The sequence below is a fragment of the Lygodium microphyllum genome, unplaced genomic scaffold, assembly GCF_053477565.2.
Source record: "Lygodium microphyllum isolate KBCC unplaced genomic scaffold, Lygodium_microphyllum_v1.1.10 scaffold_313, whole genome shotgun sequence".
NCBI classification, from domain to species: domain Eukaryota; kingdom Viridiplantae; phylum Streptophyta; class Polypodiopsida; order Schizaeales; family Lygodiaceae; genus Lygodium; species Lygodium microphyllum.
Window position 1 is genome coordinate 1,583 of NW_028229790.1, and position 72,089 is coordinate 73,671.

The window sequence follows — 72,089 nt, forward strand, 5'->3', positions numbered from 1 at the left end:
GGCCAAACCTTTGCTTTATTTAGACTTGTTTTTTATTTGTACACAATTAATGGAGGCATTAAGTACATATGTAATTATATCTTTAATATCACGTCCTTATTTTGTATCTTTTTGTTCGATTCATTAAATCTGGTGCTCTTTGATTTCTAGTTGTTACGAGAGCGGGAGAGAATTTTATAGAAAATTGCTCTACTTAAATGCTTTCTGTCTTTTTTTATCTCCTCTCGTTACTTTTGTCCGGGTAGTTTTTAGTGTTCGGCACTTTTTTTACTGCTTAACCACCATATTTATTGATTTGCTGACAACTAAGTTGTAATCTAAGATTTCTGACTACGCAATGCCAACCGTTTGTACCTTGTTGATTCCATTTATGTGCCCTTAAGCCCTGATAATAGTGATTGCTTTGTTAGGATCAAATGTTATTTCCTTGAGGAGCTGTCCAAATCATCGTCATATTTTAAAAGTCTGTTTGTCGTTTGTAGTGGCTCCGTTTACACTTCCAGATATTCGGTGTTTATTTGCAATCTGTTTACTTTCCTATGTTTCAATAGAGTTGACCCTCTTTGCAGCCTTAATGATAGCGGTTTGTGAGAAGTAATTATCTGGGCCCTTGTAAAGGAACTGGTTTGTTAATCATAGCCTTAGCCAGGCCATTTCTTTTGCTTATATTGAGAAATTTTAGCTAAACGGAAGAATTTGTCATAGCGAACAAGCAAATTCGCGCGCGACAACTAGCCATGCATTCATACAGTCTAAAGTTAATAAGATATCTATGGTTGCAATTTACGTCTAATTAAGCTATGATAAAAATATTAATATATCAAGCTTAGCAGCATCGCGAAAGAATATTTTTATGCATGTTATCTCTGCTTTGCCTTGATAAGTAACTCCTCAAGGCTGGATGTGGGATTGCAGTTTAGGGGTGTGAAATATTGAATGAAACAGGGCCCAAAGGCTATAGCCCGGAAACTCGATAAACGTCAGAAACGACTGTCTCTTGTGTTGAGACAAACTCTTTTAATTCATCACGGCTTACAGTCCACTAGAATAATTTGCCATTATTCCATTGATTCCCATCCATATAGGAAATATTTATCTTTTATTTATCAATCCCTCTTCGTTCATGTTTCCCATGATAGGTTTCGTATTACTTTTAGTCCATTTGGCGGTTTCGAATGGAGGACACTTGGTACTGAATGCTTGGTAATTTTTAGTGGAGATGATCTACGAATTTGTGCCTAATTTGGTGAACGAATAGATTAGTGGTGCCCCGAAACAGCAGTTCTTTTCATTGATTTCCGTCACTTTTACCTTTTTACTATTCTGTAACTTGTAAGGTATAATATCCTATAGTTTTACGGTAACTAGTCATTTTATTATTACTTTGGGTCCTTTATTTTCTTTTCCCTTTGGAATCATCGTAGTAGGGTCCTAAACACATGGGCTTCATTTTTTCAGCTTTTCACCACCGCCGGGAGTACCTTTGCTGTTAGTACTTTTTCTAGTATTTTTGGAGCTAATCCCTTATTGTCCCTGTGCATTAAGCTTAGGAATATGTTTATTTGTCAATATGATGGCGGGTTACAGTTTGGTCAAGATCCTAAGTGGCTTTGCTTGGACCATGTTATCTATGAGAGGCATTTTTTTATTAGCACATTTCGCCCCTCTTTTGATCGTATTTGCATTAATTGGTTTAGAACCAGGCGTAGCTATTTCATAGGCTTATGTTTTTATAATTCTGATTTGTATTTATTTGAACGATGCAATAAACCTTTATTAAATGACCCTTAAATCGGTTTGGTTTAATCACCAAGCCGATCATGTCAAAAACGGTTTAAGCGTCGTGTTAAGCAAGAAAGAAGAATAAAAAGTTTGGCAGTTTGTCCAGCTGACCTTCTTTCCCAAATGCAATTTGTTACCTAAACGTTATCACACAGGCAGATCGTTAGCCAAAAGGCTACTAAAATAACTAAAAAAACAAAAGCAACACAGCGTTGTTTTTTCAGTTCCAATAATCTTATCTGTTAATTTTGCGTGGTTTTCTTTATAGAAATTATGGCAGTATTGCCTCAGTTACTAAGCCTATAAAAGTGCCCTTTTCTACAATAAGCACCTATCTTAATCATAACAGTATGATCTTCTGAGATTATGCAAGTATCCGTATTTTCTATTAGTTTCCAAAGTTTGCGGTATATTTGTTTAACGTTTATAACCTGTTGTCTTTTTTCATTATACTATAAAGTCAAGATTGCCTGCAGTTGACTAATATGTTTAATCATAGCCATGATCTGGAGACCGGCAGACCTTAGCCGGTATGATAGCGGTTAAAGACATTAGGTGTCTGCCCGGCTTCATTACCGTACCGTCAACCATTAGGCTTGAATTGCTTTCTGAGAACTTGCATACTAAGCCAAAGTGCAGGCACTTATTTTTGTCAGTGCATGCCATTTAGTACTATATGCTATCAGCAAACGATACAAACAGTTATAAATATCAAAAACAGACCTTATGTTGACGGCCAATTGTCAATAAAAGTTATTGGAATGTGTGCTGTTAGCCTCTTTTTTTTTTAGACTAAAGTGAACGAAACGGAAATCAATCGGCCATGTATGAGAAAGGGAGAAGGTAGAAAATATTATTCCAGAAAGGAGAAGAGAGTCATTTTTTAGGGATTACTGGATACAGGCGCACATTTAGGCTATCGGAAACCTTTCGTGCCATTTTATTAAAAATGTTTATATGGCTTTAGGCACGGAAGAGCTATTGTGGATTTGTAGAAAACATTTTTATCCTTAAGGATTGCTCGTAATGCGCTTGGATCCATTACCTGTAAAGATGGCCATTTATTGTTAATGAATACTGATTCTTTATATAACGACATGATAAAGAGAGTGGCGGGAAAGACTAATTCAAGTTGTATCAATTCCAAATGGATCGGTGGTTTCTCAACCAATTGGACACATATGAGACGTGAAGAACGCCCGCATTCCAGTCCACGTTTCTTAAAGATGTAGAAATGCTTTGAAGGATTGATAACACGCGAAATCCCAGATAGTTTAGTTGTACTGAATGTACGTAAAGATTTTATAGCTATATCCGAAGCCAATCGATCGTGAATCTCTATTGTATCTCTGATAGATTCCATCTCTCCGGAGGAATTGCATAAATTAGTTACTTATCCTATTTCCGTAAATAGTGATTCCGTATGGTTTACAAATCCATTCCGTTAATCGATTACGAAAACAATCATTCATTCGAAAAAAGCCCAAAGACCAGCTAGAAAGGCTCGAAAACCCACCGATAAAGCCATTCAGATTCGCATAAAAGCCAATAGGCCTTAAACAATCAAATATTAATAGCCTGTCCATGTTGTTTTTAATTGAAATCGCTAAAGTTGCTATCAAATTGCATAGTATTACTGCTTTTTAAGAGACAAGGATAATCCAGGCTTCACTAGACCCAAAGGTTTTGATGAAATGCTTTTGCTGCACGAGTACCGCCTGGAATGATATCGGATACGTTATGTCATTTTCTTGAGAGCATTAAGATCAAGAAATTTATGCGATTTGATCGCTAGACTTAATTGCAAAAAAAAAACATTTATTTGACGTCCGAAGATTTGCCTTTGACTTTACCCTAAACTTACATTGCAATACTTAGCATTAGAAAATGGTAATCCTAAGTAATTAAAGCATAAAACAATAACCAACCGCGAAGGTTGTGATAAACTGTCCACGGCTATGAATACTAGAAACGCAAGAGAAATGCACAGAAGAAGACAGAAATGTTGGCTCCGGGATCTAAAATCCGTCGTTAAATAGGGGAAAATGTTTGGCATAAAAGACTCAATCTGAGAAAGAGAGCCCTTATTTGGAAATGGGAATTTCCCTTCATTTGAAAAGAAAGGCTGTTAAGGAAATGGAGGAAAGCAAGCAGGTCCGAAGATTTGCCTTTGACTTTAGGATTTTCCTCTCCGCTGCAAAGAAAACCATTCAAGAAACGACAATCCAAAGATTTCTCCGAAAAATCAAATACCTCGTGAAAGTTATCCCTTTCCTACGGATTACCCATGAAGGAAAAGATATAAAAGCTAAAAACGATGAAAGGAAAACATATTAATCTCTTGCCCTTTCTAGAAAGAAGATCGGATGTTATTTTGGTCTGCATTCTCTTCCGCGAGCACATCTCCCAGGCCAGATAGTTAATAAATCATAAACATATTTATGTCAATTTTTAAATAGTTAGTATCCCTAGTTCTACAGTATTTTGCGGTGATCTTATATTCGTTAGAGAAGCTTCTTAAGATCTTATCTAATAAAACATAGCCTGATATAGAAATAAAAAGGAACGGATTAGAAAATCAATGGAATAACTGAAACGGAGAAAACGATCTTTTCTAAGACCTCTCCTTTATCCTTCTATGCGTAGAGATTCTTGCTATTGTCTTTTCCGTCATAAAGGTTATTGGATATCTGAAAAGCATTCCCTTATCCGCCATGAAAACAAAACAACCTTTATTTTTACTTATCACTATTTAGATTATTACTATCCACATTATTTAGAGATTGGGCATGAAGGACTTTATGCCATGATATTTATTGAACCTTATTATAATGATATTGAATTGCCCTATAGAAATAGTATAAAAAGACATTGTCTTCTTTAGAACGGCATAAAATGTATGGTCTACATAAGCTACATAAATCACTAGTAAAGTCTTTAAATCGTAGACCCCCATTGTTTCCTTCATATATGTCTTTGTCATCCATGTTATGCATATAATATCCATACATTATGGATAATTTACTCAAATCGCTGGCAAGGCGGCTATTCACTTCAAATGCCGCCGGCGAGACACTTCTTTATAGTGTTTTTTATTTGAGAATTCGAGTTCCTGAGTTATAGAATGTTTATGAATATACGAGCAAAAGTAACAAAATAGTAACAAATGAACTACTTTAATCCAATAGATGTGCATTTCTTAAATGAGATGCAATTTTTCAAGATCGGGTCCAATTAGCTATTCGATTTTTATAATGAAATTCTCCTGCATAATTTCTATATGTATCTTTTATCGGTTTGATCAAGTCATTTGTTGTTAGAAACGACTGTGGAGTCGGAATCCTGCCCCTAAAAAATTTACTTAATAAAGGATCATATATCTTAGATATGCTCGTTCTTTCCGCATCCTCTTCGTCCCTCAATCCAATTTTTTGTTCAATCGCTTCCGAAAGTATGGAGTTCAGCTCCATAAGTTTGATCCGATCCTTCAGCTCATTCTGTAAATTTTCCCTTTTCTTCGCTTGATCTAAAATCCAATTCTGATATGAATAAAGCTCTAACGGTAGAACATCAAAATTCTTTAATGATTCTTCTAATTGTCTTCTAAAAATTGACGCACTAGATAGTGACGTGAAATACAATCGTGGTTTACCATCGACCAAACAGTTATCAAAAAAATAAGTTGATTGTCTTTTTTTAACAATGCGTTGATCACTCCTTCGGCTTTTCTTTCTGTATCGCAGAGCCCGATTTGTTCTATTTGGATCAAAAAAAGATGCCGGCCACTTGGGTTACAAAGCCAATGCACAGGGGATGGTAAATCGAGGCAGCTCCTGTCGTAGCTAATTAGTTCATTTTGAAACTTTCTCGTCAAGAAAGATACGGGGGCCCTACCGAGGCAAAGCAACAGTTTGATAAAGAAGATAATACTAAAAGTTTTATGAATGATACGTTTAGTCAGCGGATACGGTATCGTTGAATTTCTCTCTACTTGAAGCACCAATAGATTAGCGTTATAGCCGAATAAGACATGACCAATTAACCAACCCAGAAAACTGCTTGTTAGAAACAATGGATTATTGCTATATCGAAATAGAAAGAGGTGAAGCAATCTCGCCAAATAACGCGGGATTTGGTAACAAAATTGGATTCAATATTTGAAATAAAAAACTAGTTAAGAATATAACAACTATTTTGAAATTGCGAATTGATCTTATAGGTCGTAAAACTTGATAATCCGGTAGATTTTTTGTTTCAAACCAGTAGAAAAACATGCATGGTATTACTGCAATGCGATATGAGGCTTCAATATCGCTAGATACAAAGGGGAGTAAAGTATGGCTGAAAATAGAAGTAATTGACCAATCATTGATCCGATCAATGCAGTGATTCCACCGATGCTCCCTTCTATAAAAAAGGATCTTACACATAAAATCTGCGAAGGACTCATGGGTAGTGTCGATAATAGGCCATGGTAAAATCCAAGGATTAACAAGGAACTAGCGTTTCCAATCCAAACAAATGATGTCATTCCAAAAAAGCAAGATCCTAATTTGATCTTATTGTTTTTAATAATATCCGATTCTCCCTCCTATATTATTTGATGAATAACGATTGATTATACACTATTTACTACCAGAAAGTCCTTTTTTATTATATCCTCATTCTGGAATTAATAGTCAATAGATAGATAGATTCATTTACTAATTTATAAATTCAAAAAATCGAATTGGACAAATAAAACAAATAAGTTACGTCGCGTGAGTCAATATGTTCTTCGTAATGTCTAGAAGGTAGTATACGTATAGTTTGTATGCCTCTGCATAGCATGTTTGACATTCATACTATGCATGGGCTCAATGGAAATGTTTAGTAAAAAATCGTAACGTTTACTATAGAAAAGATAGATTGAAACTCATTGTTAATTTTTTGTTGTTTTATTGCTATTTTTATTACTAATTAGAAACTAGTTTTTTTTATTTACCAGTGAAAAATTCTTTAATGATTTGTTTTTTGTCTCAGCAAGACGTTCTGCTTTAAAGTTCCCAATTTGAAATTACGTTTTAAAGGACGAGTTACAAGCTCGAGCACATCTTTTGCATTGGTAAACCCGTGAATTTGGGCGTGAACTCAACGGACCATTTTGTATCAATTCCTCTTGCTTCTAAAGGATTTGCGTGGGCCATTCCAGTAATGGCTAGATCGGGTTCCAATTCGTGCATACGCTGAATTTGATTATAATTGTCTGGTTTCTCTACAATTCGTGGCATTGGAACATTCATTGTTTCGCAAGTGTTTCTCAAAAAAAGTAGTTCAGCAGCCTGATATCTCTTATCCATATATGGGATACCTATTTCGTAAACAATCATTCCACATCGAATCAAGAATCTCGCTATTGAGATTTCCAACGAATTTTCTCCCATAAAAAAAACAGATTTTCCCTTATTTCAAGATGATTTTTTAGGCTATCCCAAATTTTAGCCTCTCTTTCTTGCAAACCGCAAGGTTCTATACCAAATGCAGAACAAATTTTTTCTATCCACGCCCGCCGTCGGGGCCAATCGGAAAAGGTGCTCCAATTAACCGGCATTTTTTACGCCTCATTAGAGTCGTTGCCGTACGACTCAAGAATGGATTTACGCCGCAGACGTAAACTCCTTCACCTAGTGAAGGAAGTTCAGTGTATCTTTGAGAGGGTAACCAACCCGATACATCAATGGATTGTCGCTTCAATTCCAAATGAAATTGAGAAGCTACATTAGAGGGTAAGGAGCCAAAAAGGACTAAGTAATTATTATCCGATTCTCGTATTTTTGAGTTGGATAAATTACTTTTCAATTCATTGGGTTCGAGTCCATTGACGGTATCAACTACATCTTCCCTACATTGAGGTTTGGACATATTACGTTTTGGACACCGATGCGCCGTTAGGCCAGTACAGTATCTTCCCCCTGGGTAAAGGCATAATCCAATCCATTGGCCCTTAAAGTTCGGTTCAATCCATCTGTTAGCATTGAATCCGATCTCTCTGTCCTGATTCTTGCCAGGGTTTCAAATAGGCATTGTTTCTATTATAACTAACATTGTTTTTCTTATAGCGTGCCATTTTAAGGCATTATAGTTGGCCGGTATGGTAAACCGATCTGGTTTTTTTCAAGAGATCACCGCCAGAATGTATCAAAATCAAAAGTGGCTTTAGTCTATGGTTAGATGAATGAACCCTTAGGAGCTCGTATGAGAGTCAGTTTAACCGCTTTAACAATGGCTAAGTATTTTCGAGATGTCAACAAACAAGATGTATCATTATTCATTTTTCGCTTTGTCCAAGCGGGATCAGAAGTTTCTGCTTTACCAGGTAGAATGCCCTCCGCTGTGGGTTACCAACTAACCCTTGGTACAGAAATGGGATCTTTACAGGAAAGAATTACTTCAGCTAAGGAAGGATCAATAACATCCATTCAAGCTGTTTATGTACCTGCGGATAATTCAACTGACCCGGCTCCCGCTACAACATTTGCACATTTAGATGCTACAACCGTGCTATCCAGAGGTTTAGTTGCTAAAAGTATTTACCCCGCCGTAGATTCCTTAGATTCGACTTCGACTATATTACAACCTTGGATCGTGGGTTAGGAACACTACAAAACGGCACAGGGGGTTAAGCAGACCTTGCAGCGCTACAAAGAACTTCAAGATATTATAGCCATTTCAGGACTGGATGAATCATCAGAGGAGGACCGTTTAACGGTAGCTCGGGCCCGAAAAAGAGAGCGTTTCTCGTCACAACCGTTTTTTGTAGCAGAAGTCTTTACTGGGTCTCCGGGCAAATACGTTAGTTTGATAGAAACCATTAAAGGATTTCAAATGATTCTTTCTGGAGAATCGGATAATCTTCCCGAGCAAGCTTTTTACTTAGTTGGTAACATTGACGAAGCTACTAAAAAAGCTGCAACTTTACAAATGGGGGGTCAATAAAAGTATGGTACTGAATCTCCGTATAATGGTCCCTAATCGAATCGTTTGGAATTCTGAAGTTCGGGAAATCATTTTATTGACGAGCAGTGGACAGGTTAGTGTATTGCCCAATCACGCTAGCTTCTTACAGCTTTGGATATGAAAGTGTCAAAAATACGTCATGATGAACAGTGGTCTACGATGGCACTAATAAGTGGTTTCACCGTGATAGACGATAACCAAGTAACAATACTTGTTAATGAAGCGAAACGAACTACTAAAATCGATCCCGAAGAAGCTCGAGAGACGTTTCGGATAGCTCAGGCTAACTCAGCTAAGGCCCAAGGGAAAAAAGAGATGATCGAGGCTCACTTAGCATTCAAAAGGGCCAAAGCTTGATCAGAAGCTTTAGATCCTAATTAATTACAGTTTTTCTATCTCCTAAATCGTGGGAAACGAAAAGTGGAACGATTCAAGAAGAAAAAATGATTTAAGTAAATAGAGATTTCTTCGGGAGTGCCGCAAATTTCCGCACTTACCCTAAAAACTTATCTCAAATAATAGAACTTATTAGGTATCGGCGTAGCATAGTATGGTACCTAATAAGTTTTACCTACTATTGGATTCGAACCAATGACTCTCGCCGTATGAAAGCGATACTCTAACCGCTGAGTCAAGTAGGCCTTTTCTCTCCCTGTTACTTCAGTATACTCGGTAGAATGATCGAAAACAACGGTGGGACCAATAAATAGTTGATCTAACTTGTAAAAGAAATTTGTTCCTTTTTTCTCCCAAAAGATGCCTTAAAATAAGTTCTATTATAATGGCCTAAATCCACATAAAAGCATAAAAGTATGGAAACACTTTGTAAGACAGTGGAAAATGGATTTGCATATATGGTTTTGGATAAGATTATAAAAGGTATGCTTTCACTCATTTGTGTTGTGCCCATTGCAAAAGCAAACTCTCTTTCTCTCCCTCTTTTCCTTCTCTTCTCTTGTTGCATCTCTCTTCTTCTTCTCTTTGAGCTTCATTGGTTGCATCTATTCATTTCATCTTTTTCTTGCTCGTGATTTTCAGTGAGTAAAGAGAGAGTAGCTTCACAGCTACACTACCTAAAACACTACAACAACCATGGGTGTCCGGATTGGCTCCTTACTTCATCATCACGATGTGAAAGGATAGCAACGTAGGGAGACATTTGAGACTTCCTAACGATATACCCTGACACAACATAAGGAGTGCAATAAAGCAAAGACCAGATTTGACATGGTTTTTATTGATCTACATATGGTTACGAGTTGAGTGAGGTTTGATGTATTTTGGAGGAATCTTAGCTTTTTTTGTTGCTTAGTTGGTTTAGGTCAGCTTGGGCTTTGCCTTGTAGCTTCCCTTACCTCCCATTTGGCACTGTTGTTTAGGAGTCAATTTATTACTTGTGAGATAATAGTAGAGTAATTGTAGTAGTGCTTTGGAATATCTTTCTATTTTCTGCTATCCTCCTCCTTTGCCATTCTAGTTGCTTACGATTTTCCTTTGAAATCCCTTGCTATTGATTCTTTTTGGTATCCTCGTTCTCTGCTATTATACTGGCTCTTCTCTTTGCTTTGATATTCCATGCTATACTTATTCTTTGTCGTCTTTCTTTCTCTTGATGGTTCTTGTGAACGTTTTTGCTTTTAATTGACTTCTGTATCATTGCACTCCGTCGTTCTGCTATCGTTGTTTATGTAGTTCCCCTTTTATTAATGAAATAAAAGGTGTTAATTTTGTAATAATGAAGACGTTATGTGGTTTTTTTCTTAAGAAACCTTCGTGAAATAAGCTTTAATAATATTATAAACATATCAATCATTAATATACCTTGCTTATTATGGCTAAGTGTTTAAAGGCTTCGGGATGTGTCAATATTTTAGAATTTTTGAGCGTGAATGTAAAAAAGACAGCGAAAAGGATTTTACGTTATTTTCTAGACTTTCTGGACTCTCTCTCTCTTTCTAAGTTGAGTTGGCACTTCTTAGATAACCTAAAATCAAATCCAAAATAAGCATACAAAGCATGTTCTCATAATAAAGCAAACAAATAAAGTGTTCTTTTCTTACTTTATCAAAAACAAAGATATAATCAGGAAAAACCAATATAAACTGACCTAAATAAGGTTTTAAAACATAAGTATTATGAAAGTAGTCGAACGTTAATCAAACCAAAAGGCATAACTAAAAACTCATAGTATTCATAACTTGTTCGAAATGCAGTTTTGAAAATATCCTAAGCTCTAATTCTAACTTGATGAAAACCTTGCCTAAGGTTAGTCTTTGTAAAATACTTTGCACCTTTAAGTTAGTCAAACAACTCTTTTACATTGAAAAACAAGTTTAATAATTACCTTATTTGAAGCTCTATCGATAATACAAAGATGTATCGTGTCATCTTTCTTTTTCACTAGCAAAATGGGTAAATAATCAGTGTTTTCAATGGTTTTCTTGACGTATCTGTCAGCTAATATTTTTTACTTTGATAGGGTTCTTTAACTAATATGGTAAAGTTAATCATTTATCTGTACTGTCTAGTAGTGACAGAAGGCAGGCCTACTTTCGCATAATCAACTCAATGACGAAGTATAGCGGTAAAGGGTAGGCAAGCAAATCTCGCACAGACAGCTAGCTCCTGCCGCGCTGTGAATGGTATAGGCTAAATAAATGCTTTCCAAATCAAACGTGCGAGTCACCCATCATACGGCTATCTCATTGCTTGATGGATCTCGCCCAAGCATAGCTAGGCAGGCTAGGCATCTCGACAGAGTGCTGCTTTTAACGAAGTGCAGCATATGGTGGTATACAGACTTCTTTTCTATTATTTGGCGTCCGCTAGGTGCTTTTTCATTGCTAGTAGGTTTCCAAATGCGGGTGGTACAGGCCCTCCGGTTTCCTCTTGACAGCGAGATCTACTCCCGGGATCTTATTATCGTTTCCTATATGGCTTGCCTAATGCTTGATTGGATGTCGTTTAGTTTTTTATTTTTAATGACATAGGTAATTATCCTTTATTGTTTGTGCTATAGGCTGTTTTCCTCGTTAGTTCAATTGCCTTTTAAAGATCTCGCCATTGTTATCTATAAAAATATATGTTTTTTATGCTTGTGAAGCGTGGCCAAGTGGTAAGGCAACGGGTTTTGATTTTGTCATTCGAAGGTTTGAATCTTTTTCGGTGGTTTATTCACTATTTCATCTATCTGATATATAGATATCTATAGCAATCAATAGAGATTGCCTTTTACGTAGGCAGAGCTTTGCATGCCAAAAAAGAGTGATTGCTTTGCTTTACTATGATAAGGCATACACTTGCTGCCAATGACTAGCCAGCCGATCAACACACCTTACCTTGGATTCCCCTTAAAGCTGCTACGGCAAAACAAGATAAATTGCTTTATTTTGCTATGGCAAGGCAAAGCATGCCAAAACTTTATGTTAAACCTCCCCACATGATGGCAATCCGACTAGAAATTTTAGTTCCGATGAGCACGAGCGCTGGGCTGGCTAGTGAAACTCGCCGAGCATAGGATCGCCCACTACAAGACTATGCACATTACCATGCCCTATCAAATGGACCTACGACTTTGAGAACACAAAGTACTCAGCTTTGACGTTAAGGGTTGGCTAGGTAAATTATGAATTGTCAGAGATATAAATTGTCGCTCAAAAAACCTTAAGCCAGGAAAATTCAAAAACGCGTAGGCAGGTGTAATTGGTTTGATTGGCTGAGTGACTGGATCAGAGGGCAATCAATAGGGTATTGTGTAACATTGTAGAGCCAAAACCAAGCGGCTAGGCTGGGCTGTAAGGCCATCTCACGTTCCGGACTCCTGACCTACACTAGGCGATAAGGGTGGATGGATGAAAGGAACATTGACAATCCTTCCTGACATAATGACTCACGGCCTTACCTCTGATTAACGTAAATATGGCAGCCATTCTTTTACATTCAGCTATTGCTCGGTGAACTGGGAGTTGTTTCTTGTCGTTCAATTACTATATAAAAATTTCTCTTAGAATGGATAATAGTAATAATAATACTTGGGTGTATGGTTTAGTTGGTAGAGCATTGGGCTTTTAACTCCCTGACCTGGTACCTTTTTTAAGAATTTGATATATAATGCGGAAAGGGATAGAAACTGGATTATCCAAAATGCCATCTACTAGCAGTCCATAGCCATTGTCTGAAAGCCACTTATCAAGTCTGAAAGCTACTTATCGAGCCTGGATCCATATGCAATTCGCCTAGCTGTAGTAATTTAATGAAATCTTATCAGCTGCGCGGATCCTTAACATTTGAAAATAAAAGAATTCCACTTACTAGGGCCTTGTTTGCTCTATTCAGAAACGATTACGAAAGAGGAGAATTGAACTCCCATGAGTGGCCTCATTATCACCTCAAGATAGCGCGTCTACCATTTCGCCACTTTCGCTGGCTGTTGTATGGATATTGATTAAGATTTAGGAAAAAAAATCATGTTATAGAAGAAAACAAGCCTTCGTTCAAAACAATCCGCTACTAAATGAAACTAAACTAAATAATAACAATTACACCCATTGGGAATAATAATAATAATGAGCTGATAAAGATTCAAATCTTTTCCTTTCATCTCAGCTGGCTTCGTATATGCTAAGCATATTCGGTTACTTGGTTCCTTAATAGACGGATATGAACTAATGAAAGAGTGAAAAGGTTGGACAACGAGAAAGAAACATAGATAAATGAAAACCAGCTACAAAATGCGGCAAAAATTTTATGTCTTGATAAGATATTTAGGGCTTGACCAAATTAAAGCAAGCTCCATAAATAAAGCGCAACTGGGTGGTTTCAAAAAAGGATTGGATTAAGCAGGCCAGGTAAGGAAAATTCCTATTGTACATTTCCTTTGATGAGAGCTTTGTTTGCTCACTTGGTGAAAATGGTAGACACGATAGACTCAAAATCTGTTCCATTATGGGTTATCGGTTCAAGTCCGATAGTGAGCATATTTGCCTATTAAGATGGGTAGATAAGAGAAACGAAAGCTCTGTCTCATTTTAACCGATTCTCCTTTTATATTTAGTCAAATCGATCCCAGACTTGCTTGGGCCTATATTGGATCTAAAGGAGCTTGCAAAGAGCCCCGAGGGCGAGTATAACTTAATAGGTTAGAGTGTCAGATTGTGAATCTGAAAACACGGGTTCAAATCCCGTTACTTGCCAAAAACATACTATTTCGACGCGCTTGACTGCTATCAGCAAACGATACAAACAGTTATAAATATCAAAAACAGACGGAAACCATTGTTTGTAGCTCAAGGAAGGCTGGCTTTGTTTGGGAAACTATTGTTTGTAGCTAAAGGAAGGGCCATTGTATTAGCTTGACTCGGGATTGTTAAATATGAAATCATTATGGCCTTGTTCTTTCTTTCGTTTCGTTAGTTTCGGGTGGCCAAGGTCACCTCCAACTAGGTAACATAATGGCAATGTGTTGGTCCTGGAATGACGGTTCGACTCCGTCCCTAGTTTTTTTCACGAAAGTGGTTTGGTCGAGGGTTTGCCCTTTTTCCTTTCCCTCCACCTCGGCAACCATCACACGGCGGCTTAGCAGCTAGAGTCTCGTGGTGAAGAACCCACTTAGCTGCAGCATAACGAGCTTTAGTATGGTAGGCGGTATTGATATTAATTTTGCCAATCTAATACGTGGCTTTACATAAGACACCATGCCTTAGCCTCCCGTGTTGACAATACTTGAATAGCCCCAAGTAGTAAATACTGCATAGTAGGGGTGATAGTATACTGCTTTGTAGGACCCCGAAGGATACTTAAAGCCTTGCTTTGGATTGAAGGGAGCTGCCATTGGACTGAGATATATCGCAGGTACCTCCCCTACCCGGCCCGTCACAGGGAAAACTATAACCAAATTCCTTTTTATCTGGCATGAGTTTGGAACCACGCACATCTAAAGCACCTTTCACTAGAATCAACGTGTGTAAACCCAAAGCAATAGCGTGGTGAACCTCCGGGTCCAATACTGAAAAATAATGAGTTACTATTATTATTAATAGCATCTAACCAACCGGGTAACCATAAGCTCTGACCAGCTTTTAATGCTGGGCTATCTGTCGAGGATAGAAGTACGTCAAAACCATACGAGACTTTACTTTTAACAAATTTCATTTCTTTTCGTTTCCATTCCTTTAGCCGGCCAAAGGTCTTTTTGATATGATCCCAAAAATGCCTATAATCTTAACAATGCCCAAAGACTTTCTGATAGCAAAAACAAAGAAAATACCATTTCTCATAACTCCAGGTCTTAAGGCCCGGCTTACAATGGATACGGATCCCAAAGACCGGGCCGATATACATTAGGGATCTAACCTTAATCTTAACTCTAATGGTGCGAGTCCTTTTTTTGCAACCTTAACGGATCGCAACTCGCTAAGGAATTTTCGCTTACTCATTGGAGAGATATGAACGGAAAGTTTTCATCGATGGCGTTCCATGAATCATCGTATATGAAACGAATTAAACATAAATAATCCATCACTTGCATTTTACTAGGCGCTTGAGCAAGACAAGGTCTTTGCGCACGCATGGAAGGCCACTTTGGTTAATTTGTATTATAGAAACGATTTATTTAGAATATCTGGGAATGAAACTTAAGCGAATATAGATTAACGGTAGATTATCTGCCTTCCAAGCAGAGGATATGGGTTCGATTCCCGTTATTCGCAAGTAACTTTTTGACAGGCAAGATAAGAGATGGCCATAAGGAAACTAACATTAAGCTAATGTTGATTTTCAATGGGTCATCCTATGCCTATCATCATCTCGGTGTTTCTTAGGTAAATGGAAGTAGAGAAAGAAATGGGATTTTCATTTATGATACAATCTTATTGTATGTTGATTTAGCAAACTAATGTCTCCAAACGGGCCTTCATTCCGAAGCGCTGCAGGCTTGGGCCGGCATGCCCGGACAGGAAATTTATTTGGCTGGCATTACGGTTTTCACGCCCTTCGGGTGGACGGAGTCGAGTTGACTTAATTAGGCTAATGGATCATAATGTGCTCCATTAACTTTTTTGCGAAACCGTCGCACCTAGCCTTGTCTATTCACAAGGACTTGATTTTCCATTCAAAAATTACATGTCAGCGAATAGAATCATCAGTAATGATATTGTGCTTAAAAAGGCAAATAAATGAAACTACTTAAGACACAAATAAGAACCCAATAAAGAAAATGGAAAGTAATTTGTACGGATAAAAGGAAAAATACCTATAAATTTCTTTGATTGTGCAGAAAAAAGGCTGGACAGGTACATGTTAATCTAAATCGTAGGTACTTTGAGATAAAAAGAAAAAAACCCATACCTACTAAAGATATGGCGTTGTGGCTTAAGACATTGGTTTATGAGTCAAATAATTAAGTTGTCTTGCTCCGAAACAAATTAAATACACATCATTATCGCTAATACAAAAATCAGAATTGCCATGAAATATAGAGCTTCAGTTAAGGATATTGCTCATATTTACTATGTTTACCTGATAACAGCAAAAGCATTAAAGAAAGCAGCTTTAGGAGTTTAGATTCAATTTATTCCTTTATGGGTAATCATTTGTTTTGGCATGAAAGACCTCCTTTCAATAAACTGCCCTAACTATATATTAACTTTATTAAGAAATGTTTAATGTTGTTTGATTTTCTTCTTCATATTCGTATAAGGCAGCATTAAAATTGAAAAAGTTAATGGCTAAAGGGCAAAATTTATCTGATGTTGCTTTTCAGCATCATATTATTGGAAGCCGGGACCGGAATTGAACCGACGTACAAAGATTTGCAGTCCTCTACATAACCACTCTGTCACCCGGCCTAAAAGTAAGATCACTGTGAACATCTTGCTTTGAAATCTCGATAGATTTCAAACTTAAAGAATCTATCCAAGTACGTTATCTCTTCCTCTTTTTGTTCATAACTTTAAATATACAAAATAATGCATGGTCTGATCAGCTAACGGCTTTGCTATTAATTAAATTGGCATTAACTTAAGCAAAGGCATCTTGTCTGGTTGACAGCAGATTATTTATAGTATTGTTATCGCCAGAAAACACTTTTTTCCATTTTTATTTCTAAATGAGTTAAGTTAGCTTAGCTCATTTGCTCTTCCGAAGAACACATTACCTTTTGCCTTTAGCTTGCCTGCAATAAGCCAATCGATAAGGCCAAAAGCAGTTATCATGTCTCCTAAACCGGTCTGGGCTTTGCTTGCCTGGTGGACCTTTGACAGACAAACAAACAAGATGTCCTATATTATCTTATTTTTTATGATAGCGTGAGCATTCGATCATGGCTTTTACGGAAATCAATTCCCATTTAGTTTAAGCACTTCAAAATAGGTTCTGATAACATATCATCATACTCAATATCTGAAATATCAGATTCCGCTGGTGAAGTCTCTTTTATTGAGTTTTTATCTTAGCCTTCATTAACCTTATTGTTTGTAGTTTTTTTGTATGAAATCCTTATTGGCCATTTTTATGCAGTGTGCATTAAATGCACAAAGATTAGACAACCGGAATCATAACGTACGACAATATAAACACGATATCGAAGCAAACCCATGGAAAATCCGAACGCCATGCAACTTTCTTGTATGATAGGCTTGCTAATGAATATACGTAGGAAAAAGAAGAAAGGAATTAGTAAGTACCACTTACTTAATTTCAAATCAAAATTAAGATTAAATAGAGATATAGGTAGAAAATGACTCCAAATTTGGACAGGTTGCAGCCTTTGGTCCTTATTTTTGTTCTTCCAGCGGTAATAAATTTATAGATATTTTACCATTAACATCCTTTATATAACAATGCTAAGATTGTCTTTATATCCGCAGCACGAAACTATCTGGATTCCTGACTATTTTAGTATTTATAGGAAATCTGTGTATTTAAATATTTGAATTTCGGATCCGATTCTACTTTTATCTGGGTATGTTATAATATAGCTATTTTCTTATTGGCCATTTTTCTTTTGTTTTTATTGGCAAATTGGTTGCATCTACAACCGTGTATAGAAACCATTAATTAAAGGTTCTTTAATGTCTCAATTATCATTTATCAGGACTTTTTGGTTAATGTAAGTTCCTTATCAATGATTAGATACTTAATTTATATAGCTATTTCTTTATTAATAAAGTGCGGGGGTTGGATTTGAACCAACAGTCTTCAGATCATGAGCCTGACGAGTTTGCCAATTACTCTACCCCGCAGAACCATCTTATTGATTATTCAATTAAACCTAACGTTAGAAAGTATTGCTAGAACCTTCAATTTGACTAAATTTTGTTATTTCTTTTCAAGAAACTATCATTTCCTATTATGCAAAAATTCTTATATTAGATGACAATAACCGATTTAAATGACTTATAGACAAAAGTCTACTTTATATAAACTTTCAAACAATCGTAAACTAGACACCCACCTTTTACATATAACGTTTACTTAATTCCCTGCTTTACCGGATCTTAGCACCCAAAGTCTGTCTATACAAACCTATGGCCTGTATTCGGAGTTTCCTTGAGGTTGGTCAGGCTTGAGGCCACCCTAGCCCATTGAGTGCTCTATCCCAAACCATAAACATTGTACGCTCTACTGCAATAGATTTCGCGGAAAACCAGCTATATCCGATCTTGGTTGGCCTTTCCAAGCCGCTCTATCTTTCGATCGAGATTAGACTATACGTTTTCCCATTCCCAATGTAATTTTTAAGTTAGATCACGAATGCCATAAAGATATCCCCATTACGGTTATATTAGAAGCAAAATGTAGTAATAAACTTATTTTTAAAGACGTAATCCATCTGTTAGCCAAAATTAGGTCTGTCTGCTGCAGCCACGTCAATCCTAGCTAGTCATTGTTTGGAATGACTGCAGCCACGTCATTCTAAACATTGTCTAGCTTTTGCTACCGCATTACGGTTATATTAGAAGCAAAATGTAGTAATAAACTTATCGTTCTAAACATTGTCTAGCTTTTGCTGCCGCATGTATTAGAAGCAAAATGTAATAGGTAAGTTAGGCAAGGCGAATCATCTTACATTCCGGATACTGAGTTAACCGGTCAGAAGATAAGGACCGGGACCCCAACAGGCCAAAGCCACTGCTTTTGAAAAGACTTCTTATTGTAGTTATAGTCTTACCGTGATATGTTCTTTTTGGCAGCGCTTGAAGTGCTGGCCAACAATGGAGTTTTTCAGCTTAACGTGAAAATATTTTTGTCATTTTAATTGATGACTCCGCTTGCCGATTGCATGGAATGCAAATTGAAAGGGGATATCAAAGTCAAAAACCTCATCACTTTCATTAAGAGAATTCAGCCTCATAGCGGTGATTTACGGTCATCAATGTGATGTGATCGCAGCGTTATGCGAAAACAATCCGGACTGTCCAACCACGTCTCCCGGTAATTTCCAGTACATATGGCAGAAAAAGGCGCTTTTCACACATCGAGGTCAAAATGGCATCGGGTGTTTCACGTCTTATTAGAGTGCCGGAGATTTCTTAACTTACTTAAAAAACAAAAAAAGGCAACTATACTAAAGCAAAGAGGTACTGGGGCCATGGTGAGTTCAATTGATGGGTTTAGAGCGAATTTTTTTTTTACAACAAAGATTGCTATGGCGCAACCCGTTTGGATTGGCCGAATAGGTTCTTATTAATCGATTGTTATTATACAAGAATTCTTGTATCGCTCATGCAGATCTTCCATCTACCGGAAACCAAAGGATTCATTGCTTTTCCTTTTTTGTCGAACTTGTATAAACACAACCCTATTTGCACCTATCAGTTACGAACTTGCTATTGTTATGAAAGACAACCCCTAGGCTCAGTCACAGCAACGAGTACCGAACCGTCGTTCCCACGGCTACAGTACCAGGAGTTGCTGCTGAGCCAGCCCGTTCAAAACAGTACTTCTGTCTAGCAGAAACTATTAGCGACATCCCTAGAACAGTATTCGTATCGTGAACCAATGGCCACTTTTCCGGTCGAAGGAAATGCCTAATAAATAGTCAAATACTGCACTCTTTAGCTACTGTACTCCGGAAACAAAGTAAGGGAAAGCCCCGTACGTCAAGAGCTGCACTGCTATGAATCAAAGACTGTCTGCTCGCCGTTTCCGGCCAGTATTGCGGGTTCAATGGCTTTATACGAATTAGCTGTTTTTGACCCATCCGATCCCCAGAAATGGAAATTGTTAATACTGGCACTGTACCTTAAGTGGGAGATGGAATAGCCCGCATTCATGGTTCGAACAAAGTAATGGCTGGAGAATTGGTAGAATCTGAAGATGGTACAGTAGGCATCGCTTTGAATTTAGAATCTGATAATGTTGGCTAAGTACTGATGGGCGATGGTTCGACCATACAGGAAGGGGGTTCCGTAAAAGCAACGGGAAAAATTGCGCAAATACCAGTTAGTAATTCTTTCTTAGGCCTTTAAGCCAGTAAATGCTTTGGCCCAACCGATCGATGGAAAGGGTCAAATCCCAGCTTCTGAGTCTAGATCAATTGAGTCTCCCGCACCATATGGGAATTATTTCAAGACGTTCCGGTGGCGGAAAACGACCCGAATCTGCAGGAATTCGGGAAGGTTGAAGCAATGGCCAAACCTCCTTGAGGCTACAGCAATAACGTCATAAGCAATGACACTTAACTAAAGCACTTTATCCTCGCTTTCCACCTTTTATCTAGGGTTAGGAGGATCACGCGCCATAATGCCGGATCTCCATCTTTCTTTGTTGGTTGCTCTCCAGTCGCAGAATTATGAATAGTTTCACTAAAAATAAGTTTATTGGCTTGAAAAAAAAAATGAACCAATCCTTTAGCCTGGCAACCTGTACTATTTTTGCTGCCTCCAGCAACCTGTTGCAACTAACTTCATATTCAGGATGAAACAAGACAATTATGCCAGATAGTAAGGAATTACAAGTTTTCTGCACTAGAAAAAGCTAATAAATGGACTAAAAGGCCGAGGGATAAACAAAAGGTTCAACGCTAAAACAAAAGATGGAGCTGAATCAAAAGCAGTTTCCAGCTAGAAAAAAGCTAATAAGAGGACTAACCATACTAGAAAAAGCTAATAAAAGGGGACTAACCGTACTAGAAAAAGCTAATAAAAAAGGGACTAACCGTTTCCTATTCTCATTTTATTGCTTGAAATAACGATTGCAAGCCATACGGAGAATACAAAAATTGGTTGATGTAACGGCTAAACAAACCGTTTCTTATTCTCATTAAAATGAAATAAAAAAACATGTATAATATTACTGCGATAGTTACGATATGAGGCTTCAATATTGCTAGATACAAAGGAGAGTAAAGTATGGCTGAAAATAGAAGGAATTGACCTGAAACTTTTCATTCTATTCGTAGCTAATCCAATCCTTGCCATTACAAGCCATACAATATAAAAATGCTTGAAATAACGATTGCAAGCCATATTGCCGAGGCTAAACAAACTTATGAGACTGTACAGGACCATTTCTAATAATCGTTAGGCTCTGGCCTTTTTAATGAGAGTAAGAGAGTTTATTATCTATAGGATGCAATAATAGCAGGTGCTTTCCTTATTAAGCCTAGGTGTGTTTATGAATTAAACAAAACTTAAGCTGTGGAGGATAAGAGAAGCGTTAGCTTTAGGTAAGTACGATAGTCATTACAACTGTTTTTATTGGTTCATCTTAATGAGAATAAGAAACGGTTTGGTTAGTCCCTTTATTAGCTTTTTTAGTTATATCTAGTGTTTTTGCCCAGCAGAGTGCCTTTGGTGTTCCTTCCGATCCCTACGCATTTCACCGCTCCACCGGAAATTTCCTTTGCCCCTACCGTACTCCAGCTCAGTAGTTTCCACCGCCTATCCAGGGTTAAGCCCTGGTATTTGACAGGGGACTTAAAGAGCCACCTACAGACGCTTTACGCCCAATCATTCCGGATAACGCTTGCATCCTCTGTCTTACCGCCATTGGCTGCTGGCACAGAGTTAGCCGATGCAGATACCGTCATTGCTTCTTCTCCGAGTTTACGACCCGTGGGCCAAAAGGAAAAAGAAAAAGAAAACCCGCTAAGATGGCCAGCCATCTTATAGAGAATAAGTTTTAAGTTTTCTTATTCTCATTAAAAAGTTTTATAAAACTTTATTATAGGGTTTCGATCAATTCCTGCCAGTAGCCTCGCCAGGATATGAGAAACATGAATCCAGTAGCCCAAACGAGATGCCCAAAGAGAAACATCCATGCCCAAACGGATAAACTGTTCATGCCGAAGGGGTTGTAACCATTAATAAGTTGTGACGAATAACGCCATAAATAATCTCTCAACCGGCCCCGGCAGCCCCGTTAGGCCTGCCCGGCAGCTTAGTTCCCTCTACCACTATGGAAGGCCGGGTGTATCCCTTGGCAGATGATCTATCGGGGTGTGTGGAACGGCTGAAACGTCTCCCTCATCAATTTCAAGAGCTACTAAACCACCTTAACCGTGACTCTTCTAGCATAGAAAAAGCTAGCTATATGCTATTTCGCCTATTTAGGGGAGGAACTACCCGATACTTCCAGAGAAGGTGCCCTGTACAACAGCTGTTTGCAACTTCCTATAAGGATTTGGCTGGTTATCCTAGGCTGATACCCCAGACTGAGGGGGGATCAGCAACCATAGCAAACCTTAGGAGGGACCTCAAGGGGACCATGAAAGAGGTTTTAGGGAAGACTACCCTGCCACCAGAGCTGGTTCTCGAGGAATTAGCTATGGTTGCATGCCACACGAGTATCTATGCTGGACTTATGGGCAAGGCGCGGGCACCTAATACGTGGGAAGCTTACCACTCTCCTTCCTTCTGGAAGTACGTATTTTCCCAGTGGGGAAAGGATATTCCTAAGCCTTTATTGCTTTATCCGGGTTTAAACGGAGCTAGCCTGACAGGGGAGAGAACCCTGCGAGCTAAAGTCAAGGAAGCATGCGGGCATTTGTCTGGGGTGGAGTTTGAGATGACATGCGCCGGGTATTGCGCCACCCTTTCTGCAAGAGCTATCCCTTTTTCAAACTTCGATAGGGCAGAGAGAGAAGAGTTATTGGCCTACCCGAAGGCTCCCCTATTATGGGGCCTCAATCCCGGGTAGGAAAAGGAGTAGTTATCACGAGGGTCTGATGACCTCCCGAGCATTGGCTTCTCACGAGCTTGTCCTTCTCATGTTTATAGTAGAAAAGCTACTCAACGATCGATCTGGGATACCTATTAGTCTAGAAAATGATGGTCTGCTCTTTCTTACACGAGAAGAGACAAGAGAGGACACGCTCAACAACCTAAACTCTTTTTTGAGGGCTCGGAGCCTGGAGTTTTTGGGATTGCCTATCTTATTGGAGAGGAAGAAATTGGAGAGGAAGAAATAGACCCAAAAAACACAAACAAAAAAACACAAAAAAAGCGAGATCCGAGGAAAAGATCAACAGGATCGACAGGATTGGCAGGATCGGCATGGCCAGCTAGAGTGCCACGATCCCTCGGTCTCTCTCTTTTTGACTCTTTGTTCCCTCCCTCCTCCTTGTATCTCGTACATGCTTTGAGTAGGCTTTTTCTCACCTTTTTCTTCTTTTTTTACCCTTTTTTTCTTATTAGGAGGACATATGGGACTCTTTGCTACTTGACTAGGTGGTTTTGGTATATTCAAGTATTTCCTAGACCAGTCCGCTCTGGTCTCCCTTCGCCTCCTTTCACAAACCCTTGAGAAGGCCATCTCTAATCAAAAGAATCTACGACAAGAAGACCAGCGTCGCTTGCTTGTCGACTTAGCTACCGAATTGTGGGCCTCCATGGACCTGAAACGAGATCAGCCCGCCAATTTTGCCACTCGCATGGGACGGGGGGTACAATCCCTTTATCTTTACTTCGTTCCCCAAGTCATCCGTTCAGTACAGATTCTGTTTCAACCGAATACAAGCTTTTTCTTCCATCTCTTCAATTTGATTCATAAGGGAATGGTTAAAAGAGGCTCGTGGTATTGACACGAACCGGTAGGGATAGATATACTGGGGATGAACCTCAAGCTAATAGAATAGGAAGCGAAAAGATTCACCTTGATCTTGGCACTTGAAAATAGAAGATCTTCTTCCGATTTCTCCACGGCAATGTTGAATCCTCCTCCTTTGCAGAAGGAAGAGCTAGAAGAGCATAAGAAGCTATAAGTGATGCAACTACGAATCTTATGGAGAGTTTGATCCTGGCTCAGGATGAACGCTGGCGGCATGCCTAACACATGCAAGTCGGACGGAGAGCATCCTCGTGGTGTTTCCAGTGGCGGACGGGTGAGTAACGCGTAAGAACCTGCCCCTGGGAGGGGGACAACAGCTGGAAACGGCTGCTAATACCCCATAAGCTGAGGAGCAAAAGGGAGGAATCCGCCCGAGGAGGGGCCAATCGGAAAAGGTGCTCCAATTAACCGGCATTTTTTACGCCTCATTAGAGTCGTTGCCGTACGACTCAAGAATGGATTTACGCCGCAGACGTAAACTCCTTCACCTAGTGAAGGAAGTTCAGTGTATCTTTGAGAGGGTAACCAACCCGATACATCAATGGATTGTCGCTTCAATTCCAAATGAAATTGAGAAGCTACATTAGAGGGTAAGGAGCCAAAAAGGACTAAGTAATTATTATCCGATTCTCGTATTTTTGAGTTGGATAAATTACTTTTCAATTCATTGGGTTCGAGTCCATTGACGGTATCAACTACATCTTCCCTACATTGAGGTTTGGACATATTACGTTTTGGACACCGATGCGCCGTTAGGCCAGTACAGTATCTTCCCCCTGGGTAAAGGCATAATCCAATCCATTGGCCCGTGCCACTACAATTGGGACCTTAAGATCGTTTTCTAGCCTAGGTGCTATACCTTCTAGATCCATTTTTATGATTTCTGTTGTACATGTGCCAATCCAGATTATAACACTGGGTTTTCTATCTCTTTTTATTCGAATACATATTTTTTTTAACTCCTCTTGATCATTCAATTGAGCTGAAGTATCTCCTTCTTCCAATTCTGCCATTGCGTAACGAGGTTCCGCAAAAATCATAACTCCGAGAGCATTTTGTAGAAAATAACCACAAGTTTTTGTACCTACCACTAAAAAGAAGCTATCTTCAATCTTTTGATACAACCAGGCTACGCAACTGATGGGGCAGAAAGTGTGATAATTACCAGTTTCACACTCGAAATTAGTAACGTTGATAGTTTGCATAAAGAAATTTCCTCTAAAAAAGTAAATGCATGGAGTTACTGTAAGGTACTTGGTTGTAGAATCAAATGATCATAGAATCTGTTGAAATTTTTTGTTGAATGTCTGAATCACTCTTTCTTTTTCCATTATTCTGATTGAAATAAAAATCAGACAGTAAGCTAAATAATTCTCTGTCTGGAATTTCTTTCGGTACAACTCCTTCTGGTTGAGACAATATCTGATCTGCTATACTCAAATAGAAATCACAAACGTAATTAAGAGTAGGTTGAGATTCAGCCATTTCAAACAATGTTTTTCCTTTCACCCGAGATACCCGGATATCCCCGATTAGAGGTAGTACCTCCAATACGGGCATGGGACAAGCTTCAACGTATTTATCAATAAGATCTCTTTCAGATGTTCGATTTCCAACTAAACCTGCTAATCGCAGAGGGTGCGTATGCGCCTTTTCTCTAACGGATGCAGCTATACGATTTGCTGCAAAAAGCGCATCGAAACCATTATCTGTGATTATGATACAATAGTCAGCATAGTTTAATGGGGCTGCAAAACCACCACAGACTACATCTCCCAGTACGTCAAATAAAATAATATCGTATTCATAAAAGGCATTTAATTCTTTTAATAGCTTTACTGTTTCTCCGACTACGTATCCCCCGCAGCCGGCTCCCGCCGGCGGTCCACCAGCTTCTACGCAATCTACTCCACCATAACCTTTATAAGTAACATCCTCCGGCCATACATCTTCGTAATGATAATCTCTTGATTGTAAAGTATCTATAATTGTAGGTATTAAAAATCCAGTAAGTGTAAAAGTACTATCGTGTTTAGGATCACATCCAATTTGTAATACTCGTTTTCCCCGCCTGGCCAAGGCTATTGATATGTTGCAACTAGTTGTTGATTTTCCTATTCCGCCTTTACCATAAATTGCTATTTTCGTTCCACAAAGCTCCAAATTCTTATTGATTATTGCGACTGCTCCTTGATCTCCCAAAGACCAACTAAAACATTAGAAACGTGTATGAAATAAATTTTAATAATTAATTTTTTTTGATTTTTCGATTCAGACTCTTTTGAATATATGGTCAATTCTTGCTTGTTGCTTGTTTATTCATCAAAATTATACCTTAATATTTTGATCAAATCAATAAATTGGGTCCGAAAAGAGCAAAAAGGGCTTAGTTTTGCTCGATACTTATAACGAATCCATGTTGACTCATTACAATTGCACGTTTCTTTTAGAGTATGGGAGTTTTGCACCTCCCAATTCGAGAAAAGCCGTCCGGTATTCGTGAAGGAATTTGATTCAAATTCAAAGGCACTCCAATTATCAATCAAAGGTTACTGGTTCGATTCTAAAAAACCTAACGGATAGTCATGATAAATAGAATGAATTTTGTTAGTTCCTTTTTATCTATTTCTTTTTGTCAGAGAATTTGAATCTTTAACAAACTGAAACTTCGTTTGTCTCCATTCTATTATATGCTATGATTGTTGTATATACCGAATCTGATGAGAGAAAGAGAGTGAAACGAGTGGTACTTGCAGCATCATCTTTACTCTGATCTTCAAACATTTGATTTTCAGTTGCAATACGTTTACGGAAAAGGAGCCCCTACGTCTCGATATCGAGGACCTCGCTTGAAAATAGTACGTCGTCTAAAGGATTTACCTGAGCTTACGAGCAAGACGTCAAACCCAAATAAAACACGGATTGATGGTGACCCGTCTGTTTCGAGAAAAACATCTCAATTTTGCATACGATTAGAAGCGTTGCAGAGATTACGTTTCAACTACGGATCAACAGAACGCCAATTACTTAGATATATACGAATTGCTAGGAAAGCCGAGGGTTCAACGGGTCAGGTATCATTACAATTGCTTGAAATGCGCTTGGATAATATCGTTTTTCGATTGGGTATGGCCCCCACTATCCCCGCAGCCAGACAATTGGTTAATCATAGACACATTCTAGTAAATAATTGTATAGTGGATATACCAAGCTATCGTTGCAAACTTAAAGATATTATTGCTTTGAAAGGTTTACTAACCCCTTCTGGGACACTCAAATCTATTGGTACCGAATCCTCCAAGAGGAATGAAATACCGGATCATTTGACTCTTTTTCCAACAGAAGGCGATGAAACAAAAGGATCGGTGAATGGGATCGTGAATCGAGAATCTATCCAATTGAATATCAATGAGTTGCTAGTTGTCGAGTATTATTCTCGCAAAGCTTAAAAAAAAAAGTCTTTAAATTTCAAAAACTTTTTGTGTGTTTTTTCTTTTACTAGATCTACTATTTTAATTTTCACGACGTGAAAGTGTCATAAGTGCAAATTGAAATGTTAAATCGAATTGGAAAGAGTGTCAACTCAGCAGAACGAACGGATTTCAACAAGAGCTTTACACTTTTTTAGAAAATTCATTGATGTTGTTTTAATAGTAAAGGACTCCTTTTTAAAAATTGGTCGACGTAGCTCCTCTCGTAGTTTCAGCTTGGACTATATAAAATCCCAAGCTGGATCTTCGGGAATCCATAATTTGTTTAAATACTGTAAAAGAGGGGGAATCCAAAGACTGAAAAGAAAGGAAAGGGAGGGATTCGAACCCTCGGTAGACGGGAGTCTACATAGCATTTCCAATGCTACACCTTAAACCACTCGGTCACCTTTCCCGTCATGCAGAAACATGCACATAGTGTAGCGATTCAAATAGCAGTGTGACAACAGAATCCAATACTTCTTGTTTGAGGAGGCAAAACAGGGGCACGAAATTTCATCACAGGTAGGCATTTCCCAATTGTTATTGCTATTGAGAAGTGGAACCAAAATAAGCCATTGAAACACGGGAAATATCTCGGTTCCAAAAAGAAAAGTTTTGACGCCAAAGACTTTTTCAAAAAGGTAATTCTTAAAAAAACTTTGGATATTTTCTTCCCGTAGGTAAAGACCTACGAATCTAGTACGAAATTCATGGCTTCGTACCTTCGATGATAAATTTCCGTTTTATGCAACGTCCAGAATACTGTTTTTCTATTGTACCCAGAATAATTCAGAAGGGTCTCTTCATCTTGAAAGTGTAGCAAATGATGTGATAGAAAGAGAAAAATCTAGAAATATACAGATTTATTATTTAGATTTTTTATCCATAACAAGATTTCTTCTTGCAAAATGCCCGCTGGTTTAATGATCCAGTAATAAGCGTAACAAAGAACAATATCTATGAAAGAATTAAATTAATTATGCCTAGATCTCAAAGAAACGATAATTCTATTGATAAAACTTTCACAATTCTAGCAGACATCTTATTGCAAATTTTACCAACGAGTAAAAGAGAAAGAGAAGCTTCTATTTATTATAGGGATGGTGCGATTCGAAATAGAACTTAATCATCTTCCTTTTGTACCAAATTGATAAGATTACAATCTTAATAGATCCGCTTCTGGTGAAGGTGTGTTGGTTGATAAACAAGTCCTTCCGTCGTGTATCCACGATTGGTGCAACCCCCACTGCTCCCGCTCCAATCTATGGTAGATCGTAGTATTAAGCAAAGGTTAGACCCATGAAAGTATCCGCGATGCGCAAATCTGTAGGTAAGCATAAAGGATAAACATCACGTGCAGGAACTGACAACACAAAGTCTCCGTTACTATTTGAAATACATATCAAACTTTTGTGAAATGGATCCATCATAATTAGGGCAGCAAAAACCCATCCCGTTTGTATCTCGGATACCCCTGAAATCATCGGAGACTGTCGGGGTAGCTAATCCCCGCAACACACGAAGCGTCGAAAACGAAGAAATTGTCATAAAGTTTCTTAAAGGCATTATGGTACCTATTGCACGGGTATGATCTTATTGACAAGAAGGATGGCTAGAGATCGGTATTCTTGGAGACACTAGCCCCTGCTTCTGAAATAGACTGAAGGTAGACTTGGTTCCAAACACTGTTCCCTGGTTGTATATCAAAAGCAGGAGGAGCCGTATGAGATGAAAATCCCAAGTACGGTTTCGTAACGGAGCTCATTACATTACGTAGGCGACCGTAACGGATGTCAGCCCAATCTGAAGGAGAATATGCTGAAGCATTATAAAGCTATTACAGAGCGATGCGTTTAGAGACTGATCCTTATGATCGAAGTTACATACTTTATAATGCTGCTTGCCAGTTCATTTTTATCTGTGATGAAGTGGTCAAAAAACTAGTAAAGAAAATAAATAGATAAATAAGGCATAAATCCAGCTGGAATGCCAAGGATTGTTAGGTTTGCTTTTTTAGATGTGAAAAAATGGGTTTTTGATTGAATTTTATAAAGAAAAGGTTTGCTTCTTTTTCTTTTACCGGAGGTATGGCTGAGTGGCTTAAGGCATTGGTTTGCTAAATCAACATACAATAAGATTGTATCATGGGTTCAAATCCCGTTTCCTCCAAACAAATGCAAAACACAAGCAGTGCGACAGTAACATGACAAAAGAAACCCATACACTGCAGAAAATGCATCGTAGCCTGCCAAGGGAAATTTAGCTGGTAAGGGAGCGCTAGTTTTTGTCCATGTTGCTCATTGACTTTAAAAAGCTACGCTAACTCAAAGAAATGCTACTTTCAGAATAGAAATAATTTTCAGAGAAGCTACAGATCTTTCAAAGAATATTTGCTGAAAAAATAAAAGCTTTAGATGTTTGGTCGCGTATTTTTTTGTCAGTATGTGGGCCGCATGATTATTTCTTAATTTCCGGTTGCCATCAGATGTAGTAAGGAGTTTATGAAATTGATGATTACTTAGCAAAGGATCCAGTAGATTGATCAAAATTGCCTCAGATAAATAAACCGGTAAAAAGAAAGCAACTTTAAGCAATAAGGCAAACTAACTAAAAAGAATCACCTTTACATACATGCAGATGTCAAACCTTTTCAAAATGCGCACACCTAGGCCATTTGACAAATGTAAATCTTCGGCCAAGATACGGAATCATTAGAGACATCCCAGATTAGGCTTTCTGCAGCACCGAAACGCCTAAGATCTTGTAAAAATACATTAGATGAATCGTATCATTTATTCCTTAAAAACAAAATTCTCCACCAGTACGTTAGCCAGAAACAAGGTAAACATAACAAGAAAAGCCATTGGCTTGAATAGCTCAATTGACGGTGCAGAGTTTGACAGTATAAAAGAAGTTGGTTCCGCCACGAAAAATTGTCAATTCACCTCAAACGATTGCCACAGATCCTTCATCAACTGCCTGTGAAGTGCTATCTGTTGGCCTATTAAACTTTTTTGTTGCCCGGCACGGTCATTTTAGTTTCGATTTTATTGTAAAAGCTAAGTCATTATATTAGCGTTGACAGCAAGCACTTTTGAGAATCTCGAAAACCGCCAATATCATAATTTTGTAAAATGATGCGCTATTGCAATGATTAAAAATACGTAAGAAATTCATGGCTTAGCCAGTCAATGTCTTCTTAAAGATTCTGTGAAGACCACGATTTGTCAACATTATGATGTTTCATTTATAGAGCCAAAGCATACCATTTATCGTAATTTGTTGTCGCCGTTTCATAGCCTAATTTTGGCTCAGAGGGTCAGAGCGGAAAGTGGTCGAGTGACAGAAGCTTTTGATTTTATCCAATTTGCTAGATTCTAAGAGATAAATTTAGACCATACCTTTTTTGACGCCGAAGCAAGCTCTGTGTGAAAAAGAAAAAAACGAGATCCAATAAAAACAATAGCGCTTGACCTTTCATGCAATTAATAAATTCCACAGCAATAGTTCCGCGGATTCAAAAAGTTATCACTGAAATGACAGGCCCAATCGCAGATTCCACAACTGCCACCGTTGACACTAATAAAACAAATAATTAACCCATCATATCATCTAAATAAACGGAAAATACTAGGAAGTTTAGATCGACAGCCAGTAACATTAACTCGATTGACATTAACATAATGATGATATTTCTTCCATTTAAAAAAATTCCCCGGATACCTAAAGGGAAAAAAATCATAGAAAGTGTTAAATATTTGACCAGATCCATAGATCAAACTATCTCTTCATCCAAAAAGCAAAAATACAACGGCATAGCAAAGACTTACTTAGGCTCTGCGGTCTGTTTCTGATGTTTATAACCGTTCGTTCATTAAAGAGAGGTTGCTTTTAAGCATCCTAACGGCCCTGCTTTTGATTCAGCTTCTGCCTCAACATCTTTTGATTTAGCAAAAGGAGGATTATGTTGAACCTGTTCATCAATAGTGCAATCAAAAGGGTGTTGAACCTTCTGTTCATCTCCTTTTGAATCAAAAGTCTCAATTTCAGGCGCACCTTCTGTTCTAGCGCTTTAAACATTGCCAAGGAGATCCTTCCACCCACACCAATGGGCGTCGAAACGGATTTTGGAACCTATTTACATTTTCTATGAAAGGAACGGTCAACGAGCCCGCCGGTACGGACGCCATTAAGAGGACCCCCAATAATTTATTGGGAACTGTACGAAGTATTTGAAAGACAGGGAAAAAGTACCATTCGGGTAATATTTCCAATGGAGTCGCAAAAGGATTTGCTGGTTCACCAATCATTGATGGTTCCGGAACCGCAAGACCCACAGTACATGCAAACGTCCCTAAAATGACTACTGGAAAAATATATAATGGGTCGAGTCCATTTATTAGCTTTTTCTAGTGCAGAAAACTTGTAATTCCTTACTATCTGGCATAATTGTCTTGTTTCATCCTGAATATGAAGTTAGTTGCAACAGGTTGCTGGAGGCAGCAAAAATAGTACAGGTTGCCAGGCTAAAGGATTGGTTCATTTTTTTTTTCAAGCCAATAAACTTATTTTTAGTGAAACTATTCATAATTCTGCGACTGGAGAGCAACCAACAAAGAAAGATGGAGATCCGGCATTATGGCGCGTGATCCTCCTAACCCTAGATAAAAGGTGGAAAGCGAGGATAAAGTGCTTTAGTTAAGTGTCATTGCTTATGACGTTATTGCTGTAGCCTCAAGGAGGTTTGGCCATTGCTTCAACCTTCCCGAATTCCTGCAGATTCGGGTCGTTTTCCGCCACCGGAACGTCTTGAAATAATTCCCATATGGTGCGGGAGACTCAATTGATCTAGACTCAGAAGCTGGGATTTGACCCTTTCCATCGATCGGTTGGGCCAAAGCATTTACTGGCTTAAAGGCCTAAGAAAGAATTACTAACTGGTATTTGCGCAATTTTTCCCGTTGCTTTTACGGAACCCCCTTCCTGTATGGTCGAACCATCGCCCATCAGTACTTAGCCAACATTATCAGATTCTAAATTCAAAGCGATGCCTACTGTACCATCTTCAGATTCTACCAATTCTCCAGCCATTACTTTGTTCGAACCATGAATGCGGGCTATTCCATCTCCCACTTAAGGTACAGTGCCAGTATTAACAATTTCCATTTCTGGGGATCGGATGGGTCAAAAACAGCTAATTCGTATAAAGCCATTGAACCCGCAATACTGGCCGGAAACGGCGAGCAGACAGTCTTTGATTCATAGCAGTGCAGCTCTTGACGTACGGGGCTTTCCCTTACTTTGTTTCCGGAGTACAGTAGCTAAAGAGTGCAGTATTTGACTATTTATTAGGCATTTCCTTCGACCGGAAAAGTGGCCATTGGTTCACGATACGAATACTGTTCTAGGGATGTCGCTAATAGTTTCTGCTAGACAGAAGTACTGTTTTGAACGGGCTGGCTCAGCAGCAACTCCTGGTACTGTAGCCGTGGGAACGACGGTTCGGTACTCGTTGCTGTGACTGAGCCTAGGGGTTGTCTTTCATAACAATAGCAAGTTCGTAACTGATAGGTGCAAATAGGGTTGTGTTTATACAAGTTCGACAAAAAAGGAAAAGCAATGAATCCTTTGGTTTCCGGTAGATGGAAGATCTGCATGAGCGATACAAGAATTCTTGTATAATAACAATCGATTAATAAGAACCTATTCGGCCAATCCAAACGGGTTGCGCCATAGCAATCTTTGTTGTAAAAAAAAAATTCGCTCTAAACCCATCTGGCCATATTTCTTTTTTTTAATAAAAAGGTCATTTGACATCAATTTTGTAAGATAAGGTGAATATTTTGGTCAAAACTGGCTTTGAATAAAGGTTACGAGAACTGGCTTTAAATAAGGATACAAGAACTGGCTTTGAATAAAGGTTACGAGAACTGGCTTTGAATAAGGATATATTCAATTAATATTATCTAATTGAATATTTTCAGTTTGAGTAGATACTGTATTTGTTTCTATAGACTCAAATAAAAATGGTCTTTCTTGATTACATTATTAACCATTTCTGGAACATCTATATTTTCAATAGATTTACCTCTTGATACACGATCAGATATCCTTAATAAATTTTAAGAAATTATTATCAATTCTTTCTTCTATTTGATATAAATTATTTGTTGTATTTCTTAAATTATTCAAAGAATATCCATAAACATCAGAAACAGACCGCAGAGCTTAAGTAAGTCTTTGCTATACCTAAGTATTTTAAAGAAAAATTGAAAATATGGATCCATTGCTTAGAAATTTGAGAGAATATCAGACATTGAAGAACTCTTTCGACGCTCATCTTAATCATATTATATACCTTACTGAAAACGATAACAGCACGGGAAGGGAAGCTTTGGCGAGACCCTTAAATGAATTACATCAGGTAATATTACCTAATCTAAGAGATTATTTATCCAAGGGTTCCCCTTATGGTGAACCTTTTACTGGATTTGTAAGGAAAGCCAATTTATGCATTCGTAAATACCATGAAATGGGGGATAATTATTATCCGCAGACAGTCAAACAGCTACTGCCTTTATTAAGAGATACCCAACAAACGTCTGATGCTTGCATACAGCAGCTAATCTATATATGGCCTAGCATTTGTAGTACGTTAGAGCCGTCTGTGGTGGATTTTTATCCTTTTCTGTTTAAGTATTTAACGATGGATGAGTTTGCACCTATTGCAATTTGTTTTATCTTCAGTTTGCTACTTTCTTTTATCCTAATCATGGTTTCTTTTACATTTACAGGTAAAAAAACGGCAGATCCAGAAAAATTGTCAGCTTACGAGCGTGGGTTCGATCTCTTTAGTGATGCTAGAAGTCGATTTGATATATGATTTTATTTGGTCCTTTTTCTATTTATTATTTTCGATTTAGAAGTAACTTTTTTATTTCCTTGGGCAGTTTTTTTAGAAAAGATAGGTTAGTATGGATTTTGGTCTATGATGCTATTTGTTTGGATTTTGACTATTGGTTTTCTCATCGAATGGAGGAAAGGCGCCCTTGATTGGGAATAAATGGTTTGCGACGAACTCGCTTAAACTCCTTTCGAAAAATGCTATTTAAGCATTCAAATCTTATCTAGTGCTTGGGTCTGTCCCAACACCCATTAAATGCAAGAAAGCTATTTAAGAATAAAGAAAAGGTTCAAATACTTTATTAGGAGAGGCAGGATTTGAACCTGCGAAGAAGGGTTTCCAACAGATTTACAGTCTGTCGCTTTTAACCACTCAGCCACTCTCCCGGGTTGCTTGGATTTAGACCAAAGCACACTTCTCGCCGGCACTGCCCAGTCCAGGATTTCAAAAAACTTTACTGCCCTGACGCACTTGAACGGAATTGATTGATACGTTATGAATCTCTCTTATTACAATGTTACGTTTTATTGGGTTCATATTTAGAATTCTGAATGTTCTATTCCTGCGAAATGTGTCATTTTTTTTGTTTAATATTGCATTTCTGTTCCTATTCATATGGGATTTGACTTTTAGATTTCTAGGGAATCTTTTATTCCTTTGTACTTTGCTATTTTTACTTTTGCAAAAAAGACTCCTAGAAAAAAAAACTATGAACCCCGCGATAGCTACAGTATATCCGCCCTTCATCAGATTGAGAATCAACCCCTTGACCTTTTCACGATCACGCCAAATCTTGGTCAATTCAATCCAAACCATTTTCCTGTCTAATGGTTTTAGCAAAATAATATTGGGTTTATGTGGCTTTGACAAAATAATTTTTGGCTCTTCCACTTTGGGGCTTTTGAGTCCTGCATTCGCCAAAACCATATTACGCAAGTGTAATAGTTTAATTAGATTCCTGCTTCCATCATAACTTATGTTTTCGTATTTTAACGGGTTCACCGAATATCATAGGGCGCCTTCGCGCAACGAAATAGAACTGAAACTATGCAGTTATCCTAGGCTTCAGCATTATTACATAAGCCTGGCTTCCGAACCGTACATGAAACTGATGGCCTCATACGGCTCTTCCCATTGTATCGAGCCCTTTCCTATTTAATCATGACACAAGGTTAGGCTTGTCTTAAGTTATGTAGAAAGGTCAATTCAATACGTAATCGAAATGATACATGCTCTAACACACATTACATTTATTATATACGATTTATCATTATCTACTACATTATTAAAAATTAATGGGTTTCCGCGTCGGCTTTAAAGCTTAAGGAAAAATCCCATTTTCAAAAACATACGGCTTGGCCGGCCCTCCTTTGGGGGAGCTTTTGAAAGTTACTCCGTTTCCCAACCGAAAGTCTGGACGCGAGCCATACTCCGTGGGGAGCGCGGCGAGCGTAGATGGCCTATCTTAGACAAAGCTATCAATAACTTACCCTTTTCGGACGTTCAAAAAGGCTCAATGGCGATCCCCAATCTGTCGTTGCCCTGCTCTCTCCCGCTGCTATGATGACGAGTCCTTAAGTATAATCAGCACTGTTAATTGTCAGGCCACGAAGCTTACACTCATTCATTTTTCATCTTGCGCTTCAAGCCTTCTGCTTCTACAGCTCTAAGGGCAGCCATTCCTTTGCTAAGGCTTGAAAGTCAGCTGAATATTTCAGCTATTGGCAGGAGGTCTTGACGATTTCTTTTTGCCTTTGATTGGAGTTTACATTACTAATATAATAGCGCTGGCTATTTTACAAGACCAACGGATCACACCGGGGAATAATGAGGCGAAGTCCATTTTGCTTTCCCTTATTCTTGTTTGGTCTTTTATTCCAAGCGATGTTTGTGATATTTATGATGGTTTGTAAAAAAAAGGTGCTTGTAAAATATTTTGTTATTTTTGCTATTCATCAAGCATTGTCTGCTAACAGGATCATAAGCTAATCAATATCACTTTTAGGTTACGGTGGCCAAAAATCAAGTTTCCTTGTTATGTTGTTATCCCGGCCAAGCAAAAACATAGCAACTATCCGTATCTATGACTTCGACATATGACTTTTTCTCAATAAGCAAGCTTTTGAATAGAAAAAGGTTGCTTATTGAGATCCACTTTTCTTTTCCTTGTCCGGAACAGATACTCTTTCCTAACGAACTCTTACAAACCAGAAATTTTGTGACTTTTGCCCCTATACTATTCACTGAGGATAGAGGGACTTGAATCCTCACGGTTCTGCAAAAACTAACGGTTTTTCCTTAGTGTATCCGACAATCGGAAAATAAGGCCTAAAATAAGCAGGAATAATGCCGGCAAATAAACAATAATAAGGCCAGGTTTTTACAATGTGTATTTGCAAATAAGGCCAGCTTTACTGGTTTTTCCAACGTGTATCCGGGAGCATTACAATCTATCCGTACTCTCGTTTCCACTTATTTACCTTACTTTATCGCCTCCCAAAGTTGCAAAGATCATCCTATCCATTGCAGCACTATTGGCGCCCGACTGTTTGCCTTTACTTCCGTCCGAAGCCGCACCATGATATGGCAAAAGCGTGATGGCTATTCTCGTTGTTTCCAGGATTTTCTGGTTCCCCGCAAATGAAATAACTGGCACATTAGGATGTATGAACATAGTTCTATTGACTGAAACTTATTAACGTACATGGTTAATGATTAGATCTAAAAATGTTGGCGCAGGTGAAGAAAGCGGAAAAAATACTAGATCAAAGATAAAAGGATCCCACCCATCCGCTCTGCATCTGAAACAGAATTACTTCCGAGCCTGAGCATAGCGATAGGTATGCTAAGCGGTTCGGTGTGTTTCCGGGGGAACAGTGATGGAACTGGTTGTTAGACCCCTGGACAACTGGTATTCTGGACTTGGGGATAAGGATGCAACTATCATAAACTTTATGGTGGAAAAACCTGATAGAATGGAATGTGCAAAGTGGATCTATTGGTACTACCTATATTACACTTCCTTGGGGGTGAACGGAGGAGCGATTCAGATCACACACCAGCAAAGGATACTTACAAGTCGTACGGCTTGGTTCCGTTTGGTTACCGATGGACCCGCAACCTGCTGCAGCAAATTTCATGCGGAAGACTAGACCGCCCATGCCCTATTGATTCGAGAAAAACGGGAATCGAACCCGCGGCTTCTGATATGACAAACCAGCACTCTAACCAACTGAGCTATTTTCCCACGCGTAATCAATGGCTACAAATAAATTATCTGCCGACAGAATTCTCAATCAGCATTAAAATGCCCATAAACTGGCTCAAACAAAACTATCGCAGATAAGTGGCCTAAAATAAGGAACAAAAGGCAAACTTATATCATATTAGCGTTTAATTTGAAACTTTCTATTTGCCATTATCCCAGCTATGTCCTTAATGAAATTTCGTATATTCCTGCACTTTACATCCCCTAAGACAGTTGGCTTAGAGGTATAGAGCAGGCAGCAAAATGCAAATGTTTGTTATGTCAGATCAAGCCAATTAACGCTTTCTCCATTCACCACATCAGCAGGTAGCCAATATCTGTTAATTGACGCCTTCCCGGCTTTTCTATTAGAACTTATGTCAAAAAAACCCTTTCCCCGGCTTCGTTTCATGGGCCAATCGTCTGAATTGACGTAGCCATACAATAGAAAATATTAGCTGCAAAGATACAATCGGAGAGTTCCCACATGACATAGAAACTTCCATTCGAAAAAATAAAACTGATACAAAAGCAAATTCCAATAAGGTCTTAGTTAAATAATCAGTCATGATTCCATTAATCCTATAATGTCAAATAAATGTTTTTTTTTTGCAATTAAGTCTAGCGATCAAATCGCATAAATTTCTTGATCTTAATGCTCTCAAGAAAATGACATAACGTATCCGATATCATTCCAGGCGGTACTCGTGCAGCAAAAGCATTTCATCAAAACCTTTGGGTCTAGTGAAGCCTGGATTATCCTTGTCTCTTAAAAAGCAGTAATACTATGCAATTTGATAGCAACTTTAGCGATTTCAATTAAAAACAACATGGACAGGCTATTAATATTTGATTGTTTAAGGCCTATTGGCTTTTATGCGAATCTGAATGGCTTTATCGGTGGGTTTTCGAGCCTTTCTAGCTGGTCTTTGGGCTTTTTTCGAATGAATGATTGTTTTCGTAATCGATTAACGGAATGGATTTGTAAACCATACGGAATCACTATTTACGGAAATAGGATAAGTAACTAATTTATGCAATTCCTCCGGAGAGATGGAATCTATCAGAGATACAATAGAGATTCACGATCGATTGGCTTCGGATATAGCTATAAAATCTTTACGTACATTCAGTACAACTAAACTATCTGGGATTTCGCGTGTTATCAATCCTTCAAAGCATTTCTACATCTTTAAGAAACGTGGACTGGAATGCGGGCGTTCTTCACGTCTCATATGTGTCCAATTGGTTGAGAAACCACCGATCCATTTGGAATTGATACAACTTGAATTAGTCTTTCCCGCCACTCTCTTTATCATGTCGTTATATAAAGAATCAGTATTCATTAACAATAAATGGCCATCTTTACAGGTAATGGATCCAAGCGCATTACGAGCAATCCTTAAGGATAAAAATGTTTTCTACAAATCCACAATAGCTCTTCCGTGCCGTTACTTTGTAATGGCAATTTCCTAATTTTTGTATTTTCCGTACAGCTTGTAGCCTTTATTTCAAGCAATTCTTGTATAGCTTGCATTCATTATTTCCCATTTCTTGTAAGGCTTGCAATGGCAAGAATTGGATTAGTAACGCTACAAATAGAATTAAGAGTTTCGGGTTAAACATTTCCAGTATTCATAAGTTATGTTGTCTAATTGTTGTCTTAAGCTTTCTTTCGTTAAGTAATTTCTGTGAAAATCGTAATTTCATTGCCGAACATCCCAAAGAAAGGAAAAATCAAAGAAAAACTCGCATCAGAGTTGTTTTTTTTCGTTTAATTACCACATAGAAATCTCTCTTCTAATTAATATTAATAATAATAGAATAATATTTGGGTATATAGCTCAGTTGGTAGAGCATTGGACTTTTAATCTAATGGTCGCAGGTTCAAGTCCTGCTATACTCAGAAGCATTAAAACATTAAATGCTTTAGGCAGATGGTACCGTCTAATGGAGATTATTATGCCATGATAATCTCCAATCCAGACCGCCCTTTTGTGAAAAAGGGCAAACATGAGCTCATCCCTTCGTTTAACCGCGATAAAGAAAACAAAAGATTCAAAAAAAACATAATGGCAAATCATTTTTTCCTTTGTTTCTTTTAGGGAGTGAAAAGACAAAAAATTGGTCAGGGATTTTCGGAAGAAAAAAATACTATTACTATCAGAATTTACGATGTAATTTTAATGTCATATAATGGAGGCTGACCTTCAATTTCATATCTAAATATCATTGTAGAATTATTTGCTTTTATCCATTAACGTCAGAAAGTTTAAATCGCCCAGCAGGTCATAAAAAACTTAGCTCAAGCAAAGCAAAGAAATAAACATTGCCAAACAAAGCAATAAAGCGCAAGGAAATAAAATGGTTTAAGTTGACTCAAATTAAAAGAATTGCAATTAATACCTTACTCGTCTATTCGTTTCTTATCCATTTTTGCCAATTAAATCAAATAACAAAATCCCATAAAACGAAGCAAAAAGTAGTTGCATTGGGCTCATTTTGAAATTTGATTCTATGATTTAAAACTATATAAATGTTAACTCGTTTGCGTAGTTTTTCATCTTTCAATTATACCTATCTATTTTTCTCCGTCTCTGCATAGCTATGGATACATATTTGGCTTTAGCGCTCCATTTACTTAGTTTATTCCGTTAAAACTTACTTTCTTTCAAATAAATACGAACTAACATGGCGAGAAAAATTTCATCCCTTTCCTCTATATCAATCACATAGTGAACTTTATGAGGTTACTTTCCAAAGGAATGGCTTCAAATTCTGAGAATGAGAAGATAGGAATTATTATGTTCAATAATGATACCGTCATTAAAAAAGAAGATATGGTTAAATACACTGGATTTTTTATGAATGTTCCTATGGAAAAAGCCATGTCAAGTTACATTTTTTTAGCATTGATGGCTCAATTGGATAGAGTGCCTGGCTTCGAACCAGGTGGTTAGAGGTTCAAGTCCTCTTCGATGCACACGCAAGACACATCGCTGTCTATTCTTAGTTTTGGCCCTCAAAAGCCTTAATTACTTTGGTTTACTTACTTATTAATCTATATGTCTATTCGATGCGAAACCAACGATTTCAGGTCCAGGGGCTTTTTTGTTTGTTTTTTACCTGTGCCATTAAGCATTAGGGATATTTGGTAGTTGATTTAATGTGGAAACAAGAAAGTAAACCTTTGTGAAATGAGGAAATTCAAAGCTAGCCCAATGCACATCGACAGGAAAGTTTGGTATTTTGACGTCGACTGTTTGTCTTTTAAAGGTACGTGAACTGGGTTTAGAACGTCATAGGACAGGCCCATATTCAGTGCAGGCGTTAAAGCAACTATTTGTTTTTTATGCCGTTCTAATAAATAAAAGAAAAGTAGTTTTTTAAAAACCAATCCTCTCGTACCCCTTAAGCAATGTGGCAGAGAACCTTTTTTGTTTATATAGTGTCTTGGCCGGGTGCTTGGATTTGGACCAAGCACGCTTCTCTAGCTTTCATAGCCTAGTCTGAGATTATACTGTTTGATACGAAATGATCGTTTCCGACTTGCAGACGTCGTATCTTCTTTTATTTCGTATCCGCTCTCTATATCCACTGGTTTATCTAGGCATATCGTCGGTTATTTTATTTCTATGCTTTCCTACCCACGTAACATTACAAAAGGTGCAGCAACGGCGACGATGTGACAGGATGGAGTTAGAGGGAAAGAGCTATGGAAGTAAAAAGAATTCCATTCCAAGGGAAAGAAAATATCAATAGCCTATCCTTTAAGCACTCGTGAGAAACCCATCTCTCCTAAAGAACACGTGTGAGAAATATTTCTTTTTAGCAATTTCGTCGTCTGTAAGGCTTTGACCATTCTATGCAACCACTAAAAAGCTCTGGAAACACTAGAGTATAAAAAGAAAACACCGAGATGAAAACATTCTCTAAGAACCACATCCCGTTCTTCTTAGATAGAGGATTCGCCTTATCCTACGCCATCATGTGAAAGTCGTTTTCATAGTTTAAGGATCCAACCGATTCTAGACAATCCCTTTCTATATGGCATAACATAAAAGGTGCTATAAAAGACACGTAACCAACCAAATTGCGTGAAATGGGTAAATTGATCCGGTTAGGGCTACCAAAGATTAGAGCTGGAGCATTGGGTTCAATCTTTGATTGTAAATCTCTAAGAAAATTTTCCTTACAACTTATAGAAATTGAAGAGAAATTTTGGGAAAGATTTAAATGCATGTGAAAAGGGGCTAATTGATAAGAGGTTGAGAAGAAATAAACGGACTGTGATAAGTGAGTTGAAGATATGAGAGATTAATGGAAAGTGGTAAGATTAAAAAAAGAGATACAAAATCATACGATAGCTTGCTAAGCAGTGCAGGGTCCACGGGGTTGCACATATTTGTACTAATAAGTTCAAAACAACATGATCGAAATCATAGGGTCTTGCACCGACCTTCATATTGCTTTGCTAGGCTGTGCGCATATAGTTTTAGAACATAGATGGTGTGAACCATAAACTACTGGATTAATGCATCAATATGACATTGATTTCTATTGTTTGAGATAAAAACTCATGAGCGAGGCTATCATACAAGAAAGTTGCATGGCTTTCGGGGTATTCAAGACTAGGCCCTCCCTCACAAGCTGCATCTGCGTGCTCAATTACCTTGCTGATCAACACTTGCTTTAATTGCTGACCTGCAACGCATGGGCGGAGAAGAAGAAGGAATGCTGGAAGAGTAAACTGTGAGGAGTGCTTCTCAAGATACTCACAAACGGCATGAAACAACAGTTTTTCCATGGATATAATCTTCCAACTTGCTCAGAAGATCTGTACTGAATTGTAAAACTAAAGAAATAGACCCATCAAAAGCATATAATTCCAAAAGCTTCATAGAATCCAATAAACCGTAACCTTCTAAGTCATTCACGTACTTCTCAACCAAGCGTTTACTAGTGCTTTTGAAAGGTTCCATATAGCTTTTATCAATCACTTTCTCCACGTTACTGCATTTGGCCACCATGACATCTTTGAAGACACAGGGACTAAACACACCATCACTTGCATTGTCTTTCAATACCAGCCTCATAGGTTTGGTTAGCCCCTATTAGAAATGTTCATCCTAATAGAATTAGGTATTCCATCAGGTAGTATCATTCGCTAATGTAATTCATTCTGCTTTCATGTCGGGATTGGTTCTTACTTGCATATCCCTATTCCACCTTATACCAAACGCTGATTTTGTAGCCGCCGCACAATTGCTCATTTATGTAGGAGCTATAAATGTTTTGATTGTATTTGCTGTAATGCTTACTGGTAGAACAGTAGGATCCAACTCCTATCCAACCAAAGAGTCTGGTATTACCCGGCGGCTTGCGCAACTCTTTTTGTATCACCAACCCTAAAACACAGAATGGTCTTACGATTACTTTTCAATTGATCAATCAAAAATTATTGAAGAGTTGGTTAAAAAAAGTGATATTAAACAGATCGGCTATGAATTATTAACAAAATTCTTGGTTTCTTTTGAACTTCTTTCTATAATTCTTTTAGTTGCTTCAATAGGAGCTATCACCGTGGCCCGTGAGGAACGAACGGACGTAATGGACAAAGGAGTTGTTACGCCTCCACCTTCCTCCCAGCATAAATCCTCATCGTGTCGATCAATGATAATTGGTTCAAAATTCTACTAATACTTGAATGATCAAGTTTTTTTGATACATCACGCTAGAGCACGAATTAATGTTAGGCGCCTATCCATTCCGTGTTGGTTTCTTCGGATTAATCACGAGTCGAAATATGGTGCGAGCACTCATGTGTATTGAGTTGATTTTCAATGCGGTTAATATGAATTTTACAGCATTTTCCAACTCTTTTGAAAGTCCACGATTAGAGGGAGAAATCTTTTCCCTATTCATAATAGCTGTAGCAGCCGCCGAAGCTGCCATTGGATTATCTATTGCTCTAGTAATTTATCGAAATAGAGGATTAATACGTATTGAGTTTATTGAAATGGTGATGAATCAATAGATATATTAAAAGAAATTACCGGCTTAATTCTAGATTTTTTGTTACACTTGACTGAGAGGTCTTTGTCAAACCCTCTATCGGTGAACTGATTCTTCTATTTAAAAGATTATGCTGCATCTGTCTCAATCTCCATTAATTAATCTGGTTAAACATCCCCATGCTGGCAATACCACAGGTCACATAATTTGGTAGTTGCTTGGGAAACGCGAGGCGAAAGGTTTGGTTTGCAAGAAAACACTTTCTTTAAGGGCTACAGCAATCGTACTTATCTAAAGCTAACGCTTCTCTCTGGCACTCACCTTTTATCTTCCATTGCTTAAGTTTTGTTCAATCCACAAACACACCCGGATTAATAAGGAATGCACCTGCCTTCACACCCTATAAAGAATAAGTTTTCTTATTAAAAAGGCCAGAACTAAACGATTATTAGAAATGGACCAGTACAGCCTCATAGGTTTGTTTAGCCCATACCCTGAAATGAGAATAAGAAACGGTCTGGTTAGTCCCTTTATTAGCTTTTCAGTTACATAAAGCGTTTCAGCCTTAAGTCGTTATTTCCTAGTTTTTGTTAAGTATGGTTTGCAGCACTAAAAGTTGGACTTGCAAAGCCAAAAGTTGGATTAGCAACACTAAAAGTTGGACTTGCAAAGCCAAAAGTTGAATTAGCAACGTTAAGATTAAGAGTTTCAGGTTAATCCCGTCAGCTAGCCTCGTATGTTTGGTTAGTCCTTTCATTAGCCCCAATGTTCATCTTAATGAGAATAAGAAACGGTTTAGTTAGTCCTTTTATTAGCTTTTCAGTTACATTTAGTTTTTTTGAGTTAATAGGAAAAGGCCAGAACTAAACGATTATTAGAAATAGACCCGTACAGCCTCATAGGTCTGGTTAGCCCCGGCAATACATAGCCCCAATGTTCATCTTAATGAGAAATTTTACTACTTTTCTATATTGGGAAATTGCTTGAAATAACGGCTACAAGCCATACAATGCAAAATTGCTTGAAATAACGCAATACAAAAATTAGGAAATTGCTTAAAGCAACGGCTACAAGCTATACGGAAAATACAAACAATTAGTAAATTGCTTGAAATAAAGGCTACAAGCTATATGGAAAACGTTGAAGCAAGGAAGGGCTGTAGCGGTAAAAGCAAGCGCAGCAAGCAAGCGAGGAGGCAGAACCTGCATTGCTCTTTCTAGCAGGAAGGCAGAAGCGTGCAGTTCCTCTTTCAAAATGCCGTTCCACAATTCAGCTAATTAGCGAATTATGAAGTGATTGGCCCAAAAGGTTCCAGCTTACGGATGCATTCAATCCAAATAGCTTCTTTCACCGAACCCGAAACTAATAAATGAACAAATCCGTAGCCTCGGAACGAAAAGATCCGTTTCTTTCGGCATACCTTTTATAATCTTATCCAAAACCATATATGCAAATCCATTTTCCACTGTCTTACAAAGTGTTTCCATACTTTTATGCTTTTATGTGGATTTAGGCCATTATAATAGAACTTATTTTAAGGCATCTTTTGGGATTCAATGGCACATTCAGTAAAAATATATGACACTTGTATTGGTTGTACACAATGTGTTAGAGCCTGTCCGACAGATGCACTGGAAATGATACCCTGGGATGGATGCAAAGCCAATCAGATAGCTTCTGCTCCCAGAACAGAAGACTGCGTAGGTTGTAAGAGATGCGAATCCGCTTGTCCAACAGATTTCCTAAGTGTACGTGTTTATCTTGGAGCTGAAACGACTCGCAGCACGGGTTTAGCTTATTAATTAGTTGTATCAAAGATTATTAGTCAAATACTACTTTTTTCTTTTTCTTATACCATTACCGATTCATACTCGAATCTTTATAAAAGATCTTGATATGAATCGGAATGATATGAGTCAGAATGCTGATCTGAACTTACCAAAAAACTTTCAAGACAATTAAATTATCACCCATGATGAGTAACGTACCTCGGCTAACGATAATCGTTCTCTTCCCAATTTTTGCGGGTTTCTTGATTCCATTATTTCTTCAGAGTGAAGGCAGTAGAATGGTCCGGTGGTACACCTTAGGCATTTGTACATTAGAATTTGCATTAATCACTTATATATTTTATTGCCATTTCCATATTCACGACCAATCCATTCAATTACTTGAAAATTTTAGTTGGATTGACTCTATTCAATTCCATTGGAGGCTAGGCATAGATGGGCTTTCCATGAGTCTGATTCTACTTACGGGTCTTGTTACTACTGCAGCAGTGTCGTCGGCTACTTTGGCCAGTCACTAAAAATACACATTTGTTTTATTTTTCAATGCTAGTTATGTATAGTGGTCAAATAGGACTATTTGCATCTCGAGACATTCTTCTCTTCTTCTTTATGTGGGAATTAGAATTGATCCCAATTTATTTACTTCTCTCTATATGGGGCGGAAAGAGACGTCTCTATTCGGCTACAAAATTCGTTTTATACACAGCTTAGGTTCCGTCTTTCTCTTAGTTGGAGCTATAGTTATGAGTTTTTATGGGAGTGGAACACCGTCCTTCAACATTCAAGACTTGATTGTGAAGCCATACCCCGTTTCATTGGAATTACTTTTGTACACAGGATTCCTAGTAACTGTAGCAGTAAAATTACCAATCTTTCCTTTTCACACCTGGTTACCGGATACTCACGGAGAAGCCCATTACAGTACGTGTATGTTGTTAGCTGGAGTGCTCCTAAAAATGGGTGGGTATGGATCAATTCGAGTCAATATGCAAATTCTATCTCAGGCTCATTCGAGAATTTCGTGGTGGTTGGTATTGATAGGATCAATCCAAATTGTTTATGCTTCTTTAATTTGTTCAAACCAATATAATCTAAAAAAAAGAATTGCTTATTCATCCATTTCCCATATGGGATTCGTAGTCATTGGAATAGGTTCTTCGACAGATACAGGTCTTGACGGGGCCCTCTTACAAATGCTTTCCCATGGATTGATAGGCGCAGCTCTATTTTTTTCCGCAGGAGCTTGTTATGACCGAACGCGGACCCTTTCCCTTGACCAACTCGGTGGAATAGCCATTTCAATGCCTAAATTATTCGCCATGTCTAGTGCCTTTTCAATGGCATCCTTTGCCTTACCGGGAATGAGCGGTTTTGTATCCGAGTTATTAGTTTTTCTAGGAATAGTTACCAAGACAACTTATTCCCCCTTTTTCAAAATACTGGTGACTGCAATGGAAGCAACCAGTATAGTATTAACCCCTATTTATTTATCATCAATGTTGCGTAAAATATATTTTGGCTATAATAAAGTTAATTACTTAGACTTGTCCCTAAATGATATTGGACCAAGAGAAATTTTCATTTTGATTTGTTTTTTATTACCGATTCTGGGTATCGGTTTGTACCCCAACATGATTCTACCCGTGTGGAACAGCCAAGTAGTCACTGTTTTTCCTTGATCGATAATTTCGCGATGAAAGGTGTTGTATCATTTTCATTTTTTTTTATCTATTACTATTTAATCAATAAAATAGAGGATAAAAATTTTGTTAAAAAATGTTTATATATGGAAAACTTTGATGGGGAATCCACTTAACTTAGGATTCCCCATAAGATTTCCTATATATTCTTTTTAGCATACTATGCTTTTGCCAGTGCCCATCTCATTGTTACTGCCACGTAGCATCCTCACCTGTTTACTGCTCGCATTCAATTTTCACACAAAACTCTTTTGTAACCAGATCAGATTATTGAATTAATCAAATTATTTGATTAATTCAATAATCTGATTAATTCAACCTTTTTCACTGTTTCTAAACTAACCAGCCGTAATTATGCAAACCAATTCCCAATAGATTAACCCCTAAGAAACGGATCCAAACCAAGAGAAATCCTATGGATGCTATTGCAGCGGGTACTTGCCCTCTCCAACCATTAGTCATTCTAGCATGAATATAAGTAGCATATATTAACCGAGTCACCAGTGCCCAAGTCTCTTTAGGATCCCAGCTCCAATAAGATCCCCATGCCTCGTTAGCCCACACTGCCCCGGACAGAATACCAATAGTTAAAAGAGAAAATCCTAAACTAATCATTTGGTAGATCCATTGGTCCATCCGATTAACCAACTGGTACTTACCTAGGTTTAGAAATAATTGAAAAAAAGATTCTTTTACAGCATCATTTTTTGTTCCTATTGGTTTGAAAAAATCCTGGGCTATACACCAAGTGGATATCAAATGAATAGTATTGCGGTTGAAAGCAAGTACGGAACATTCTTTTTTGGAACTGGAATAAATAATTGATAGAGACACTGCTAGCAAAGATCCACGTAACAGGGTTGCGTAATTCAATGACATCATACTCACATGCATTACTAACCAGTGCGACTGCAAGGCGGGTATCAACCGTGTCTGTCGTTCCATCCCCCCGGGAAGACCTGAAGTTGCAAATCCATGGATCAATGTGGCACCCGATGCTGTAACTGTGCTTGACCAACCATCCCGATCTTTAAGAGCAAGAATGAAATAAATTAAGGAAGAACTCCATGAAATGAAGATAAGTGATTCATATAAGTTACTTAGTGGCAGGTGTTTAGAATCTATCCAACGAGTAATCATAAGGGCAGTTGTGCACGCAAAAGCGATTACCATGCTCTTATGACTGAAATTTCTTTCAAGCTTTTTAGATTTGCCAATTGAATAGACCCATTCAGACAAAGTAGTGAAGAAAAGCATGAACAAAGAAATATAAGCAAATATTTTTTCTGTATCAGTGTGCATCGTGTCGATAAAGAATTCTTGATATTTTCATTTTTGTTACTCAATCCATATTTAGGTATCCATTGTATTCATACTCTGAATTTATACTCAGTTGAATTTATTAGCAAATAGATTTTTATGGTATTCCTCACTAATCAATAATTTTTATAGATTCCTTCATTTCTCCGATCCGTACTCGGTAACGAGCCAAAGAATCTCCTTCTGTTTGAAATTGGATTTTCCAGTCCGATTCGTCGTAGCATTCGTAATGATCCACTTTTCTTAGATCCCATTGAATTCCCGAACCTCGTAGCATTGGACCTGATAATCCCCAATTGATAGCCTCTTCTCTTGCGATGAAACCGATTCCTTCGACCCGTCTAAGAAAGATTGGGTTATTCGTAATGAGTCGTTCGTATTCGTTAATTTTTGGTAGGCAATAGTGACAAAATTCTAAGCATTTGTCTACCCACCCGTAGGGTAAATCTGCGGCTACCCCTCCGATGCGAAAATAATTGTGCATCATTCGCATACCCGTGGCAGCTTCAAATAAATCATGAATCATTTCTCTTTCTCGAAATGTGTAAAAGAAGGGGCACCAACATCTGCCATAAAGGGACCCAACCATAATAAATGGGAAGCTATTCGGCTTAATTCAAGCATAATCACTCTGATATAACTAGCTCTTCTAGGTACTTGAATATTCGCCAACTTTTCTGGCGCATTCACGGTTACTGCTTCCGTGAACATAGTAGCTAAATAATCCCATCTTGTGACATATGGAAGATATTGCAAAATCGTTCGGTTTTCAGCAATTTTTTCCATCCCTCTGTTCTTCATCGAAAAATCAAAAAAAATTGAAATTGATCCTGGCTATGATGGTCTATATGTTGATGGACTGTTTCTATATCTTACCAATAAATAAGTTAATGGACTGTTTCATAATGTTCAACGTGTTGATGGACTGTTTCTCTATCTCATAATACTTACTAATAAGCTGTTGATGGATATGTATAACAATGTGAAAAAGGGATAAGAAAGAACCAAAGGACATTTGTTTTTAAAGAAAAAGAAGAAGATCCAATGCATTGGTTATGGTTTCGGTAAATGCATTGTACCATATTTCTTTCTTAATAAAAAAAGATGTTTCTAATTAAACTGTTTATAAGAGTTAAATGGGACAAATACATTGGTTATGGTTTCGGTAAATGCATTGGCTATGTTTTTGATAAATGCATGGGTTCTGGTTTCAGTAAATATATTATCTATGGTAAATGCATAGGTTCTGGCAATGATAAAATCATATCAAATATGTCTTTCATATAGTCAATCTTATTTGAAAGTAAATACATCGTTTTTTAAATGCATTGGTTCCGAGGAAAGCACTAGTTCAGGAGACTATATCAAAAACCAATAAGGAGAAAAGCCACTAAAAAACCAATAAAAACAGTTGTAATGACTATCGTACTTACCTAAAGCGTTAGCTTCTCGTCAATTCCTTCTATTTTCAGCCATACTTTACTCTCCTGCAATGAATCCTTTGGTTTCCGGTAGATGGAAGATCTGCATGAGCGATACAAGAATTCTTGTATAATAACAATCTTTGGTATCCGGAATGTAAGATGATTCGCCTTGCCAGTGGCCGTTCCGCTTACGGTTGTTAGTAAAAGCTAATAACTTACTAAGAAATCATCATCAACCTTTACGAATAGCCAATTTAAAGCTCTGGCTATTGTCAGAATGCACTGCTGTATAGATTCAATAGCTAGCCGAGAATACATAATGGGTGCCGGTTTTTATTCTTCTCATTGAATTTCATGCATATGGAAGATAGAGAGATGGGGGAAGGATTGAATGGATAACTGAAATGACGTTACTAGCGGAATTCCATCTTAGTGGTCTTATTTTGTGTCCTTTGCTAGGAAGCATTATCTTTCTGGTCTTTCCTGATTCTGAAATACGACGGATATGAATTATTGGTTCGTGTGCTTTTTTGATGACTTTTCTGTATTTTTCAGTCTTTTGGATATGATTTGATAATTCCACAGCCAAATTTTAATTTGTGGAAATCATTTGATGGCTTCCCTACTCAGACATAAGCCTTGTTATAGGTATGGATGGTATTTTTTTGTTTTTGGTAGTCTTGACTACGTTTTTAATTCTCATTTGCATTTTAGTAGGTTGGTTTAGTATTGAGAGTTTCGGAAAGGAGTATGTAATAGCACTTTTAATTGGTGAATTTTTTATGATTGCTGTATTTCGTATGTTGGATATCTTACTTTTTCACGTTTTTTTTGAAAGCGTGTTAATCTCTATGTCGTGTGGAGCCGAGCCTCTGATATTCGTCGGGATAAAGCCCCCTGCGGACAGGAGCTTTATGCAGTAAACTCTTTTAAGCGGTTGGATTCGAATTATCCCCGCAAAGCTTTTAGTAAAGGGTAGTCTTGTGTGTAGGCACAGTATTGATTGCCGAATCTGTCAGATGACCTATTTGCAATTGGCGGGAAGTTCTTTGTCGAATGGGTACTCTGAGATCCCGATTTGCCTACTTAAATATCGTATGGACATGCGGAAAAGGGTGCTTTCAGGCAGGGAACTTTCGTCACGAAAAAGCAACGATTATATATAGGGTGCGGGCACACTTGCGCGAATTGCAGATGACGGCTACAAGGGTGACGGATTGTATCTGATGCCTGGGGATGGACGTAAACTCGTCGGCTATTTGTGGAGTCAACAGAGATATTTGTCCTGATCTCGAAAGAAGACTTAACGGGTTGCTTTTGGCGACCCGGCCATAACAAAAGTTGCCATAAAAGAATTAAAGCATTCAATACTACTCGTTATAAAAGATTACTCTTGGCTTCTGAAATTAGATGTGAACCGGTCATAGCGGTTCTAAGATCTAAAAAGTTCAAAAAGCAAAACGACCAGCATAAAAAGTAGAGACAAAAAGAGAAGAACATAATGGAATGAAAGGACAAGATTTCACAGTAATCTCGATTGCGGAAGCACTGCTTGTTTTTTTACATAGATAGGATTTTTTTAATAATAAGTTGGCCTATTTAATTTAGATTAGATTATAAGAAAGCTCACATCATATAGGAAGCAGTTTCTATTGTATTTCCAAAGCTACTTTCCTAATTTCCAATCGGGAACATAATATCAAATTATCCTCTATCATGATGATAAAAAAAAAGGATATGCTAACGATATAAATAAAGCCTAAAATGGACCGCATATACGGGCAAAATATATGCGATCATGTGGATCAACATTCAATGAGTTTGACTACAGGTTTAGAAATTAGTCTCGTTGACTTTACTTATATTGCTAAAAACCCATAGAATCCTTTCAAAATAAACCAGCAGATACCAGCGGGTCAAGGGGTGAGCACCTTCCATTAGATTTACTTTACTTTCTATAGGGTACAAATGTAATCACTTAACTGTAGAGGAAAGGTCCCTTGGTTACATAGAGGGTTTATAGCATAGGAGTTTCCATTTACTTGCAAAGGTTGAGCAGGTAAATTTTTAACCAAAATCTCTTAAGTGTAGCAAAAGCCATGCAAACGCATTGCGAGCTTCAATAATTACAACATTGCTGCCACAGCGTTTGTTTAGGTTATCTGCTCAGAAGCAGATAACGGGCTGACAAGGCACATGGTGTTTACTTGATTAAGGGAGCTTTAAAATGGAACAAGATAAGAGAATGGGTTTATAAGGTCATTTTTTTTCTCCTTTGAAAGCAGCAAAAGATTGTATACTTGTCTGGATAGGCGCTTCCTTGAAATTCCAGATACGGCAACCTTTCTAGTGGCAAATGAAGCAGCCGCGTCTGTAACTAGGAATTTTCGGCAGAGGTATTAGAGCTAAAGAGCCTGCCTGTTGACAAAACATTTTCAAGCTAGAGAAAAGGAAAACTTTATTTCAATGAGAATACGAAAGTCTGTCCAGCCTACCAAACTAGCCTATGTCGTGTCGACAGCTAAGGCATTTTAAGAGGCCCGTTGCAAATATTGCAACGGCTTGTGTTATGTTATGAAGTTTGGATGATTATCGATTGTCAGGGTCCAATAATTTGCCACTTTTAGCCCGTTTGGCCGGCTGGTCTTTTATGGCAAGGGTTTCCTAGTTTAATTATTAACTGCTCTAAGGACCTATGAATGATGGATAGAAAAAGGGTTCACCCTAGCACAGAAAAGCGAAAGGCTCAAATTCGAGCAATTCACATCAACCGCGCTTTAATATATTAATTTCAGAAAACAAAATTACTTTCCTATGAACCTTTGTCTTTTACAACATGATGAACAAAATTCGTAAAAGCTTCATGTATATGGCTAGCAAAACAGTAAAAGGGCTTCCCTTTTAAGGGAAAATTAGGCAAGGTTTATGATCTAACTTGCCGGCAGGCGGACAGAAAACCCATGCATCTAAAATTGATTGGTTTCTGGCCAGATATCCAAAAAAAGCTTACAAGCAAAACAAGAAAACACATATATGATATAATATGATGTACTCATTAACCCATTCTATTTTAGGTTTAGATAAAAGGCCTGAGAAATGCTTGCTAGGGTGAGCCTAAAAACGGAAAAAAATAGAATCATGACAATGGATTCAATTTCAAGACCAAGAGCGGTTATCACGGGCAATTAACAAGAGCCGGGTCATTTGCTATCTTAAAACGGAGCCATATGATGCGAAAGTATCACGTATGGTTCTTTGAGCAGGGATTGGGTACTTATCGGAGCCTTTTTTTGGCCTATTTCCTAAAGTAAAATAAGGGGCCTATTTTTGACTCTCCCATTATTATAGGAGTATGGGGTTTTAGATAAAGAAAGATATGAGCGGTATATTAGTTTTTTTTATATACTCTATTTGGATCCGTCTTTATGTTTCTAGCTATTTTATTGATTTTTTTCCAGGCAGGAACTACTGATTCACATGTATTATTAACTACAGGATTTAGTGAATGATGTTAAATTTTGTTACGGCTTGCCCTTTTCGTCTCTTTTGCTATAAAAGTGCCTGTGGTACCAGTTCATATTTGGTTATTTGAGGCTTATGTAGAGGCACTTACAGCTGGATCTGTAATCTTGGCAGGAATTCTTTTAAAATTGGGAACCTATGGTTTATTAAGATTCTCCATACCCATGTTTCCTGAAGCGACGCTTTATTTCACTCCTTTCCTTTATACCTTAAGCATGATTGCAGTCATATATACGTCCTTAACTACCATAAGACAAATCGATCTAAAAAAGATTATTGCCTACTCCTCGGTAGCTTATATGAATTTCGTGACTATTGGTATGTTTAGTCGGGCGGCCTAATAGTTACCTATAATTATGAACATATTCAATTAATTTTTGTGTTCCGAGCGTGCAACTTATCAACCTTCTAACAATAAAATAGAGAACATAGCATGTTGTAAAAGCAGCTTGATATAATCTGGCAATGAAGTATTTGCATAGGATGCGGGGCCAGCTTGTTTGACTTTATTGTTTTGCTATTAAAGATGAAAGATCAGCTAAGGAGACTTTGCTAGTTTTATAAGCGAATATGTGTAACACTTTATTAGTTGGTTTTACGCAATGAGAATCGAAAATTAAAGCAAAATGAACAAAGATGTTAGCGATATGGGTTCATTTTAAGCTGCTTTGTCTGCGAAGAAAAAAAGCGTAAAGCACGTGGCTCACTAAGCAACCAGATGATTGTTCATTTACTGAAGCTCGGAAAAGAGACGGTTTTCTCAGTTCACTTTTTACCTTCGCTGAATTGATGGAAGCCTCATAAAGATGCATGGCGTTGCCCATACTTAGATTTGAGTCTTATAACATGCTTTAAGACATTTCTTAATATCCCCGACATCTTTTCAGATTGTTTAATCAAATCAAGCAAGTCCGCCAACGTTAAGCGAGTTGAGCCTAGACAGGCAAATTAAAGTCACTTCCAAAACAATACTTTCCAAAACACGTGTCCGGTATACGCAAGAAAACAAGAACATATAAACCACTATATTTCCCATCAGCCATCGAGACTAGGTGCTAAGGCCATAACGAGTGGGAGAGTAAAGGACTCATTTTATCGAAGACAAAGAAAATGTATGAACAACGACTCTAGACGTCACAGCCTATAGGTGACAAAGGCGAGATCTGGCTAAACTGCGAACCCTTGCAAATAAAGTAATTATTTTGGCTGCCGACCTGCATGCAAGCAAGCAAACGGTCTAACTTTATTGTGCGTTAGTATTTCAAAGGCTATGTGTTTTTTTTTATCAACCTTTGATTGCTTTGCCTAAATTTAAAAGGATACCTTATGTATGACGTTTCAAACACTATCAGTCTTCATTCGCTTCGCGAAGGGCGTATGGCTGGAAATCAGAAGCCCATAGTACCTGCCTAACTTTCATTAAGGAGCCATGTAGACGGAAAGCGCTGGAACATTCAGTGGAAGGAAAGGGGCCCATATATCCGTATGATCCTTGCGGATATTACTCCATACCCCTATGTACAAATTTTTTGTTTGCCATCATACAGAATGGGCTCAATACAATATTAGTGTGAATATTTAAGTTTCTGGCCTTCATAATAGTGATGTTGTCTGTGGAACCATTTACTCTTAACATGACATGGGCTTGTAACTTACTGAACCAAAACATATGGTTACAAGCACCTAATCTTACACCAAAAGATAGTAAGTTTAGCTAGTCTATTGTTTAAGACAATGCTTTCCAGTATATGATGCGGCTGCATATGAATTATTTTTTAGGTTTCATCTGAAGTAGAAAATTCACATATGCGTGCAAAGAGAAAAAGCCTAATCGCTGACCTTACATTTTCTGAGAAAAGAAGTCAGGAAATTTTTATTTTGAAACATAGACTAGAAACTTCTTTTTTGTCTAGCTTTATATGAATTTAGACTCAGCCATCTCCTGAGTCGAATGATTTTGCCTAGGAGATAAATTAATGCGCAAATCAATAGAATCTGGTAAGCAAGCCTTTAAGATCTGTCATAATGGTAAAGATACGCCAGAAATGTATTTCAGATTGCCTCTCTATTGTTCCATATATTGTAAATATCACGTAAATATATGTGGCCAGATTTGGGTGAAAAAAGACAATCAGGATCTTTATTCGGTAGGACTAAAGATCATGATCTTAGCAAGCCTTACAGAAATTACATATTATCAATATACCAATGTATCATCAACACATTGCGGCTGTTAAATAATGCTAATGCATAATGGGCTGGAAAGGCAAAGATGGAGGAAAGCTAAAAGCCCTGTCATGCGTTCCCAGGGACTGCGACAGATTAAAACGAATACATGCTAACTATAAGTGCAAAACAAGTAACTTTACATGCATATAAAATATTATCTGCCTGGCAACTAATTCTAGATACTAACAGCAATTAAAGGCAAAACACATCAGCTGATAAATGAAATGGGGTTAAAAAGCCGTATGATGGGCAACGATTCTGTACGGTTTGGGGAGGAATCGAATGACCTTGATTGATTTAAGGAGAGTATTTCACTCTATTAAACGTACAGGGAATTGAAGGTAGCATTTTACTTATGCCGAGTCATGGATTGGTCTTTTTAGCTCTTTTTTTATGTGTTGGTGCTCTATATGATCGATATAAGACTTGACTTGTCAGATATTACGGAGGTTTAGTAAGTACTATGCTCAATCTTTCTATCATCCCATCATTTTTTACTTTAGCCAATATGAGCCTACTTGGTACTAGCAGCTTCATTGGCGAATTTCTTATTCCATTGGGAGCTTTTTAGAAAAATAGCTTTGTGGCTACATTGGCAGCACTTGGAATGGTTTTAGGCGCAGCCTATTCCCTTTGGCTATATAATTGTGTAGTTTTTGGGGGTCTAAGATCTAAATATTTACATAAATTTTCCGATTTGAATAGGAGAGAAGAATTTATGTTTTTACCCTTTGTTTGTGGAGAGGTGGCCGTTATACTGCCCAATAAATATATGATTAAACGATTTAATTACTACGTTGTAGGTGCTCGCGATGAAACGAAAGCAACTTACCTCAATGGGAAACATAGCTTGTTGCAAAAAAAAAGGACAGGGCTGCTAACCATTTCCTCTCTAACCGTGTCTCCAAGAAACAGTCGAGTGGTTAACTCACGAAGGCAAACTTAAATAAGGCAATGACTTAAACGCGCCTGGTCTGGTCCAATAGTTAAGCAATTGGTTATATCACAGCGTTATCTTTACCATGATATAGACTTCACGCATTTATGGCAGGGCATAATGAGTTCTCAACTTCGATATGAAGTCAATGCTGGAAGCACAACTGGTTTCTTTAATATGACTCATTTGAGTTCAAGATCTTACGTCAATAACGTAAGCATTGGAGTTTTTGGTAGCACCGGCAAACTAGATAACCGTAGATTCGGAAATTTAGAACAGAGGACTCATAGTATCTTTTTAAACCCAACCAAAACCAAACATCTCGTCAATAACTGAGGTGACGGCTAAATGAAATACAGCAAAGCCTTTATTGATTATATAAAACTTAAGGGCCGCTTAGCCTCCGTTAAAGGATAGAGCCGCATTCTCAAAACCAAACCTTTTCAAAACAGTGTTCTTAAGGAGTACAGAGGCCTCATTTCCGTATAGACCATAGGGGCTTATTTGAAATTGTATGGTAAGCTACGAAATTTTTTCATAATTTCTATACGTCATTCTGTACGCAAGCTAGATAAAGCATACTTTTGATGTCTCCTATAAGCAAGTACGCTATATGCAATTCTAAAGGTCTAGTTATGAAAGGGCAGGTAATTTAGGTATTTTTACGGTGATTTGCTATTAGGGTCGGGGACCAAAGGCTTTGATCTGTGTAAGTTCCATTTGTGTAGGGTAACGGAGAAAGAGCCTAAATCAATAGACATCGATGAATCATCATGAATGGGCGTTGCACACTTAAATGATATCATCGCATTGACTCCAAATCCAAATGGATGAAAGCAATAAATAGAACAACAATCGGATGTTTTACGAAATCTAACCAGTTCAAAGCAAAAGCCACTTCTCTACTTTTACTGTATAGAGACCTTCATACGAAGAGCTGAAATCCATTTAATTGCGGTTCGGGTATCTAAACTCATGGCGACGGGAGTTTAGGTGAGTGAGCCGAGTGAAAGGAAACTATCTGGCCCGGTTTGGAGAGCATTTTATTAGGTTACGTATTTAAGGTAAGCAAGGAGAATGTTTTCATTTCGTCCCATTGAACTAAGCTTACAGTTTCAACGCCGGATTTCTGACTCTACCTATTTGGATGGGTGTTTACCTCGAAACGTTTTCAGAATGTATGCATACTTCCGTGAGTAACTTAGTGCAACACGGAAGATTCGTTTAAATTAACCTATAAGTGATACAATAAATTCTTATTAAATGACCCTTAAATCGGTTTGGTTTAATCACCAAGCCGATCATGTCAAAAACGGTTTAAGCGTCGTGTTAAGCAAGAAAGAAGAATAAAAAGTTTGGCAGTTTGTTCTACGCTGTTGAAAGCTAAATCAACATGAGGTGTATAATGCATAGCTAAAAAAACACCACTAATGACTTAAATGACCAAACAAAAACCAGCTAACGAACCAAATCCCCACCAATAACTTATATTGCTTAGAGTTGGATGATCTACCGAATGCTAATCGAGTACAGAAAACATGGGCTACTTAAGCACAAAAAGTCATCTAGCCATGATAGTAATCGTAATAATAGCATTTAACCTATTTCAAATCATACAGCCCCGACTGGGCATTCATTTTTGATCATAGATAGTTATTTCGTCGTTTTAGCTTTAGATAATTTACTTTATTTATCTAAAAAACTGGGGCTCTTACCGATAAATGAAAGTTTTTCCTAATCCCAGAAAGCATCGAATGTTCCCTAGAATTTATTGACTTTCATTAGAATCGGGACTTAAGTCCCATATAGTCTCCATTACTATTCTATTTAATAGACCTTCTTTCTTTTTTTCCTTTTCTTCATTATGACAGAGTATGTAAAGAGCGTTTAGAGCTGGAGGAAGACTGGGATTCGAATAAGCTTTAAGCATAGAAACTGCTATTTTAATAACAGAATCTTCGAAAGAAAGTATAAATTGATCAGAGTTAGACATACCCGCTAGTCCTATGCAAGCAAACCTACGCCCATTTAAAAGATCGGTTAATAAGTTTAAGGATAAGATAAATTCCCTAAAATTGTTACTATCCGGCATGTGGGTATGAATAAAAATTTCAGAGAAAAATCATCCAATCCCTTTATCTTTACTTTGTCCCCCAAGTCGTCCGTTCCTTGCTTTTCTTCCCTACCCGCATAACAACCTTTCCTGTACGGTATTTTGTGGATAAGCGAAGACTAGAGGCCGTTAGGCAGCAGACCCGCGACCTAGCTATCAAAGGGATGTTTAGCTTTATCCTACCCTTCGTGATTGCGTATTCCACGGTAGAATTTGCCAGTTTAAGGTGTCAAAGGAATGGCTTCGAACCGGGTTCAAATCCTATAAACGAATCATAGTTGTGCTTTGTTTGCTGTTTGGATTCGCCTTACCTGCTTATGCTTTTATAGCACAAGATTTTACCACCCACTTTATACCCATCACCAATATATTGCTGGGTTTATCATGGTAGGGGCCATATTCTTCATTAGGGATTATGATCCGGAACAAAACAAAGACAATGTATTGTCAAGAATGTTGGAGCATAAAGAAGCAATAATATCCCATTTAAGTTGGGCTAGCTTATTTCTAGGTTTCCACACTCTAGGTCTTTACGTACATAACGATGTCATGCTAGCCTTTGGAACTCCAGAAAAACAGATTCTTATTGAGCCCGTTTTTGCATTTGCATTATTGAAAAAGAAATATGGTTACGGATCTTTCTTAACTTTACAAAATACTTTAACCACCAAAGAATATTTGCTGAAAAAATAAAAGCTTTAGATAAAAGCCAATTTAAGCAACAAACTTGCAATTCACTCCAAGATACTAATTCAAATAATAGCTATAAGAAATGCAAACAAAAGAAACCGCATAATCCGGTTAATGATCATGATTGCAGGGACAAAGATAATGGTAAAAAAAAACAACCAGATTAATAAATATATATTATCATAGCACGCTAACTAAAAGGCATTAGCGCATTGATTATGGCTTTCAGCATCGAGGTGCTAAACCTTCCCTAAGATGTTTTGATCAGCTTGTTATCCCACAGAGTCACTCTTATCCTAAGAGTGACGGCTCTTCCACTTGGTTAGCACCGTTAAATCATAGCAGGCCAACTTTCTAACTATTTGACTGATAAGTATTGCAATCAATCTCCCGCACTCTTTGGCTGATTCCTGTCTCTGCATGTTTTCGTTACTTTCTATCTAAAAGGCCTACGCGCCAATCGCTTGCCATCGCTGCATATTGCTTTGCCAGGCCAGACAATGCAGCTGATCGCGAATATGGCTTATCGCATGCCATAGCAAAGACTGGCTATATCGCATTGATTATGTTTGTTTTCTGCGATCATAATATTTTTTATAGGTCTGGAGATCATAACATTTTTTATAGGTCTAGCAAGTGTCATAAAGCAGCAATCCGGCTAATTCATTTTATTTTGGGCAAGCGGGTGCCTTCGTGGTTAAGATTTTAGGGCGTCGAAACGGATTTTGGAACCTATTTACATTTTCTATGAAAGGAACGGTCAACGAGCCCGCCGGTACGGACGCCATTAAGAGGACCCCCAATAATTTATTGGGAACTGTACGAAGTATTTGAAAGACAGGGAAAAAGTACCATTCGGGTAATATTTCCAATGGAGTCGCAAAAGGATTTGCTGGTTCACCAATCATTGATGGTTCCGGAACCGCAAGACCCACAGTACATGCAAACGTCCCTAAAATGACTACTGGAAAAATATATAATGGGTCGAGTCCATTTATTAGCTTTTTCTAGTGCAGAAAACTTGTAATTCCTTACTATCTGGCATAATTGTCTTGTTTCATCCTGAATATGAAGTTAGTTGCAACAGGTTGCTGGAGGCAGCAAAAATAGTACAGGTTGCCAGGCTAAAGGATTGGTTCATTTTTTTTTTCAAGCCAATAAACTTATTTTTAGTGAAACTATTCATAATTCTGCGACTGGAGAGCAACCAACAAAGAAAGATGGAGATCCGGCATTATGGCGCGTGATCCTCCTAACCCTAGATAAAAGGTGGAAAGCGAGGATAAAGTGCTTTAGTTAAGTGTCATTGCTTATGACGTTATTGCTGTAGCCTCAAGGAGGTTTGGCCATTGCTTCAACCTTCCCGAATTCCTGCAGATTCGGGTCGTTTTCCGCCACCGGAACGTCTTGAAATAATTCCCATATGGTGCGGGAGACTCAATTGATCTAGACTCAGAAGCTGGGATTTGACCCTTTCCATCGATCGGTTGGGCCAAAGCATTTACTGGCTTAAAGGCCTAAGAAAGAATTACTAACTGGTATTTGCGCAATTTTTCCCGTTGCTTTTACGGAACCCCCTTCCTGTATGGTCGAACCATCGCCCATCAGTACTTAGCCAACATTATCAGATTCTAAATTCAAAGCGATGCCTACTGTACCATCTTCAGATTCTACCAATTCTCCAGCCATTACTTTGTTCGAACCATGAATGCGGGCTATTCCATCTCCCACTTAAGGTACAGTGCCAGTATTAACAATTTCCATTTCTGGGGATCGGATGGGTCAAAAACAGCTAATTCGTATAAAGCCATTGAACCCGCAATACTGGCCGGAAACGGCGAGCAGACAGTCTTTGATTCATAGCAGTGCAGCTCTTGACGTACGGGGCTTTCCCTTACTTTGTTTCCGGAGTACAGTAGCTAAAGAGTGCAGTATTTGACTATTTATTAGGCATTTCCTTCGACCGGAAAAGTGGCCATTGGTTCACGATACGAATACTGTTCTAGGGATGTCGCTAATAGTTTCTGCTAGACAGAAGTACTGTTTTGAACGGGCTGGCTCAGCAGCAACTCCTGGTACTGTAGCCGTGGGAACGACGGTTCGGTACTCGTTGCTGTGACTGAGCCTAGGGGTTGTCTTTCATAACAATAGCAAGTTCGTAACTGATAGGTGCAAATAGGGTTGTGTTTATACAAGTTCGACAAAAAAGGAAAAGCAATGAATCCTTTGGTTTCCGGTAGATGGAAGATCTGCATGAGCGATACAAGAATTCTTGTATAATAACAATCGATTAATAAGAACCTATTCTTTTGGCCAATCCAAACTCTTTTAAGGAATAGCTTTTCCTATCCTATGAAAAAATATTTTGTACTCCGAACCGGATGAAATTGCATTATCCAGATAAGTCGCAACCACGCGTTGTCTATGTAAAGCAAATAGAATTGCATTACTACATACAATTTTTTCTCTTCTATAAGTACTGATTAATAACGCTTCATGAGCAAGAAAGAATAAATCTCGTTTACTATAACCCGTAGTTCCAAACCCGGTTCCTTTAAGAAAAGATGGATCAGCCTGTATGTTAAATCCTTTGACACATGATAGAATCGACAATTCTTTCTGACGCTGAAAACTATTAGGTTTACGAAGATTTATCAATTGGTTTAACCGATTTGGGGCTATCAAAGCTGGATCTATCTTTGCAGGTATGTGAGTCGAAGCCATGACAAGATTGTTACAAATGCGAGAATCCCTGTTCTCATTATGAATATTCCTCAATACTAGGCAAAGTAAAAATCTGGGATCAGCTTCTAATTTGTGATACGAACCATGAACACTCAATTCATGAATATCTTGAATCCATATTGTACAGGGAGACATCTCCTTTGCTATTCCAAAAATAGAATTGACTCGACGTACGCTTTCTTTTGAGATAAAAAATCCACGTACATTCTTCTTAAAATAGGATCGATTGTATAGCAATTTTCTTATCGGTAGTTTCACCAACGGGAAGTGGGAATTGGATGCTTAAAATTACGTGAATTGTTGACTGTATCATAAAGTCCTTTATGTCCACGTCCCAATCTGCCCCCTGGCGGAAGATGTGACTCCAGGATCTCCTTTATGCTATGTCCAATCCCAAAGTTTGTTCTGTACATGTGTCCAGCTATGATAAACACAACAGCAATAGCTAGGTGGTGATGAGCAATATCGGTCAGCCATAGACTCTGAGTCTGTGGATGAAATCCTCCCAGAAACGTTAGAATAGCGGTTCCTGCTCCTTGAGCACCATTAAATAAATGATCGTTGGAATCTGGATTCTGTGCGTAAATACTCCACTGACCTGAAAAGAATGGTCCTAACCCTATCAATTTCAATCTTTTTTGAAACTTTGCTTGCAGGATTTCTTTTTTTTTTTTGAATTATACGGAGATCAGCCAAATGACGTATTTTGCCAATCATTCTGGTTTCCCCGCCTACATTTGGAGTATTTCAGGTGGAATAAAGAGATTTTCAATATTGTTTCTTATCAAAGGGATGATCCCAATCCGGAATAAGCCCCATAAAAAGATATTCCCATTAAACCAATTACGAGTATACCGGCTACAGTACCTACTAGCCACAAGGGAATCCTTCCAGTGGAATTGGCCGTTTCTCCTATCCTCCCCCAGCCATATTCTCAGTCTCATTATCTGGTCGCGACTCGAGACATGAACAGTCATAAGTGGTTGGTATGTCAGTAATTCCCAATCAATGTTGATAAATCATTTCAATATTTCATTGAAAAAATAATTAGAGAATGAAACAGCAAGTACGAAGATCAGCAGGAGTCCCCAATAAAGGCTTGTACGATTTAATTCTACGCTTTGTTTGTTCGGATTTGGTTGTGTCATGGATTCGAAGCTCATGTAAGGACATACTATCGTTGAATGAATTGCATTGCTGATATTGATCCCGAGAAGAAAACCGTGGGTATAGCTAATCCGTGAACGGCCAACCATCTAACGGTGAAGATCGGATAGGTTCTGTCTAGAGTCATTGGTACCTCCTAGAAAGATCTGGTGAATGCATCAACTTGTTCTAATGAGTCAAAACGGCCAGTTATCAAAGGAACTTCTTGCCGGGTTTCTGTAAAATACTCGTTTGGGCGAGGGCTTCCGAAGACGTCATAGGCTAAACCTGTACTGACAAATAACCAGCCCGCAATGAACAGTGAAGGTATAGTGATGCTGTGGATAACCCAGTATCGAATACTGGTGATAATGTCAGCAAAGGGGCGTTCTCCCGTATTTCCAGACATGCTTCGCTCCGTACTCCGTTGTAGTATAAATAAGGAATTGGAAGTATTGATATGAGAGGTATAATAAAACTCACCAGGCAAGAACATCTTGCTAACCCTGATTAAGTTGTCATTATAATACCAAGGGTAGGCCGAACAGGGGAAGCTTTTGACCAACCAGTTACGATTGGAAAGGCTTACATAATGAAATTGATTCACCAAGTTGATGATAAGATTCATGCTCGATCCAGTGGACCCTATGCACCTGTTACACAACAACCTCTTAAAGGTAGATCTAGACGTGGAGGACAACGAGTCGGAGAGATGGAAGTTTGGGCTTTGGAAGGTTTCGGTGTATCTTACACACTACAAGAAATGCTTACTATTAAATCCGATCATATCCAAGCTCGTTACAAAGTACTTGGTGCAATTATGACTGGAAAACCTGTGCCTAAGCCCGATACGTCCCCAGAGTCTTTTCGATTGCTAGTTCGAGAATTGCGATCCATGGGTCTGAATTTGGAACATAACTTGATACTCGAAGAAGGTTTGGTAAGAAAAAGTAGAAAGATCTGATCGAAACGTTTTTAGCAAGAACCAATAGGAAATTCTTATATTATGATTCATCGAACCAATTATCAGCAGCTTCGTATTGAAATTGCCTCCCCCGAGCAGATTCGTAGTTGGGCTGAGAGGGAACTACCGAATGGAGCAGTCGTTGGGCAAGTTAATTAACCTTATACGTTGCATTACAAGACTCATAAACCAGAAAGAGATGGTTTATTTTGCGAAAGAATATTTGGTCCCACAAAGAGTGGAGTATGTGCTTGCGGAAACTACCGATCCTTTGATAATGAGGAAGAATCCTCCAATTTTTGCAAACAATGCGAAGTTGAATTCACTGATTCTAGGGTACGAAGGTATCGAATGGGGTATATCAAACTGGCATGTCCAGTAACCCATGTATGGTTTTTGAGAAGAATCCCCAGTTATGTTGCAAATCTTCTAGCTAAACCTCTTAAGGAATTGGAAAGCCTAGTTTATTGCGACCTTTTTCTTGCTAGGCCTGTGGGAGAAAAACCCACTTTATTACGATTGCGAGGGCCATTCAATTACGAGGATCGACCTTGGAAGAATGTTCTTCCCATCTTTTTTTCCACTCGGAACTTCGAAACTCTTCGGGGAAGAGAAATAGCCACTGGGGGGGACGCTACTAAAAAACGGTTGACCAACCTTAATCTACAGAATTTGATGGATCGTGCATACTCAGAATGGCAAATATTAGCAAAACAAGGATCTAATGAAAATGAGTGGGAAGATCAAACAATTCGGAGAAGGAAAGATCTTTTGATTAGACGAATCAATTTGGCCAAAGATTTTTTACAGACACGTATAAGACCGGAATGGATGGTGCTAGATTTTCTACCGGTGTTGCCGCCTGAATTGAGACCTATTGTTGAACTATACGAAGGTGAATCAATTACGTCTGATCCAAATGAGCTTTATAGAAAAATAATCTATCGAAATAATACACTTATTGATTTTTTATCCGGAAGCGAATTGACTCCTGAAGGATTGATGGTGTGTCAAAAAAGACTTATTCAAGAAGCTGTGGATGCCCTCATTGATAATGGTATACGCGGGCAGCCCATGAAAGATGTAAATAACAGGCCTTACAAATCATTTTCCGAATTAATTGAAGGTAAAGAGGGTTTGCCGGTTCCGCGAGAATTTGCTAGGAAAGCGGGTCGATTATTCGGGTCGTTCCGTTATTGTGGTAGGTCCATCCCTTTCGTTGCATCAATGCGGATTACCTCGAGAATTGTCGATAGAGCTTTTTCAAGCATTTGTAATTCGTAAATTGATTGGATGGCGCATCGCCCGTAACCTAAGAGCCGCCAAGTATATGATTCGAAAGGGAGAACCCATTATATGGAAGGTTCCTAAAGAAGTTATGCGGGGTCACCCTATATTACTAAATCGAGCACCTACGTTACACAGGTTAGGCATACAAGCGTATCAGCCTATTCTGATAGAAGGACGTGCTATTCGTTTGCATCCATTAGTTTGTGGAGGGTTCAATGCAGATTTTGACGGGGATCAAATGGCTGTACATGTACCTCTATCTTTAGAGGCTCAGACGGAGGCTCGTTTCCTAATGTTTTCACATGCTAACCTATTATCCCCTGCTACGGGAGATCCTGTCTCTGTACCAACTCAAGATATGCTTCTGGGACTGTATGCGCTAACCATCGAAAATAGACAAGGGATATATGGAAACAGATACTCCCTTATCGAGGGGGATTGGCAATCTTATTTCAAAATACCCTATTTTAATCGGCCAAACCACTTGAGCGCTAGGCTTTACGCGGGTCGGATCATCTAGCCACGCCTCGTAATTTGAGAAACGAGCTCCGTGGAAGTACATACCACTTAACCAAATGAAAATAATGGCTAGTTGACCAAAATGAGCACTAAATATTTTACGGGATATATCCTCCAAATCGTTGGTGTAACTATCGAAGTCATGAGCATCAGCGTGTAAGTTCCAGATCCACGTGGTCGTACTTGGACACTTAGCTAAAGTTTTTGAGAAATGCCCTGGTTGAGCCCATTTCTCAAAAGAAGTTTTTACGGGATCCTTTTCCACCATAATCTTGACTTCTGGTTCCGGTGAACGAATAGTCATCGAGATTCTCCTCTCTTTGAACGGAGGATAGCAACAACCTACCGACAGGAGATACAAAACTTCTAAGAGATTGGATTTCTATAACATAAAATACCCTTCTCCTCTATGAGTTTAAAACTGGAACGGCTATGGTAGAAGATTCATCCGTGGCAGGCATTTAATCTTATTATTACATGGCTCATAAGTGCTTCATGGACCTTGTGGAACGAACTATTTGTTTGAGAAGCTCGAGAGTTTAAATATGGATAAGGGAGGGGGCCAAATAGGGGACGAAAAAAGTTTTTGATTCTTATCAATTCGTTTGCCTCAACTCTTCTTGCTGATTATCAATCTCTATTTACCTCTCCTGGCTTGCGACAAAAATAACCTCAAAAAGTCATGATTATTAAGGACCAAAAGTCAGCAGCTCTATATAAAATTATTTAATTCATTACGGCTCGCGGTCCACTAAAAGAATTCGCCATCATTCCATTGATTCTCAAACGGATACATAGGTTTCAAGCAGCAAAATAAGAAATCACATTATATACCAATCCGGACTATCTATTCCAGTTGTTATGGTTCCTGAGATATCATACGAACACACGTTTTGAAATCCCAATCGATATTTGTGGAGTTGATTATCCCTCTTGGAAAGAAAGATTCAGAATAGTTTATAATTCACCAAGCATTCGATACAACTCATGCATTCGTGTCCAAATTAGTGTAAATGAAATCACTTTTGCAAGTTCGATAACAAGTATATTTCCATCAGCCGGCTGGTGGGAGCGAGAAATATGGGATACGTTTGGTCTATATCCATCTAATTATTCTGATTCTTGGCGTATACTAACCGATTACGGGTTTGAGGGCCATTCATTGCGAAAAGATTTTCCTTTGAGCGGATACATGGAGGTACGTTATGATGATCTAGAGAAACGTGTGGTTTCCGAACCAATGGAGATGGCTTAAGAATCTCGCTATTTTGATTTAGCCAATTTTTGGAAAGTGTAGCGGTGACTTTTGACTCTTATGAAACGTTGTTTTGAAGTGAATGGTTTTGACTCGAAGATATAAATATTTGACAGGCAACTTGTAATCGCTTTGATCCAATATATACTGGCATAAAATCTTATAGCTATCCTGTTAAGGCCAATGGTAAACATTAATTGCTTTTATCCTTTATGTCCAATAGCCATATTTTTTGTCGTGTGCTAAAGATCCGCTTTCACATTACAGACAAAAATAGTTTTTAATAATTGGCCTTCGTTTTTAGCAATAAGGCAACCAACTTGACAAGGATTCTAAAGAGCGTCGAAAACACACAGAATTGGTTATGGGACGGGGTTCTATACCCCATCCCCGAGGGATGGCTATTTGTTAATTAAACATAATTGCGAGTTGTGCAAGCAAAGAGATCCCATTTTTATAAGGTTATTTTACTGTTTACTTTGATGTTCTCCGTAAGTTTATCTTTAGGCCATATTAACTAGTAGAGAGTATATAGTGTTCTTCTTTATATGTTTTGTTTGTTGTTCAAATGATTGCTACATCTTTGCCAGCTATATCTGAAATGCTCTCATTAAGCTTGCCTAGCAAATTAAGTGTTCTCCTTACAAACGTTTCCTATGTCATATTGAATCTAGGAAATTGTTGATTGGGAGGATAGCTTTAGATGGTTATGTTGCATGGTCTTTTTTCCTTCATTAAAGGGGTTTTTTTTAACCTGAAGATAGTAGGAACACACTAAAATGGACTAATGAATGGAAAGCTCCTATTGGTAAATAGAAAACGGTACGAAAATCACAGATTCCTATCTGTCTTCTTGAATCAAATCAAATATCAAATCAATGGCTGGCCCTTAAGCTAAACTTTGCGACTAAGATGTTTTACCTTGACTCTACTAATGTTTCATAGCGTTTAGAGGACGATCCAGCATAGTTAAAGATAACAGGTAAAAATTTTATTACTTTTCTTGGCTTTCAATGGTCATCGATCCTTCCATCATGATAAAAAAGCATATCCGTTTTCTATTAGCCATTACCGACTACATTTTCGGTCTATTTATGAGTAATCAATTGAGACTTATTTTTTTCTCTATCAGTCAAGTGCTCTGTTCTAAAGAGATTAGTGTCCCGTGCTTATATTTTTATTTTTTATTATTTGGAAATTAATGCAAGCTCCTTTAGCTTTCCGATAACCATATTGACTCTCTTCTTTTATCCATGATAAACTTTCATAAGTACGAAGAACGGTATAAAAAGCTTCGGAAACTGTGTAATCAAGTCAAGTCCATGGAAGCCTAATCCGTTTGTTCCTCGTATACAATTGGATACAAAATTAGTACTAACTCATAAGGCTCTGTCCTAAATCTGAAACTGGGGTTTAGCCATGAGATTTGAATTTGAGTTACGCCTTCGGTTCGTGTTTTTTGCTTAAAACCTAATATTATTTGTCGTATTGGAATGGATCCATAAAAAGTCACTTAATTTGTTGCTAGCGTAAGAAGTTGCAAACTTCTCGAGGTTCATAAGGGAAGGGGTATAAAATATTGAAACGAGATTTTGCGCAGGAAGCGAGGAAGAAAGAAACAGATCATGTCATATATTTTAGGAACCAGATTAGTTTCTGACAGATAAATTAAACTCGCTTTGACCAAAATATTTGGAACTGGGCCTAGAAAAGCTATTCGGGTCTGTGATTTATCAGGTCTCAGTGACAGCATTAAGGTCAATAATTTGACTCGACACTAAATCGATGGGATTGGCGCCATAGTGCGCTGAAATGGTTTTTTAATCGATTCGGAATTGAGAAGAGAGATTTAGCGACGTATTAAATGATTAATTAATATTAGTCGTTACCGTGGATTGCGTTATAAAGCAGGATTGCCATTACGCGGTTAATGAACTTGCAGTAATGCTAAGACTTGTCGCAAGTTAATAAGAATCTCAATCAATCAACAAAAAAAAAATAGTAATTCACAGCGACATTTCTTCACGGGCAGAAATGGAAGAAAACAAAGCGCCAAAAAACAAACAAAAGCAAAAAAATAAAAATGAAAAATACAATCAGGCAAAAGCAGCCTTTTAAACACTAGCTATAATAACTATACTGTAACCGTAAACAGGGGAAACACCATTAAGGATTAAAAAAGCACCACGGTATTGCCTATACTTAATTAACTTTTGGTAATACCTTCATTACCATAACAAATAATAAGGGAGAGAAAAGAATAGGAGCTTTTTTCGGTTGTTTAAAAGGGTTTAAGGGTTCCCGTCGCTCAGACAAGTATGCGGCTTAAGCAACTGCGGAACATGTCGCATAAGCTGCCATTTGATTCGGAATTGGTTCGGTCGAAGTATGAATCAAGGGAATTGGTCTTGCAAAAAAGGGATTCTTGCCGAAAGGTTCAAAAGATGGAGGTTTTATTATTACCAAAATTCGCGATGTAACCTCAGTGCCATATAATGGATGCTGACCCCCTAAAAAACGTCGTGTCTAAATATTGTCATCAATTCATCCATTCTCAATGGCTGGACAACGCATAATGTAATCTTAGTGAAATTTTGACGGTGTTTGATTAACAAAAACAGGGAATTTAGAGAGGTCCATAAGCCTGGCAAATTATGCTAGGCTTAGCTTCAACGAAACTGAGCGGCCGCAAAGCGCAAAACAATCTTATCATATGTCGTTTCTCTGAGCGATCCTGTCCAAACTATTCAAAATAGGGGTCCATCCCCTGTTACCATTGCCCGTAAGCAAACATAAGTGATAAAGAGAAGGTTATAAAAAACGAGATTGAAAGTGGTTTTTATAAACTAATCGTTCTTCACTTCCTACTCGGCGTAGCTTGTCATATGGGTTGTAAGTGGGTTTTCCTTATATGTTCGCTATTGCGTATTTGGCTTTTGCCATAGTTGTTATTGTCGTATTCCTAATTTATTTAATTAGGCTTCTCGGATAGTATGCTTTTAGGCATTTTTGATACTTTTAATTCTATGATTATTTTTCAAACAAGGCAAAAAATACGTTGCACAACATATTGAGCATAGCTAGCGTATTTATTTGGTAATAAAAACTATTCTTGAGGAAGCAAAGGAATCTGGCTGTTATTTCATTCAATTCTTTTTTTAGTGTTCAATAAAAACTAGCAAATTTCTTTTTTACAACTAAAGATTGAAAAATCGACTCTTCTTTTTGATGAAAAATCAATCTATAAAACCTCGTGAAATTTGTTTGATAAACTAACGTGTGAAAAAGGAAGTCGAAATAGGACATTTAATATGAGAAATTATTTGATAGAAAAGATCAAGGATGATTATATTGTAGATATCTTGAATACATTAGATGTTTACACAGTAGAAATATTAGTAATATATGCATTAGGCCTAATATTCAATGATATAGCTAATAATAATCCTATAATGAAAGCGGCTACGGTTATAGATAAATTAGGAAGTATAGTGTTAAAAGAAAGAGTTGTTATGAAAACAGAGATATACAGTTTACATGAGGAAGATCTTATTGATGACAATGATAATCGGTTTGATAGTAGTATCAACATATATGAGAAATGCAAAAAGTTAGGTGGATGTATCCTAAACTATCTAATTGATAGGGAATTGTTAGAAATAGCTGAAAACCCCTTGCAACAAAAAGCAGGTTCTAGTAAGACCTTTCAAAAAAAATCATTATATGTGAAGTGCATATACGACCTTAATTTGATACCAGTGAAATTGAATTTACCAATGATTGTTCCACCTGTACCATGACATATAGAAACAAAAATAGAGAATAAAAAAGGTAAGACATTGGTTACAGCGTTAAGCGGAGGATATTTGACTGATTCCGTCGATGTGTATTATCGTTATCGTTTGCTGAGCAGTAAGAACCCAGAACTGTTTAAGCTCCGAATGACAGTCCGATCAGAACTAGATTACTTGCCCGTTATTTCACATCTTCAGTCGGTAGGGTTTAGGATTGATTTAAGTGTCTTGGATTTCCTGAAAAAGCATAAGAAGAAACTAATTAATGCTAGATTGCTATCAGATGTTGATTATATAGATATAAATCCTGATGAATTTGTGTCCGAGTACATGAACTCATCGTTCAGTATCCCAACTAACTTTAATTATAAGACAATACTGCATGAATTTATGGTTGAGTCACAAAGGGCGCGTAATGAGGAAACCGTTATAGCTATGGCTGAGGCTTACAGCGGCTACGACGTGTACTTTCCAGCATTTCAAGATTTTAGAGGTAGGGTATATCGTACTGGAATATTCAACTTGCATGAGTGCGATCTTTATAGAAGTCTATTAATCTTTAAAAAGAGGTATAACTATAAGAAGTTATCATTAAGTGAAATTCCAGCTACTATAAAAGTAGCAACGTCGAAACGATATGACTCATCTTTTAATAACGAAGAGGTATCGATCAAATGGTTCGATAAATGGTATTCAGAAGCGGGTGAGGATATAGATGAGTATATAATAGAATCAATGAAGAAAGCCAAGGAACCATTTCAATTTATGCGTAAGGCTTTGCGTTGAAAGGTGGATGTTTTGAGTCTGAACCAGTTTTTATGGATGCTAGCTCTTCAGCTTATCAGATTATGGCGTACCTGCTACAGGATATCTCAATAGCATCAGACACTAATTTGATTATGAGCAACAAGCGTAATGATCTATATACGATATTAAAAGAAGCTTACCTCAAGCACTTGAGAGATGGTAATCACCTTTCACCCAAGTTGGAAGCTTGCTTTACCAGAAAATTAATAAAACGCATGTTTATGCCTTTGACATATGGAAAAACCGTAAAAGCTATAGCCGACGACATTTATGATGTCATGAACCAATATATATCGTATAAAAGCAGTATGAACCTGGCTACAGAGGCTTATAAGTTCTGGTGTGATCGCTACTCCGGAGTGGACAACTTGTTGAAACT

General features: G+C 38.0%; 1 protein-coding gene, 4 non-coding genes and 1 pseudogene across 5 annotated transcripts; 5 read left to right on the plus strand and 1 right to left on the minus strand.

The window, feature by feature from the left end:
• The first annotated feature begins 13,897 nt into the window (after positions 1-13,897).
• On the plus strand, positions 13,898-13,970 carry TRNAH-GUG (transfer RNA histidin (anticodon GUG)). The gene has a single exon. It is a non-coding gene; the product is annotated as a tRNA-His (tRNA).
• Positions 13,971-27,624: 13,654 nt separating this feature from the next.
• Positions 27,625-27,711, minus strand: TRNAS-GGA (transfer RNA serine (anticodon GGA)). Its single transcript has one exon. It is a non-coding gene; the product is annotated as a tRNA-Ser (tRNA).
• An 11,572-nt stretch (positions 27,712-39,283) lies between these two features.
• On the plus strand, positions 39,284-39,356 carry TRNAK-UUU (transfer RNA lysine (anticodon UUU)). The gene has a single exon. It is a non-coding gene; the product is annotated as a tRNA-Lys (tRNA).
• Positions 39,357-40,359: 1,003 nt separating this feature from the next.
• Positions 40,360-40,433, plus strand: TRNAR-UCG (transfer RNA arginine (anticodon UCG)). Its single transcript has one exon. It is a non-coding gene; the product is annotated as a tRNA-Arg (tRNA).
• A 27,929-nt stretch (positions 40,434-68,362) lies between these two features.
• On the plus strand, positions 68,363-68,776 carry LOC148008144 (ribosomal protein L6 family protein). Its single transcript, XM_087674454.1, is given in 2 exon segments — positions 68,363-68,414; positions 68,496-68,776. Coding segments are annotated over 2 exon segments (333 nt in total).
• Positions 68,777-71,338: 2,562 nt separating this feature from the next.
• LOC148008145 (uncharacterized) overlaps positions 71,339-72,089 on the plus strand; it is a 3,877-nt pseudogene continuing 3,126 nt past the window's right edge.